Source organism: Mytilus californianus, unplaced genomic scaffold, assembly GCF_021869535.1.
Source record: "Mytilus californianus isolate M0D057914Y unplaced genomic scaffold, xbMytCali1.0.p SCAF_9, whole genome shotgun sequence".
NCBI classification, from domain to species: Eukaryota; Metazoa; Mollusca; class Bivalvia; order Mytilida; family Mytilidae; genus Mytilus; species Mytilus californianus.
In genome coordinates, this window is record NW_026262745.1 from 40,141,288 (window position 1) to 40,213,376 (window position 72,089).

Genomic DNA, 72,089 nt, shown 5'->3' on the forward strand with positions numbered 1-72,089 from the left:
TTTAACGCTCCTCGTTTTTTTATTCAACAGCAACACAAAAAATGACATCTGCTAACATGCACTGATATCTTTATAAGATGTCGTATAGGAACACACGTAATGAAATGTTTAAATGAAATATTTTACTTACTTGAAGAAAAATTTTAATTCTTATAAAGTTGTTTTTTTAAACGTATGATGTTATGCTGCGGTAGTTCCCTTGAACTTTAATTTTTAAATCTCCTCGTTTTTTATGCAACACAAAAAAAAAACACGTCTGCAAACATGCACTGAATATTCGATCCTGATATCTTTATAAGATGACGTATAAGAACACACGTAAATGAAATGTTTTACTTACTTGAAAAACGGTGATGCTTTAGAATTTCCTCTGCAGCAATCTTCGAAAGAACTCAGAAATCAGAGTTGATTCTTTGGGTCCTCCCTCTACGTTCTCGTAGTTGTGGAAGAATGATCTGTTACCTTCTATGACGTAACAAGACGTTTACTCTTCGCGCAGGAATAAAATAATGCATGCAGGAAACTTAAGTTAGTATGATTTATTATCAGACTTAAGAACTGTTTTGTTTTACTGTCAAACAGTTGTGTTTTTGTGAAGAGAGAATTTGATTTTATTTAAATTTAAGGTGCTATTTGAAATAAAGTGATCTACAAAAGTTTGGCGCAAGAATTAGATGATAAGTTCATTTATTGTGACGTTATTTGACGTTGACCTACAGGCTTGTCATAGCAATTCGTACCGATTGCTTGTTCGCCCCTTTCGTCCTAGAGAATCCTGCATCTATACTCAATCATTTCATATTATTCATTACAGAAAGCATTTGGATGACAGAAACTCGACAATCATATAAGATGAAACAAAGGGTAACACATTCACACAATTGGCATTGGCAAGACAAAATTAAGCCCTTTTCAACTGATTTTTATAGTTTGTTCTTATGTTGTACTGTTCCACCACTGTCCAGGTTATGGGGAGGGTTGGCGCGACTTCAAACTAGTTTCACTCCGCCACATTCTGTATGTGCCTGTCCCAAGTCAGGAGCCTGTAATTCAGAGGTTGTTGTTTGTTGCTGTATATCATATTTGTTTTTCGTTCATTATTTTGTACATAATAAATCAGACCGTTAGTTTTCTCGTTCGAAATGTTTTACATATGTAATTTCAGGGTCTTTTATAGCTGACTATGCGGTATGGGTTTTACTCATTGTTGAAGGCCGTACGGTGACCTTTAGTTGTTAATTTCCGTGCCATTTGGTCTCTTGTGGAGAGTTGTCTCATTGGCAATCATACATCTTCTTATTTTTATAAAAAGATAAATAACGAAACAATAATCCGCACTTCCAAAAGAGAGGCGAAAGTTACATAGGACATTCAAACCCATAAATCGAAAATAAACTGACAACACCATGGCTAAAAAAGAAAAAGGCAAACAGACAAACAACAGTACACAAACACAACATAGAAAACTAAGACTATTGTTAAGTGGTTGTCGTTTGTTTGTGTGGTTCAAAGGTGTTTCTCGTTTTTTATATAGATTAGACCGTTGGTTTACCTGTTTGAATTGTTTTACACTAGTCATTTTGGGGCCCTTTATAGCTTGTTGTTCGGTGTGAGCCAAGGCTCTGTGTTGAAGGCCGTATTTTGACCTATAATTGTTAACTTTTTATACATTGCGACTTGGATGGAGAGTTGTCTCGTTGGCACTCATACCACATCTTCTTGTTTATAAAGACTGAGCAACACGAACCCCACCAAATGATAGACCTTATTGCGGACAATAGTAATAAGCTGTATTGCTATATTTTTTATTTCTATTTTTTTACAGGAAACAGCTTGGGAAACAAGTTAATAATGCAGAAGGCAAAGCTAGTTATGTCCAGTATTGAACCATAAATGTAATAGGCTATTATATCTATGATTGAACAAATCTCATTGTACAGCCCGCCGTCCGAGACATATTCCGGTTTTACATATTTCAATATGTCAGCGCAAATTTATTTCTCACAAGAAGTTGTTCAACTTTTCATTTTTTCGTTTTGTATATATTATTACAGATTTGAGTACCATTTAAACATCAGCAGTTTTAGCGGGAAGTTATCCGTGGTCTTGCAAGATAAAAATTATGACTTTTATCAAGAAATAGCAAGGAACAAAATTGAGAATGGAAATGGGGAATGTGTCAAAGAGACAACAACCCGACCAAAGAGCAGAAAACAGCCGAAGGCCACCGATGGGTCTTGAATACAGCGAGAAAATCCCGCACCCGGAAACGGGCTTCAGCTGGCTCCTAAACAAAAATGTGTACTAGTTCAATGAAAATGGACGTCACACTTAACTCCAAAACGTATAACTGAACTAAAATTAAAAAAAACATACAAGACTTACAAAGGCCAGAGGCTCCTGACTTGGGACAGGCACAAAAATGCGGCGGGGTTAAATATCTTTTGTGAGATCTCAACCCCCCCCCCCCCCCCCCCTAGCCAATGTAGAAAAAAAGAAGTCCGAGTCCGATGTCAGAATAAGTAACAAAAGGAACTAAGCAAAATGACAATGATACATAAATTAACAAAGGAGGCTACTAGCAGTTACTGACATGCCAGCTCCAGACCTCAATTAAACTGATTAAAAGATTATGTCTTCATCATATGAAAATCAAGCACATACCTCCCGTTAGGGATTAAGTATCATACCATCATAAAATATATGAGTAGAACATAACCCGTATGATGCCAACGACTGGTGTTAGAATAAATGTGTTTATTTCCGATGCAAAGACCCTTTGAGTGAATCAATATTAATACCAAAATATGCCATCTTTAATGACCTGAAAACAGTATCGTAACTATATCCCTTCTGAATAAGTCTGTTTAAAGGTTTGGTTAGCTTTTGAGGTGAATGTCGACATTTTTGTGCTTTGTATAGAATATTACCATAAAAGATTGGATGTGAAATACCTGAACATATAAGATGTCTGTATGTTGATTTATATTTATGAATAATGTCCTTGTACCGATGATAAAATTTAGTAAATGTTTTGACTATAGTTTGTGATATCGAAAACCTCTTTTTCTTCTATGTTTTAGCCCTTAGTAATTTAATTAGGCAAAACGTACGTTGCGAGCGATTAAAAAGTTGATCGTATATGTTTTATTCCAAAAATGATCAATAATTGATGTACCAAATGATAAGCTAAATGAGACAGGTGCCACCTGACTGGGAGAAATACATTTACATATTGTTCCAATTACCGTACCTGATAAGCTCCCGAAGCTTATTGTTTTTTTAGCAAATGCTTCAAATGGTGTAGATAACATGTTGTTAACTCATTATCATACTTTCAGGGGGGTTAGTGATGCTGTGCGTTCGAACACTGATAAGGGGAGGCCTGCTCGACTATGAATACAAGTTTTTTTCGACGGAATGTAGTGGTTCTCTTCCAGTACTGCAGCTTCCTCCTCAAAATAATAATCAAAACTGACCGCTGTGTGCTGAAAAAGTGTCAAACACCCAACAATCAATCAATTAATCAGTCACTTAATCATACTGTTTGTATTGATTGTTGATTGCTTTACATCCAGTGGCAAATAGTTCATGCATGTTCAGGAACAATAAAAACAATAGGTATAGGTCCTGTCCGGGATGAAGGTCGGGGAAAATTAAGACTATCACTGGAAAACGAGGGTAAATTGGATAGGAACATAAATTTTTTCTTGCAGCAGGCCACCCACGGATCCCTCAAAGAGTTGCTGCAAGGGTTCTTAACGTGCAGAGAGCGTGGTATTTTTCCTACACGTCGGAGGCATCGGATTTAACGTCCCAAATCTGGCCGGACGTGGCTGCAAACTTGTACATCCCGCACAGGCAAACGGAAGCCCCACTTTGACAAGGGGTTTACTGCCGTTCGGAAGAAGACCTGTAGTGACCATATTTCTATTCCCCAGTCACCCTTGGGGGCATACTGTTTGGATGTCAGATAAACAAATCAGGGGAAATCTTACTTATAATGCTCTCGTATATGTTCTAATTGTCCTACACACAATTATGTCCTCTTTCCCTCGATAGCGACATCGCCGAATGAGACTTATCACGTATCGGAGCAATACGACTGGTGTCACATGCGAAACAGGAGGGGTGGACAGGGTACATGTATCTCGGAGTCCCATTTACCTACCCCCCAAATCCAACTTTCCTCCCCTATTAATACATCTTTTGTTTTTAGGAATGTATATATACCGTCTGCATGTCATTGCCAATCTCTGTTCCATTCCTTTTCACATAAATGGTGTTTTGTCGTGATGATTCTATGACTAGTAATGCCTAGATCCATATTATGATATGTGATATTTCACATTTAACCACAAAATGCGTTACATGTTTGCGCATGTATGTTACCAACTTTGACATGATGAACATGAATGGAATCTTTAAACAGTATAGGATCATATTACAACTTTTACAACTACAAATTTTAAACACTCAATAGCTAGCGTTTCGAAAATATACTAGTAATAAAGCTTATGTGAACTCTGCTGCAGCACAGATTAGTGAAGAGCGACTTCTGTCGGACCATCGGACTGTCGGACCGTCGGACTACTGGACTGTCGGAATTTCGGGGTGTCGGATTGTATAGCTACGCTCCCGAAACGCAAGAAGATGTCAGTGATGTTTAAATGACTTCTCTAATTTTGATATTGTACCCCATTATATACCACCAAATCTCCAAATTATATTAACTTTCAATCACATTTTACTTTTCTCATTCTAAACTGATATATAAATTATATCACTATAACAATTAGTTTTTTGTCGAGCCTGCGACTTTTGTCGCAGAAAGCTCGACATAGGGATAGCGATCCGGCGGCGGCGGCGGCGGCGGCTACGGCGGCGGCGGCGGCGTTAGCTAACTTCTTAAAAGCTTTATATTTTAGAAGGTGGAAGGTCTGGATGCTTCATACTTTGTATATGGATGCCTCATGTTACGAAGTTTCCGTCAGTCACATGTCCAATGTCCTTGACCTCATTTTCATGGTTCAGTGACTACTTGAAAAAAAAGTTCAGATTTTTTGTAATGTTAGATTTTCTCTTATTATAAGTAATAAGATAACTATATTTGGTATGTGCGTACCTTGCAAGGTCCTCATGCCCGTCAGACAGTTTTCACTTGACCTCGACCTCATTTCATGGATCAGTGAACAAGGTTAAGTTTTGGTGGTCAAGTCCATATCTCAGATACTATAAGCAATAGGTCTAGTATATTCGGTGTATGGAAGGACTGTAAGGTGTACATGTCCAACTGGCAGGTGTCATCTGACCTTGACCTCATTTTCATGGTTCAGTGGTTATAGTTAAGTTTTTGTGTTTTGGTCTGTTTTTCTTATACTGTATGCCATAGGTCTACTATATTTGGTGTATGGAATGATTGTAAGGTGTACATGTCTAGTGGGCAGGTGTCATCTGACCTTGACCTTATTTTCATGGTTCAGTGGTCAAAGTTAAGTTTTTGAGTTTTGGTCTTTTTTTCTAATACTATGTGCAATAGTTCAACTATATTTGGTATGTGCGTACCTTGCAAGGTCCTCATGCCCGTCAGACAGTTTTCACTTGACCTCGACCTCATTTCATGGATCAATGAACAAGGTTAAGTTTTGGTGGTCAAGTCCATATCTCAGATACTATAAGCAATAGGTCTAGTATATTTGGTGTATGGAAGGACTGTAAGGTGTACATGTCCAACTGGCAGGTGTCATCTGACCTTGACCTCATTTTCATGGTTCAGTGGTTATAGTTAAGTTTTTGTGTTTTGGTCTGTTTTTCTTATACTATATGCAATAGTTCAACTATATTTGGTGTATGGAAATATTTTATGATCTATTTGGCAGTCACGCAGGTTTTATTTGACCTTGACCTCATTTTCAAGGTTCATTGCTCAGTGTTAAGTTTTTGTGTTTTGGTCTGTTTTTCTTAAACTATAAGCAATAGGTCAACTCTATTTGTTGTATGGAAGAATTGTTAGCTGTACATGCCTGCCTAGCATGGTTCATCTGACCTTGACCTCATTTTCATGGTTCATTGGTCAATGTTTAGTTTACTTGGTTAATGTTAAGTTTATGTGACAGTTGTAATAAAGCTTTATATTTAGGACTATCAACATAATATCAATGATTAGTAAAGAAGGCGAGACATTTCAGCGTGTGCACTCTTGTTTTTATCTAAGCACACTCATTATAAAAAAAATATTTAAAAAAATATACTTATTACATATTAAAGGACCTTTCACATACCCCACGCCCCAACATTGTCACTGGGCCAACAAAATCTCACCAGATTACAAAGTTCAAAGACTCATAACTCCTAAAAATTTCAACTCATGAAAATTTCTTGTGGATATGCACATATACATATTATGTCCTAATTATCTAAGTTTCATGAAATTCTGTTGAGTGGTTTCAGACAGGAGTTGAGATGACAAGAACAGGACTGACGGACGGACGCAGTGGTGGATCCAGGTAGGGGGGCATCCCCCTTTTTTTGGACGATCAATGCATTTGAATGGGGACATATAATTGGAACTCCCCCCTTTATCCTCGGTTAGGAAGCCCCCTTTTATAAATGGCTGGGTCCGCCCCTGGGACGGGTCAAAAACATTATACCCTACACAACTTCGTTGCGTGGGGTATAAAATATATAACCAAGTAAATGGCATGAATGTTGGTGGTATACATCAAATAGCTAATATATTGATATTGTGTGAACATGTATATTAGGGAGCTACCATTGATTTTTATGGGGGGGGGGGGGGGGGGGCTAGGATGAAAAATGTTGTCCTGCTTTTTTTTTTAGTTGTAATCTCTGTCCTGCCTTTTTATTTTTTACTCTATTCGGTCCTGCCTTTTTATTTACTAGTTTATCCTGAATTGTTTTACACAAATTGTTATTCTGCTTTTTTTTTTTTACCAAGTTGATCATCCTGCCTTTTTTTTTTATCAAAACTCCTGTCCTGTCTATTTTTTTCAAATTTCATCCTAGCACCCCCATAAAAATCAAATGGTAGCTCCCTAAGTTATAAAGATAGATCATTTTTGTCACAGTGAGTCTGATAATATCATGAAAATATCATTCTACATTCCTCTTTAATAGAGTGCGACCTTTTATTTTTAGAAACATACCTATGATCTCTCTGAGAGCATTCTATTCACTAGTATACCGACAGAGAGTCCACTAAACTATACTAACTAATCTCTGGCTTTGTTAGATGAGGGAGGGTTCCCTCCCCTGACACACTGTTATTACATGTATGTAAAAGCAAATTATTATTCTATCCATCTTGTATGGGAAAGGATTTATATAGGCTGCAGGCATGGGGTAATTATAATCAGCTGTAATCGATTACATTTTGCAGTGTAATCACATGTAATAAGTAATCATGCATTTTTTATTACATTTAATCGTAATGTAATCGATTACAATGCTAAAAAACAGGGGTAATCATGATCATTTTTAGATTACTTTTAGATTACATTCAAATGATTACTTGATGATTACATGATTTTCTTAATATGTTTTTATAAAATATAAATTTTACAATCATGTATATAATAAAAAATAAATTGTATACAAACTTATTGATTATTCCAATCAAAACAATTCATTTTAATTGCCCAAGCTCACCTAGCTAGGCCTATTGTTTGTTATAAAATTTGAAGAAGTGATTAACACCCCTAAAAACACATTTAAGTGTCAATCATATCCACATAGACATAAAGGCTACTTGATCATTAAATAATTACTATTTGTTAATTTTGTTTTTCTTAATTGAAAATATGTTTTAAATTTGGACTAAAATATTAAAAAAACCAATGTTATTCCTTTAACAGAGAAAGCACAGAGACATTTACATTGAAAGTAAATCTGTCAAATAAAATAACATAAATTATGTCACCAAACAATACAAACATTACACTGCTCCTGTTCTAAGTTCTTATAAGTATTATGTTTATATTTAAAATATTATAAACACAATTTTTTGCTCTGATTAGCTTTTTTATGTGAGGATCAAATGTTTAAAAAATTTTAATTTAATACCCCCCTATATACAATTTAATCATAAGTAATCTAAAGTAATCATGATTACTTTAAAGAAAAGTTATCTAATGTAATCAATTACATTTGAATATAAGTGTAATTGTAATTTGATCGATTACATTTTAAAGTAATCGACCCCATCCCTGTTTAGGCTGAGCCTTTATCCAACCCCTTTGTTTGAATATAATTGATTTAAACAATAAAATCTTTGAATTGTCATGCATTACTGTTTTCATTTGGAGAGGGGGACGGGGCAAATAATCAAACCAAACCAAATGATTTTTCTCTGTAACATTCAGAAACAAGGATTTTTTTATAAACCAATGATGTTTTTATGTTTTTAACTTGTTGAAATGAAAATAAACTTTAGAAATAATTTTCTTTTTAGAACTTAGAATTGGTTATATGATTTGAATTTATATTCAATTTTTTGCTTTTGTGCAATACACTTTGCTGTTGCGAATTGACCCCCCCTCCCCCCCACAAAAAAAAAAAAAAATTACCCCCCTTTTTTTTTGCTTTTGTGCAATACACTATGCTGTTGCGTATTACCCCCCCCCCCCCCCCTTCCCCCTTCCACACACACATGTTTTGCAATAAAAATAATATTTGAAAAATTTTAATTTCTGAAATCTGAATGAGAAAAAATTGACCCCCCACAATTTCTTTTTACCCCCCCCCCCCCCTTTTCCCATCAAAAAAATTCTTTCCCTCAAGATACGGTCATAATCTCAATTCAAATTTCCAATGGAGTTTGCAACCATAATTACATATTTAAATTTACCATAGTACAAACTTAATCTATTTTATAATAGAATTTAAAATATGGTGTCAAATCTTTCATATGGACTTTTTTGTAAAAAAAAAACATGCAACATTTGCAGATATTTTTACTGGTCTTCCTTCATAAATATGCATTTCTTTAAACATAATTTAAATTTACACTGCTTTTAATTGTCTTAATTGTTAAATTAACCATTACTTTATACATAATTTAAAAGCAGTGTAAGGGAGGTAATTCAAATGATGTATTTGAATTACCTCCCTTACACTGCTTTAAATTATGTTTTGTACTAAATTATTTGTCCATTAACCAGGAAACCCTTGTTTTTCCCCCTAATTCCTAAACGGTTTGAGCCACAACCCCCCAAAGCAAATCCTAACCATCCCTTTGTGGTATGGAAACTTGTGGTATAATTTCAGAGAGATCCATACACCATTCCACAAGTTATTGTCTGGAAACTAGAAAAATGCTTATTTTTGGCCCCTTTTTGGCCCCTAATTTCTTAACTGTTGGAACCATAACCCCCAAAATCAATTCCAACCTTTTTTTGTAGTATTGAACCTTATGGTAAAATTTCATAGAGATCCATTCACTTAAACTAAAGTTATTGTGCGAAAACCAATGTGTCTTTGGTCGACGACGATGACGACGATGCCAATGTCATACCAATATAAAAAGAAATCAATAAATTATTTTAATCTTGTCTCAAACAAAGTAAATTTATATTAATCACTAAAAAAAGCAGACACAATGATTGATTACTTTCTTCAATAAGTCTATTGAGTCAAGCAGAAAATTGCTCCGCAGGGCGCAGCTAAATGCTACCCCAGAGGTCGAATCCTGAACAGTTGGGGCAGGTATGGACACTACATTCAAGCTTGATACAGCTCTGAATTTGAATTGTGATTAAATATTTGACATAGCATAGGTTCTTGACACAGAATGAATGTTGGTACTTACTTCATTTATATGTTTTGGAGTTTAGTGTGACGTCCATTTTCACTGAACTAGCACACAATTTTATTTAGGGCCAGCTGAGGACCACCTCTGGGTGCGGGATTTTCCCGCTGCATTGAAGACCCATTGGTGGCCTTCGGCTGTTGTCTGCTCTTTAGTCGAGTTGTTGTCTCTTTGACATATTCCCCATTTCCATTCTCAATTTTACTTATTATGGTCCAATATCCAAAATTTAAATAATGGTTAGATTCAGCATATCAAAGAACCCCAAGAATTAAATTTTTGATGAAATCAAACAAAGTTTAATTTTAGACCCTTTGGACCTCAATGTGCACCAATTTGATAATGGGGCCAAAAATCCAAATTTAAATACATAATCAGATTCAGCACATCAGAGAACCCCATAAATTCAAATTTTGATGAAATCAAACAAAGTTTTATTTTGTCCCTTTGGACCTCAATGTGGACCAATTTGATAATGGGACCAAAAATCCAAATCTAAATACACAATAAGATTCAGCATATCAAAGAACCCCATAAATTCAATTTTTGTTGAAATCAAAGAAAAAAGTTTAATTTTGGACCCAAATTTGGACCAACTTAAAAACTGGACCCAAAATCAAAAATCTAAATATATGCTTAGATTCAGCATAAAAAAAAAAACCTTGAATTTATTTTTTGTTAAAATCAAACTAAGTTTAATTTTGACCCTTTGGACCTGAATGTGGACCAATTTGAAAACCGGGCCCAAAATCAAAAATCTAAATACACAGTTAGATTCTGCATATTAAAGAACCCCAATAATTCCATTTTTGGTGAAATCAAACAAAGTTTAATTTTGGACCCTTTGGACCTCAATGAGGAACCAATTTAAAAACAGGGTCCAAAAATCGAAAATATAAATTTACAGTTAAATTCAGCATATTAAAGAACTCAAAGAATTCAAGACTGAATTAAACCCCATTGAAATTGCTCAAGAAATCAGCAATTGATACAAATTTGTTTTTTGTCCCTTTTTATACCAAACAGTTAGGGCCATAACCCCCCAAATCATTCTCAACCTTCTTTTTTTTTGGTATAGAATCTTTTCGTACAATTTCATTGAGATCCATATACTAATACTCAAGTAATTGTCCGGAAACATGAAAGTCCTAGTTTTTTGGTCCCTAATTCCTAAGTGGTTTAGGCCATAACTCCCAAAATCAATCCCAACCTTCATTTTGAGGTATGGCACCTTGTGGTACAATTTCATAGAGATCCATACACTTATAACATGTTATTGTCCTGAAACAAGAAAAATGCTTGTTTTTGGCCCCAAATTCCTAAGCAGTTTGGGCCATAACTCCCAAAATCAATCCCAACCTTCCTGTTGTGGTATGGAACATTGTGGTATGGAACCTTGTGGTACAATTACATAGAGATCCATACAATTATACTCAAGTTATTGTCTGGAAACTAAATGTCTTCGCACGACTTTGACGATGACGCTGACAACATAACATTATACAAACGCAAAAATTTTGATAATGATTTTGAATGTGTCCCCGTGCCTGTAGTGTATGCCCTTATATTTTTACAGTTAGGGTTTTTTTGCTTGTGAGAGAGCTGTCTACATATTCCATTATCATAGTCATTTCGGGGCCTTTTATAGCTGACTGTGTGGTATGGGCTTTGCTCATTGTTGAAGGCCGTTCGGTGACCTATAGTTGTTAAATTTCTGTGTCATTTGGTCTCTTGTGGAGAGTTGTCTCATTGGCAATCATACCACATCTTCTTTTTTATACTGAACAGTAATATTGACTTTATACAAATCACTTTTTGTTAATAATAACCTTGACATTGGACACAGTGACTTCAAAATAAAGAGAGATCATTCTCTTATAAAATGTGATTATGTATTCACTTCATGTTGCAGTCTAATATACAGCATTTAATTTGGATTACGGAAACTACTGTTCTGCACAAATTTTTTGTAACCTGGACCTTTACCTCAGATATAGTGACCTAAAATCGATAGGAATCTTTCTCTCATTAAATCATTTATCCAAGTCAGATTGCAATCCCAAAAGTGGTTTATGGTTTAGCGACCGGTATCCAATTTTCTGTACAAATTTAGGTCCATTTAAGTAATTCTGACCTTGACCTTTGAGGTATTTATGCCAAAATCCATAGGGATCTCTCTTTCATTATAACTTTATGTGACCATATATCCAAGTCAAGTTTGAATCCTATATGAAGTATTTGATTTAGCATCTACAATCCACTTTTCTGCACAAATGTCGGTTTGAGGATTTTTAAAAATGAATATTCTAGCCTGTAAATTAACTTTGACCAAGACGGGATGAAAATGAATATTCTGCCCAACAAAATGCAGGAAATAGTTGTCTACAAGAGTAAAATAATTAACCTTTTCACCCAGTAATTAAAGCCACAGGAAATAAATAAGCCGTACTAGTAAGAGGTGAAAATGAATAATCCCTCTGTAAAAAATCCTCCTGCCCTTGCCACTAAATCAAATAAAATGCCTGCCTCTTTAATCTGTTAATTTATCATTCCATACACTTTTTGATAACCTCCACATGGGTTATGTTATAAAAGAGAGACAAAGATACCCAAGGTCTTTATAAAGGATACTTCAGGGATCCATGTTCAATCATAGAACATTGTCTTTTGTTTTAAGAACATCATATCTACATAATTACAAATATTTTTATAAAATGATCAACAATGTCGCTGAAATCAACGAAAAATGGTATCTCACGAATCCACAGTAATTGAGCAATCAATATTCAATCTTTTATAAGAATTTATTGTTTTTAATTGTTAATCAATTGTGCGCTTTTACCATTGTATATACCAGCTGGTATTTAATTGTTATTAGGGTCCTTGACTTTGGTGATTTTTAAAAATAAAACATTCATTGCAGATTTTATTAAAGAAAATATCACAGATTTATTCAATAACAAAGTATAGAAACTTATAAATCAGGCAAGTTTTTACATAATGTTTATATTACATCAATTATCATATGTAATTTATACAGTAAATGCCCTATTATTTGCCTTAGTCTGATGTTCTATCTTCAGTTTTTAAATTTGTATTACTTTTGTTTTGTACAAAATTTTACAATTTTTCGACTCATTCAACTTGTTATTAATGAAATAAAAGCATATTTTAGAAAATTATTGTTTTACATATTTTTGTTATTTATAAATTAAACATTTTATAAAAGAATCAAACTTATCTTATATGTTGTGCACATTCCTTTTGCAGTTTCCAGTAATTTCGAGGTTGCTATAGGAAAATCTCTGAAATGAGTTAATTCTTGTATCCCATAGAAAAACAGTCTTTACTAATCTGAACAATGGAACATATGATAATTCCAAATAACACTTTATAGTTAAATTTTCATTATTGAAACTATTTAACTCTTGTAAATGAAAATCATAAGTTGCCAACCATTATTTTTTTGTAAGAGGCATGTCTGTTTTATAATAAATAGGTTGACTCTAAATTTCTTGAACAAAAAAATTGCTTTTGTTTCAGAGGAAAGTGAAAAAAAAAAAAACTTTGTTTTTATTAAAAGTAAGAAAAAATAAAAACAAAATTGTTTTTTAAACTTAGTAGTTCTGTATGTCAGTGAAATATTTCTTTTTTTATTATTAAAGTGGTAAAAAAAATTGTTTGTCCCAAGCTCAGTGGTTGATTTACATATATGTACTACATATTCACAGTAATTATATAATATTGTACATGTTGTTCTTGTATTGCTTTTTTAGAAACCCTTAAAAATGATTTGCATAAAAATAAACTAGGACATACACAATGCCATTAGAAAAGACTTTCTGAAAGTTTTAACATAATATTGCAAGTGGTTTAGGACTTGTGTGTACAAAGTGTGGATGGAAAACAAATGATTGAAGAAATGAATGAAAGACACAATGATCACTATAACCCGCACTTCTCTAAGTATATATCATCATAAATAAACTGCTTCTCTGAACGCAGCTGGATACGCCCGCAGAGGTCCAACCCTGAACAGTTGGGGCAAAAATGGACAATATTCAAGCTTGATACAGGTCTGAATTTGGATTGTAATTAAATATTTGACATATTATAGGTTTCTGAATAAATGTAGTAAAAAAACTTGAAATTGGTTATATGAATTGAATGTATATTCAATCAAAGATTTCTTGCTGTTGTGCAATACACTGTGCTGTTGCGCAATACTTAGTAAATCTGTTGTCAGACTATAAACAAATAAAGTTCAATTAATTCTCAATGTCATATTAGAAATTTATGAAAATGTAAAGGGAGCTTACATCAATAGATATAAACAATTCAACAAAGTTTCATGAGAATTGCTGACAGCATTTTTGAGTTATTGTCCGAAAACTGAAAAATCCCCCCTTTTTTAATGAATAAAACCCCATAACTCAGAAATGATAAATGAAAAACTTATAAAATTCTAAACAGAGCTTACAACAATAGATATAAACAATTCACCAAAGTTTCATAAGAACTGCTGAAGTTATTGTTCGAAAACTGGAAAATCCCCCCTTTTTTTAATGAATAAAACCCCATAACACAGAAATGATAAATGAAAAAATTTATAAAATTCTAAACGGAGCTTACATCAATAGATATAAACAATTCACCAAAGTTTCATAAGAACTGCTGAAAGCATTTTTTTATTTTTTGTCCGAAAACTGGAAAATCCCCCTTTTTTTATGAATAAAACCCTGTAACTCGGAAACGTAAAATCTAAAATATATAAAAATCGAAAGGGAGCTCATGTCAATAGATATAAACAATTCACCACAATTTCTTGCAAGTTGGTGAAAACATTCTTGAGTTATTGTCCGAAAACTGGAAAAATCCCCCTTTTTTTAATGAATAAAACCCCATAACTCGGAAACGTAAAATCTAAAATTTATAAAAATCAAAAGGGATCTCATGTCAATAGATATAAACAATTCAACAAAGTTTCTTGCAAATTGGCGAAAGTGTTTTTGAGTTATTGTCCGAAAACTGGAAAATCACCCTTTTTGAATGAATAAAACCCCATAACTTTGAAATGTAAAATCGAAAATTTATAAAAAACGAAAGGGAGCTCAGGTCAATAGATATAAACAATTCACCAAAGTTTTATGCAAATTAGTTAAAGTGTTTTTGAGTTAATGTCCGACATGTTGACGACGGACGGACAGACAGATGGACGAACAGAAGGACAAAGGTATACCATAATACGTCCCGTAAACGGGCGTATAAAAGTCAAACACATAGGGTATTTTCATTTGCCAATCCTGGCATTTGATTCAATCTATGAAAGTAATAATCTTCATTGTTGATTTAAGTAAAATACAAAAGTCTGCAAATGTTCTAAATGCTACACAGTTTTGATGATAGTTAATTCCATGCTTTCAATGCATTTGCGCAATCCCAAAACATAGTCGTCAAAATCTAAGCACATTGTCCAATGATATGCTATGTTAGATACCACTACCAGATATTCAAAGAAGGCGAACTGACTGTACACTGAAAAAAAGAGATGATTCATGATTATACATACTGAACACTAAAAGATTGACGAATTATTATACTTACTGCTATATATCTCCATTCTTATGCAGATATCCAAAATCAAAATGATTAAAATTATACTGACTGCTTAGTTATTGGAGTAGCTATACATATATCTCCATTCTTTTGCAGATATTCAAAATCAAAATGATTAATATGCTCCACTTATATATTAACTTTATATATATAAAATTCATTTTATTTTTGGTAATGATTGTTCCATTTAAAACATGTATGATATAACAAGAAGGGACTTTGAAGTGGAATAAAAAATCAAAAGAAGCATTTATATAATACACAATTAAGTCAGGAGCTCATGATATGTCTTATGCATATTGAAATTGGTGAACAACAAACTAGAATAAAATTTTAATTGAAAGGGAGCCTGTTAAATTTACCAATCCCACCAACAATGTTAAGTTTGTAGTAATTTGATCCAATAAGAAAAGATATAACAAATCAATTTAACATGTGTAAGACACTTTTCTTTCCTATGTTACTGTGCGTGCAGGTGTGTGTGTGTTTAAGCCAGGGCTGAAGGAAGTGATTGGTTGTGATATGTTTGCACTTATTCAATTATATTTCATTATCTGCACATAATGCAAATATGTTACAAGTGTTAATAAAGAAGAAATATATATATATACACAAAGATTAAAGAAACATCACTAAATCTAACTAAAATCTGCCACAATTTGGATTAAAATTTTTGAAAATTAGTATCACCATAGATGTATAAACCCATTGTATGGGTTTGTACATCTATGGCATCACTATGGCTCAAGAATGGTATTCTTTTATTCTCTTATTGGAGTTATTGATAATTTACAAGCTGTAATCTTAATATAACAGATGTGAAACTAGGTTAAACTAGATTTAAACTTGGGTAGCTGTTCCGTGAAACTTAAAAGCCAAGCATACAATCATGGCAGAGATATGATTTCATCACATCTAATGGGCCTAATTTTGATGTGACTTAAGTTTTTACCTTCAATACATGACCTTTTATGAAGGTTAGGAATGATGCTTATATCATGTATAACAGTTGTGTTTTAAAAACATTATTCAGATCTAGGCAAAAGATATGACCCAGACTTCATTTAAATACATGTAAAGGCTGTTGTTACCTTGACCTATATCATATTAAATTTTTATGGTCAAAGCCAACCTTAGGTCAAAGGTATCAATTTGGTAAACCCTTTTTTCAGTAAAAGAATGGCAAAACAGACACATCATGACTATGAAGATATTGTATGGAAATCATTTCAACACAGGTATTAGCTGTTACCCTGGCCTTCAAGAAATGACCTTGAACCAGTCAATTATGTGGAATATGACTTTGATTCAAAAAAACACTACACAAGTACACTAGATACCACACAGGGGACAGAAAAAAGAAGAACAAATTTAAATTCAAAGTACATTTGTGAGGATATAAATTAATATGTAAATAAATGACCAGTTAACTGCCAAGTAACATACATGTAACCTGACTAAAATCACTTAAATTAAAGTATATAAAAGTATAAACAGTCATAGAAGAAGACCACTTGCAAAGTTACTGATGGTAAAAACAATCAGAGATTTTGACACCAATATACATGATATAAATTCAATGTCTTCTTAGTTTAGCTGTGTTGTTCAGTTGTCTAATTATTTTAATTTTTTTTCATAATGTCAAGAGTAAAGCAGTAGTTATGAATGAAAGGCTTCATTAGATGCACCTAAAAGCTGAATTACCTGATTGTAAGTATATAGAAACTGACGACCCATGTACATAAACATGCAGATGTATGCAATAGATTCCTTATATTAAACAAAAAGCAATTTTTAAAAGATTCATACAAAGAAAAAGCATTCTTGAGCCTCAATTTTTCTTCGGTGCATGATTTACCTAGTGATATCGCTTTGAAATTTTATCTTCAACCAACTGTGATGGAGCAATGGTATTAACTGTTCCTTCAAAGTCAATTATGGTAGTAGCATGGAATGCAATATTCGTAAATACAACAAGGTATTCACAAGCGGAAAACAGGGAATACACTGCAAGAAAATATATCATAGTGCTTCATTTGAGATTGTTGTGCTCAATATATTGATTTGGGAACAATTATCATCATTTTTAATATTTTTCATGTTTTTTATTTTGTCCCATGGACAAAATTTATAAAGTGACATAAATGAAGAATTTTGAATGGCTTTTCAATATCACACCCATATCAAATCTCAACCATTATAATATATACGGGGTGTGACAATGAAAAAAAAACAAAATTTGATATTCACTTTTTCATATACTTAAAACAGGTGGGTTTTTTTCTATTGGGGTTTGATAAAGCTTATGCAACAGTGACTGATATCCATAGCATCACAGATGGCTTATACAAAACAATTGCCAATAAAGTTTACTTGTATTTACAAGTAGCTTTATAATAAATCAACCTATCATATTTACTAAAGGGTAAATCTTTTAGCCTTTCACCATTCCTTTCAGGGCATAAAAAAATATTAATGACTTTCGGATAATGGCTACCAAATTCAAGACCTTTAACTTAATCTCTACTAAGGAGTAACTTACACATTTTTACTAGCATTACATTCTTTTAAGTATAATGGCATGGCAAGTGCAATAGCTGAAGGCAGGAAGCAGGTGTTTGAAATGATATATCTCTGGTAAAAATTACCATTTAAGACAAGAGTAGACAAAATACATAATAAACTGTTGACACAGAAGTATGTCTCGCCTGTCGGCATAAAATTCAGAAAAAGACAATCTGATGGACAGCAACATTGCTAATTAATTCAATGTCGCTGGACCATGAACTAGTGGACAGGGCTTCAAAATGGTTGACAAACTGAGATGTACAGACAGCAATGTAACTTTATAGAAAATATCGTTGTCTATTGTCAGTAGTTCCTATCAATCTAACTTGAGCAGAAAACTTAACATTTAAAATTGCTTATTAATTGAAAGTCACTGAACCATTGCCTAGGGGGCAAGGCCTCAAAATAGTCATCAAACTGATATGTACTGATAGTAATGCAACTCCAAACAAAATATCATTGATCTATCACAGTAGTTCCTATCAATCTAACTTAAGCAGAAAACTTAACATTTAAAATTGCTTATTAATTCAAAGTCACTGGACTATGGCCTAGTGGGCAGGGCCTCAAAATAATCATCAAACTGATATATACTGATAGTAAAGCAACTTCATACAAAATATCATTGAGCTATCACAAGAAGTTCCTATCAAACTAACTTAAGCAGAAAACTTAACAATTGTTGATGCCATCACACCATCGTTGTCATTGTCGCCGAAAAAGCAATCCCTATGTCTTGCTTTCTTAGACTTTTGTCATAGGAGATACAAAAAAAGTTTCTGAGTAAAGGATGTTTTGAAAAGCTTGTCTATAATAATGACCAAATCAAGTGATGACAAAATTTAACAAAATAATGTGATATATAAACAGATTTGTTTGTGCATTCTACTAAAATAGATTTATTCTACTATTACAGAAAAGTTGGAAATCATTCTTTACTATCTTCCCATTTTAAAAAGATTCTTGTTTTCCCTCTTAAAATATGATTTCAATTCCAGTTCTTAAAACAAGACAAAGTCTGTTATGAACTATCATAGAAACAGTTCAGAAATCCATACAATATATCAATAAATACAATACATAAATTTATATTATACCATGACAGACATCACATAATTATATAGTTCACTCACCGCCAGCTTCACAGTAACTATTATGTCGGAAGTAAAGGTAAATTGCTGTCAAGAAACAACTGATGTTGAACAGGAATAATGCAATTTTGTAATGAAATGATTTCTTTTCCTAAAAATAAACATATATTGCAGTACATCAATAATAGAACATTCAAAGAAAAGTTTTTGACTGTTCAAATAATATGTACAGGTAATTAGCATATTCATATATTTGTGAATTAAATTGCTAAAATCATTAAAATTTTGATATTACTTATATGTACACAAAATAGCAGTTAAGACCGTTTTGTGATTATAAGCATTGTGTATAAGTTTCATAACATTTGGTTGAGGCAAACTAAAGTTAGACAACGGAAACGACAGATTTAGCAATTATTCTATTTATAAAGGGGCATAACTCAGGAACGGTAAATAAAGGCAACAGCAGTATACCACTGTTCAATAGTCATAAATCAATTTAACTGAAACAAATCCGGGTCACAAACTAAAAGTGACGCCACCCAATTTCAAACTTGATCTGTTTTGTGGTAATAAGCATTGTGTATAAGTTTTATAACATTTGGTTGAGGCAAACTAAAGTTAGAGAACGGAAATCAATTTTGGGAACGTATGCGACGGACAGATGGATGGACAAGGGTAACACTTAATGCCCCCTCCGCTACGGCAGGGGCATAAAAATCTAACAGAGGTAGAACTTCGGCAATATAGAAACAACCTGAAAAGAAGAGCATGGATGAACTTTTGTTTGCCTTTAGTCTTTCCTCCTTTAAAATTCTCATTTTGCTTTTTACACTTGCAACTTTGTAGTGTTGAAATTTGTGGGAGTACACATGTACTTACTTTTGGAGTCATCTGTCTACCATTACTGGTACGTCCCCATTTAAATACTATACAGCTAAATAACATATAAAATTCTGAGGTCACCATGAAAGTTATAAAAGAATTCTCATGAACATCTACAAGTACAAAAAAAACATTGTTAGGCCATGACAATTTGAAATCTAGTTCTTTGGAAATTTGCTCCATAAAATGTGGGTGAGAGAACAAACTTTTTTATGTCTATTTTCCTCTTGAAAAGGACTTTTTTTATAGGTGAGTGCTCTACAAAAGTAGCCAGCAATACATTTTTTATCAAATTGACTATTTTTATAGTACTGACTTTTGATTCCAGAGTATATAATTTTTTGACAGGTTATATACCTTGTGGTAGGACATTCTGGTACTGGGTCAAGTAAGAGCAACTAAAAGAGGTAAAATCAAGCTAAGAATTTGTGAATTTGGGGGTGTTTGTAGAAAACATAAAAACATACTATAAGACAGTTTTGGACTTTGTCAAACTGGCAAAAACTGCAAATAGAATGTTTTGTCTCTACTTAATCAACACAAAAGTCGAGTTATGAATGACAAAGTCAATAAAGTATTGAAAATAGGCTTAAATGACCAATTTTTCTTCTGATGCTCAATCTTATATATATCCTAACATGATTTTTTTTACAATCACTCAAAATCCCTTTTACTTATATAAAAAAAAAACTTTCATCTTAATTCACCAAAATATAATTATAAATGAATCAATTAAATCAGAAATAAAAAGTATGAATAAATGAAGAAGGCCTACTGATGAGCTGCCATTAACAACCTATGGGGATTACCAAAGCATAATAATATCTGTATCATTGACTGATTTAACAGTTTGATGTGTATGATGTTCATAATGCTTCGATCAGTTGTCAAAAAAATTTGGCATTAAATATAAAAAATTTAAATATTCATAGAAAATCACTTACTAAAATTTTCTGTAGAAGATATATTAGTCAACACAACTAAAGCTAAGATTTCTATACTGTTCAAAATAGCACACAATCCTGCTAATAATTTGTATAAATTGTTCTTTGTTCCCACATGGAATTGTGAGTTAAATGTGTAGTATCCTGCTGTTATAAAGAAACGTGGACTACAGTGAAGTGCTATACATATTCTCCATACATATCTTTGAGGTGTGTAGCCTCCTATAGCTGAACTTATTGAAGGGAGGTAATTTTGGACCTGAAAAAAAAGAAACCAATACAAATTTTTAAAAGTACAAATGTATATATTACAATGTATTTTAATTTTTATCACAATTTTTCCATCTTCTGTGAAAAAGTTTTAAATAAAAATAGAAGTGTGGAGTTGCTCTTTTAAAATTAAAATCATATTAAAATAAATGTTATCAAAAAAACATACAAATACTGAAAGCAACATTTAAGATTGAGCATTGTTATCGGAAGTAAAAAAAACAGCAGAAAACAAATTATTATTGAGTTAGTGCTAAAGAAGCATTTCAAACATCGCGCAATGGTCTAGCATAAATACTTTTTCATAAACACATCTAATAAAATAATTTAACATGGAAATAGATGGAAAAATTCACAAATCACTGAAGAATAATTTATGACTGTAACCCTAAAAGATCTACTTTAAACTGAAAACACTTTACTAACTAAGGGAGTACAGCCTTATGGTGCATGAAATCGCAATGCCAGGATGCTTAAGATCACCTGCTTAGAAAATATCAATTATCTATCATAAATACTTATTCTGAAATCAACCTCATCAGAAAACTGAATACTTAACAGTTGGTGGTGACACTGTTAATTCAGAAATGTTTGTGATGTTTTTATTATTGCAAATGCAACAGAACAGGTACAATGAGGTATAACAAAAATAAAAACTGACACTTTTAATTTTGATGGCATTATTTGAATGCAGCATTTTCTGAAATTGCAATAATTTATCTTACATTCATGTCCATTCTTCGAAAATGGTAATAATAAATGCACACAAAAATTTCTGAATTTACAGTACATGTATATATAAATAAATAGAAGCATTCCTTGCATAGGATACTAGAACTATTGGCACAAGCAAGATTAAATAACTATGAACAGTGGTTGATGGGTTAAAGCATGCATGTACCTTAAAAGAAAATATTTTACATGCTTTGGCTAAAAAGATTGATGAAAGTAAAACATATCATGCAGTTAGATTGTTTAACTAATAAAAACAGAGAACTTGTGTACTATTATATTGTCACAACTTTCAGTTGAAGAGAATTATGTAAATTCTTTTTAAAAACTAAAGGATTTTAACTAGAATCTGTTGATAAAATTTACACATGAGAGATATATTTGAAGAAACCTGGGTATAGTTTTGAGCATATAAATATATTTACATATGTTGGAAATAATTTGAAACATAGAAATTACTGATGACACACATTACGCTCCTATATTTTTACCATGGATAATTCATATTTCCTAGGACCAGTGACAAATATTAGATTTATAGACAAAAAGCCTCTATATTATTGATAACTACACATTTCCTTTAAACATGTTAAAATCTATTTACAATTTTTTTTAAATCAGGACTTTAAAAAACAACCTTTCTCAATTACCTATCAAATTAGAAAATGTTTGTTAGTATCATGTGAAGTTTCCATGGTAAAATTATACTAAATATATAAAAAGCTATTTTATTGTAGCAACATGCACAATATAAAACAACAATTACCATGAATTCATTAAATTACACAAAAACTGAATTCATACAAAAATATCAAAAAGCTAAAAGATTTACTTTAAAGAATAACAAGAGTGCACACACTGAAATGTCTCGCCTTCTTTACTAACCATTGATTTTATGTTGACAGTCCTAAATATAAAGCTTTACTACAAGTAACACATAAACTTAACATGATCCAAGAAAATGAGGTCAAGGTCAGATAAACCAAACGAGAAATACATGTACACCTTACAATCATTCAATAAACCAAACATAGTTGACCTATTGCTTACCTGCCAGACATACATATACACCTTACAATCCTTCCATACAACAAATATAGTTGATCTATTGCTTATAGTACTAGAAAAAAAAGACCAAAACTCAAAAGCTTAACTTTGACCACTGAACCATGAAAATGAGGTCAAGGTCAGATGACACCTACCAGTTGGACATGTACACCTTACAATCATTCCATATACCAAATATAGTAGACCTACTGCTTATAGTATCTGATATATGGACTTGACCACGAAAACTTAACCTTGTTCACTGATCCATGAAATGAGGTCGAGGTCAAATGAAAATTGTCTGACGGGCATGAGGACCTTGCAAGGTACGCACATACCAAATATAGTTGACCTTTTGCACATAGTATTAGAAAAAAAGACCAAAACTCAAAAACTCAACTTTGACCACTGAACCATGAAAATGAGGTCAAGGTCAGATAACACCTACCAGTTGGACATGTACACCTTACAATCATTCCATATACCAAATATAGTAGACCTACTGCTTATAGTATCTGATATATGGACTTGACCACGAAAACTTAACCTTGTTCACTGATCCATGAAATGAGGTCGAGATCAAATGAAAATTGTCTGACGGGCATGAGGACCTTGCAAGGTACGCACATACCAAATATAGTTGACCTTTTGCACATAGTATTAGAAAAAAAGACCAAAACTCAAAAACTCAACTTTGACCACTGAACCATGAAAATGAGGTCAAGGTCAGATGACACCTACCAGTTGGACATGTACACCTTACAATCATTCCATATACCAAATATAGTAGACCTACTGCTTATAGTATCTGATATATGGACTTGACCACGAAAACTTAACCTTGTTCACTGATCCATGAAATGAGGTCGAGGTCAAATGAAAATTGTCTGACGGGCATGAGGACCTTGCAAGGTACGCACATACCAAATATAGTTGACCTTTTGCACATAGTATTAGAAAAAAAGACCAAAACTCAAAAACTCAACTTTGACCACTGAACCATGTAAATGAGGTCAAGGTCAGATGACACCTGCCCGCTAGACATGTACACCTTACAATCATTCCATATACCAAATATAGTAGACCTACTGCTTATAGTATCTGAGATATGGACTTGACCACCAAAACTTAACCTTGTTCATTGATCCATGAAATGAGGTCGAGGTCAAGTGAAAACTGTGTGACGGGCATGAGAACCTTGCAAGGTACGCACATACCAAATATAGTTGAACTATTGCACATAGTATTAGAAAAAAAAGACCAAAACTCAAAAACTTAACTTTGACCACTGAACCATGAAAATGAGGTCAAGGTCAGATGACACCTGCCCGCTAGACATGTACACCTTACAATCATTCCATATACCAAATATAGTAGACCTATGGCATACAGTATAAGAAAAACAGACTAAAACACAAAAACTTAACTATAACCACTGAACCATGAAAATGAGGTCAAGGTCAGATGACACCTGCCAGTTGGACATGTACACCTTATAGTCCTTCCATACACCGAATATACTAGACCTATTGCTTATAGTATCTGAGATATGGACTTGACCACCAAAACTTAACCTTGTTCACTGATCCATGAAATGAGGTCGAGGTCAAGTGAAAACTGTCTGACGGGAATGAGGACCTTGCAAGGTACGCACATACCAAATATAGTTATCCTATTACTTATAATAAGACAGAATCTAACATTACAAAAAATCTTAACTTTTTTTTCAAGTAGTCACTGAACCATGAAAATGAGGTCAAGGACATTGGACACGTGACTGACGGAAACTTCGTAACATGAGGCATCCATATACAAAGTATGAAGCATCCAGACCTTCCACCTTCTAAAATATAAAGCTTTTAAGAAGTTAGCTAACGCCGCCGCCGCCGTAGCCGCCGCCGCCGGATCACTATCCCTATGTCGAGCTTTCTGCGACAAAAGTCGCAGGCTCGACAAAAACCATGACAACAGGATCTGTTTTTTTAATTTTAATTTTGAACATTCAATGAGTTTTTTTTCACAAATGAATTCAGAAAATGTCATTAGGTGTTAACCCATATCAAAACTACCATGGTAAGTGTTTTCATCTTGTTTTCAAGGTTACCTTGCTGCGAAACTAAATAAAATAAAAGTAAAAAATATGCTATGATATAGAAATTGGAATTTTTTTATCATATAATTATACACATCATATCTGTAGTAATAAACATATATATGCATGATAAGTAATGGGAGCAAACTTATGTTGTTAATAATAACAATAATTTCATGATTGGTTAAACTAAGCATGCTAAGTGATTGAAACTTTAAAAATTTCATTAGTTAGTCCAATATTATTGATGATGTTAGTATTTAATGACCTTGACTGGCTATACAGCCCTTGCACGGTCAGTCTACCATGTCTACTTATAAATTGATACAATTGTTATCTGTACAAAATAATAAAGAACTTATAAACAATCTTGGTAAATACTTAAAATCAGCTGAGAAACTACACTTCTAATTTTGAACAATTCTATGTATGTCATACTCTGCGTTATACTTGATATTGTACTATGTATAAGAGTGATTTAATGTATTTAAATGTAGTTAACATTTCATTATATGTCTGTTTATGTGATATGGCGCATGTATAATTAATTTGTCAAACATTGAATATATCCTTTAAGCTGTACTTGCTATGTATTATTATTATCCATTTGTTGTTTGAGAACCCCCCCCCCCCCCCCCCCCCCCCCTTTCCCCAATCAATTAACTGTCTGTAACAAATCTCAAAATGTGGAACCACATCTACATGGTGCACATAAAAAATTGAAATAAGATTAAACCTTCATATTAGTTTTTCTGCCAAATTAATATGTTATCTCACATCAAAATTATGTAAAATTGAATTTACTAAAAATTCATATAAATTTAATTAAAACAATGGCTTTGTATATCATGTATATATACAAAATAATTGTCACAAATGTTTCAAATAATTACAATTGATGTAAACTTAACTAATATTCTGTATGTTTTTTTAGGTAACTTTTGGTGTTTTGGGGAAACTTGGGGTCAATCTATGGACCTTCTAACATATTGGGGAAGATCCTGACATATTAAAACAATTATGAAGACATCATAACTATTTGGACTAGTACTATCCCCATTTATGGATATCATACCCAAAATCTGGTATCAATTTACAGTGATAAGAAATAGAATTTTGTAGTTCATCATAATCATGAAATGGCTGTCATGGCACAGATATTCATATAAATGACATTTTTCCATTTAAGACAATTTCAAAGTAGAACTGAATATAGAGATATTGGCCTCCAAATCCTGAACTTTTTTAAGACTATTAACTTTTATCTAGATGATATTTCAGTAATGGTGTCTTTGGGCAAAACGTGATCATTTACCTGAATGTTTGCGCCATGACAGCAAATATCTTGAAATCCAAAGTTTATATTTTATCACTGAAAATTGATACCTGTTTTGGGATATAATGCCCATTTAATAGACATATTTACACTTTTTGGTATTTAGCTGAATTAGGTCTCCTAATGACCTTACCTCTGTCTCCAAATAACCTTCTGACCTCAAGCAACAATCAGAGTCTGGCTTACAACGATGTTTAGACAAACTCAGCACTTACTTCGATAAGTGGAATTTAACTGTAAACCTAAACAAAACTAATGTTATGATTTGTAATAAATCAGGTAAAGTCCTAAAAAATTACAACTTTTAATTCAATGAACAGACAGTTGATTTGACCAATGAATACAAATATTTGGGAATTTTATTTAAGCCTTCAGGAATTTTCTCTTATGCGGTTAATCATCTGTGCAAAAAAGCTTCAAAGGCAATGTTTTGCATCAGAAAGCATTTATTCTCCGATAAACTTAATATTTATCCACATTTAAAACTGTTTGAAAGTTGTTTGAAACCTATACTATATATATAGCTACTTTATTGCAGTGAAATATGGGCACTTAATATGATAGTTAAAGACAATTCAAGTCTTGAATGTAGATATTTATCATTTTTGCCATCAAAATTTCAAATAAAATTTACTAAATATCTTGTTAGTGTAAATAAAGCTGCAGTTAACACAGCAGTTTTAGCAGAAATAGGTATGTTACCTATTGCTATTGATGCTTTAAAGGCTTCTGTAGGGTTTTGGTGCCATTTGATAAATGCAAAAGAAGACAGTTATGTTTCAAATGCCTATAAATGTAGTTTAAATTTACCTAATGGCCTTGCAGCCAAATTGGAAAATGCTCTTTCAAAATAGGATTCAATCATGTATGGGAAAATCAAAATACTTTCTCAAAAAAATGCCTGATTAATGCCATAGGGAACAAATTAGTTGAAAGATATACAGATTTCTAGAAAAACAGTCTTTTAATGACTAAAATAACCCTAATGGAAACAAACTAAGAACATACAGAAAATTAATAAATGATTACAAATTAGAAAATAATGTATTAATAGATTTAGACTGATACATGATATCTTATTTCATTAAAATCAAATTAAGTAATAGTAATCTAAATTTTGAACAGGGTAGACACCGTCATATACCTCTGGAAAAAAGATTTTATGTCCCCTCTGTAAATAAAATGCTCCGCAGGGCGCAGCTTGATACGACCGCAGAGGTCGAACCCTGAACAGTTGGGGCAAGTATGGACACAACATTCAAGCTTGATACAGCTTTGCATTTGGATTGTGATTAAATATTTGACACAGCATAGGTTTCTGACAAAGAATGAATGTGGTCTAAGAACTTAAAAATTTTAAATTGGACATTCACCTATTATGGTCCAATATCCAAAATCTAAATACATGGTTAGATTCAGCATATCAAAGAACCCCAAGAATTCAATTTTTGATGAAATCAAACAAAGTTTAATTTTGGACCCTTTTGACCTCAATGTGGACAAAGTTGATAACGGGGCCCAAAAATCAAAAATCTAAATACATGGTTAGATTCAGCATATCAAAGAACCCCATATATTCAATTTTTGTTGAAATCAAACAAAGTTTAATTTTGGACCCCAATTTGGACCAACTTGAAAACTGGGCCCATAATCAAAAATCTAAATACATGTTTAGATTCAGCATATCAAAGAACCCTAAGAATTCAATTTTTGTTAAAATCAAACTAAGTTTAATTTTGGACCCTTTGGACCTTAATGTAGACCAATTTGAAAACCGAACCAAAAATTAAGAATCTAAATACACGGTTAGATTCGGCATATCAAAGAACCCCAATAATTCAATTTTTGATGAAATCAAACAAAGTTTAATTTTGGACCCTTTTGACCTCAATGTGGACAAAGTTGATAACGGGACCCAAAAATCAAAAATCTAAATACATGGTTAGATTCAGCATATCAAAGAACCCCATATATTCAATTTTTGTTGAAATCAAACACATTTAATTTTGGACCCCGATTTGGACCAACTTGAAAACTGGGCCCATAATCAAAAATCTAAATACATGTTTAGATTCAGCATATCAAAGAACCCTAAGAATTCAATTTTTGTTAAAATCAAACTAAGTTTAATTTTGGACCCTTTGGACCGTAATGTAGACCAATTTGAAAACGGAACCAAAATTTAAGAATCTAAATACACGGTTAGATTCGGCATATCAAAGAACCCCAATAATTCAATTTTTGATGAAATCAAACAAAGTTTAATTTTGGACCCTTTGGACCTCAATGTGGACCAATTTAAAAACGGGGCCCAAAATCCAAAAACTATATACACGGTTAGATTCAGCATATTAAAGAACCCCAAGAATTCAAGAATAAAACCCCATTGAAATTGGTCAAGAAATAAGCAATTTATACAAAGTATCTTCTTTTGCACTATACTGTGCAATTAAATATTTCTTGCTATTGCGCAATACTGTACAATTGACAATTTCTTGCTATTGCGCAATATTGTGCTATTGGATATTTCTTGCTTTTGCGCAATACTGTGCAATTGAAGATTTCTTGCTATTGCGCAATACTGTGCAATTGAAGATTTCTTGTTATTGTGCAATACTGTGCAATTGAAAATTTCTTGCTATTGCACAATACTTATTATATAATAATTTACACATCCTGTTTGGTGTGTATCTCCTACCATATCATTATTATTTGCTTTTAAATATAAATCAGAAATAACCAACTTAAAATGGAAAATTTTAAAAGAAAAATTTTAAAAAATGAAAAAAAGAAAAAAAATGAAAAAAAAAAAAATCCCCCCCCCAAATTTTTTGAACCCCCTTATGATTCATCACCCCCAAACTCAATCCCAGCCTCCCTTTGTGGTATGGTACCTTGCAGTACAATTTCAGAGAGATCCATACACTTGAACACAAGTTATTGTCTGGAAACTAGAAAAATGTGTTTTTTGGCCCCTTTTTGGACCCAAATTCCTAAAATATTGAGGCAATTACCCCCATCATCAATCCCAGCCTTCCCTTTGTGGTATGGTACCTTGCAGTACAATTTCAGAGAGATCCATACACTTTCACACAAGTTATTGTCCTGAAACTGTAAAAATGCTTGTTTTTTTGCCCCTTTTTGGCCCCTTATTCCTAAAATATTGAGGCAATTATCCCCATCATCAATCCCAGCCTTCCCTTTGTGGTATGGTACCTTGCAGTACAATTTCAGAGAGATCCATACACTTGAACACAAGTTATTGTCTGGAAACTAGAAAAATGCTTATTTTTGGCCCCTTTTTGGCCCCCAATTCCTAAATATTTCGGCTATTACCCCAAAACTCAATTCCAGCTTTCCCTTTATGATATGGAACCTTGTAGTACAATTTCAGAAAGATCCATACACTTACACACAAGTTATTGTCATGAAACTAGAAAAATGCTTGTGTTTTGCCCCTTTTTTGGCCCCTAATTCCTAAAATTTTGAGGCCATTACCCCCAAAATCAATCCCAGCATTCCTTTTGTGATATGGAACCTTGTGGTACAATGTCAGAGAGATCCATACACTAACACACAAGTTATGTCTGGAAGTTACAAAAATGCTTATTTTTGGCCCCTTTTTGGCCCCTAATTCCTTTACTGTTGGTACCATAACCCCCAAAATCAATCCCAACCTTCCTTTTGTGGTATTGAACCTTGTGGTAAAATTTCATAGAGATCCATTCACTTAAACTAAAGTTAGAGTGCGAAAACCAATGTGTCTTCGGACGACGCAGGACGACGACGACGACGCCGGACGACGACGACGACGACGACGACGACGACGCCAACGTCATACCAATATACGACCACAAAATTTTTTTTGCGGTCGTATAAAAAGGGCTGGAAGATGAATATCATTTTGCTTTAAAATGTCCGAAATTTTAGAAAAACGTAGGCAAAAACTTTTCCAGGAAGTAGAGAGTATAGTTCCATCTTTCAACAAAATGTCTGTCACTCTGATGAGGAAAAATTTACATTTATGTTTACATTTAATGAGTATGACATAACTAAAATTATGGTTAAGGGGATTAATGATTTATATGTACTAAGAAATAGCCTAGCTGACATGAAAAACTAATTATGTAATACAAATTTGTGATTATTTTCTATTTTTCATATATATTTGTTATGTTATATTTTATAACAAGAATATTGTACTTTTACTTCCAAATTTGCAAAAGTATCACCTCCTCCAAAATATCTAAATATACGAGATACTTATATAATATGAATGTTGCTTGAATTTAAATATTGTATGATTGTAAATATTGTCATGTTTGTCTTGGTAACAACCCAATATTTGGATTTTACACCAATAACATGATTTGATTTCATTTGATTTGACAATCATTTTTTAAAATTGTGATGTCAAAGTTTTCGGGAAGTTGTGTGATTTAAGTATTGACAGAAAAATGGGCATACAAGTGTAAATATGTCTATTATGATGATCTTCCAAAACCAAGATTGAAAGCATTTCCAGAATTTACTGTCATGAAATTCACAAAAAGAGAATATTTACCAAACATATGTTCCCCAGGGTTTCACAGCTCCCCATTAAGACTATTTGGTATATGTATATTATCTATAATTACATACAATGATAGTAGCCGTCTAACTTTAGTGTGAACTGTATGCTTAACTAACTGCTGCATTTAATATCTGTTTGCATATTATTATTATACAATAACTATAAGCCTCTGCATAGGAATGTGCATATAGCTAGACTTTTTCAAAATTTTAGTAAGACTATTACTCCCCAAATATAGATCATTGCTTTTTAAACAGAGAGGTCAAACATAGCTAACAATCATCCGCCGATAACATATGCATTATGCAGATCTTTTAGACTTACTCAATACTTATGCATAACCTTTATTTGTGAATGATGACTTTTAACACCTAACCACTATCCAGTATCATCAACCGTTAAATCAGTGTCGACCATTCATAGATTTTATTTAGCTAGAAATTTCTTCTCATATCTAATCTTCATCTTGGCGAAAGTATAATTGCTAAGTGTATATAATATGTACATTCCTGTAAATAGTTTATGTGCATATGCAACGCTCCTGTGGAGGATTTTTTCAACATTTACACTTTGAAATTACTTTTAAGTGAATACGTTAATTCTCAACTGATCCGTAAAGGGAACACAGCTAGCTGTGTGTGCTCCAACGTTGGAGGGATTTAACACGAGAAAGTTCCATGAGCAACGGTGTATCATGAAAGGAAATAAACTGCTTCGCTGAGCGCAGCTGGATACGCCCGCAGAGGTCCAACCCTGAACAGTTGGAGCAAAAATGGACACAATATTCAAGTTTGATACAGGTCTGAATTTGGATTGTATTAAATACTTGACATATTATAGGTTTCTGAATAAATGTAGTCAAAGAACTTGAAATTGGTTACATGAATTGAATTTATATTCAATTAAAGATTTCTTGCTGTTGTGCAATACACTGTGCTGTTGCGCAATACTTTGTAAATCTTTTGTCAGACTATAAACCATTAAAGTTCAATCTATTCTCAATGTCATATTAGAAATTTATCAAAATGTAAAGGGAGCTTACATCAATAGATATAAACAATTCACCAAAGTTTCATGAGAATTGCTGACAGCATTTTTGAGTTAGGTATTGTCCGAAAACTTGAAAATCCCCCCTTTTTTAATGAATAAAACCCCATAACTCAGAAATGTAAAATGTAAAATTTATAAAATTCTAAACGGAGCTTACATCAATAGATATAAACAATTCACCAAAGTTTCACAAGAACTGCTGAAAGCATTTTTGATTTTTTGTCCTAAAACTGGAAAATCCCCCTTTTTCTATGAATAAAACCCTGTAACTCGGAAACGTAATATGATTATCTAAAATATATAAAAATCGAAAGGGTGCTCATGTCAATAGATAAAAACAATTTACCACAATTTTTTGAAAGTTGGTGAAAGCATTCTTGAGTTATTGTCCGAAAACTGGAAAATCCCCCTTTTTTAATGAATAAAACCCCATAACTCGGAAACGTAAAATCTAAAATTTATAAAAAACGAAAGGGAGTTCACGTCAATAGATATAAACAATTTACCAAAGTTTTATGCAAATTGGTTAAAGCGTTTTTGAGTTAATGTCCAACGGTATACCATAATACGTCCCGTAAACGGGCGTACAAAAGTTAGTACAGAGAGACAAGTTATGTCAATTTTGACCTCAGGATCAGGATCAGATTTACGTAAAGAAGACCTGTCTAAATAACATTCATAAATTAAATGACTTTTAAATGGTACAAAATAGTTATGGTAATGTTTATTATTTGTCATGGTTTGGAGATGTTTAAGTAACGAAATTACTATCATGACTGTAATTTTTTTTTATTGTCCTGATTATATATCCAGAGTTCGTATCATTTCTCAACTGACCCTACATGCCCTACAAGCATGCCGATGTGAGTGGTAATGAACATTTTTGCAGAGAAAATCCGTCAACATCATTGAAAATTGTTTTGTCAAATTGGTTTCATGGAAAAATATTATTATTCTTACATCGTATATTTTATGTTTTGGATTATATTTTTTTTGTTGAGGAAAGTTTCTGCAGATATTGTCAGGTTTTTTGAGACATGTGGTCAGATGGGATCCATTAGTAGTTTTCATGTGGGAAACTATCAGACCAATCTATTTGATGTCTGAGGGTTTTTGCTGTTCATGCTGTTTGTGAAATTTAATGTAATCAAAAACTGCGTGCAAACGTAAATAATTTAATCCCCAAATGCATGCAAATGCAATGCGCCCTTTTAATGTGTCGGTGATCTGGCTCAGGTCAACATTTTGGGCTCAAAAATATAAGTTTTTTGGATAAGTTTATATTTTCATATAAAATATAAGTTTATCTTCAAGGTTTCTTAATTTTAGGAAAATATATTGAAAAATGAAGGAATTATTAACACTTTCTGTCGATCAGGTCACTGTTATTCGAAGCAGTAAAATCCATCTGGTCAACTTTTTTTGTAGAAAATTTTTTTTTTTCACTATAAAGGTTTAAATTTTCATATCATATATTCATTAACATGATTAACCTGGAAGATTTTAATTTCATGAAAAAAATTGTAAAACAAAAGAGATAATAACACTTTTTGTCGATCATGTCAATATATTCGAAGCGTACATGTATCTGCGACTGTGAAATCTGTCTGGTCAACTTTTTTTGCTTAAAAATATATATAAAATTTTTTTTTTTTTTTAGATTTTCGTAAATTAAAGTTTAGTATCTCAAAGGTCTCCAAATATAAACACTATCCAGTCAATCTTCCTGTCATTAGTGCAACCCTTCCTTAGTCGCCATGTTGGATGTATCCACTAAATTATCATGATATAGCTATGAACTTACCTGCTTCTATAAAATAAATATATGTTATATTATAAACTTCTAATAAAATATTATTTATTAATCAATGTTTAAAAGTCACCAATATCATGTGCTACAATTAAAATTTCAGGTGTCATTTGGTCATTCCAGGTGTTATTCGGATAATGACGCATCATTCAGTCTTTTGTGTTACCCGTTCCCCTAATGGATCGGTTGTTTCTTTAAGAGATTCTTTAATGTAGGATTTTCAGCTTTCCTCTACCAGGAATACAGTTGGGCATTTAGCGGTATAGGTTTGGATCCAAGTATGTACATGTAGGTTTGGATCCAAGTATGTCCTTATCGGTTTCCAGTTTGTTGCCATGGCATTTCTGCGGCATCCAGGTTACCTTTTCTCTTATTTTGTATATATTTTGCACTTCTATTTTACACTTTTTACTTTTTGAGGATGAGCGAATCAGGTGAGTGGGTGTGTTCGTATGTTTTACTGCATTGTATTTATTCATGTTTTTGGGGAGGTTAAATTTCTGGAAGTAAGTCCCGTCACGGCCAGTCTAGGGAACTAGGTAGTCAAATGCTCACATTAAATCTGTGCCGATACAGTGTGCTAAATATCCTCTTTTACACCATAACTCATGGTGGTGCTCCTAGTGAAAGGAGGCTTATAGTTATACGTAGCATACATACCCTGCAATGTGTTGAGGTTGAAGATTCAAAATCGTAAATAATCGACCAAATAATGCAAAATGCTGCTCCAAAAAATGGAAGAAAAAGCATCATCTTAGCCAGTTTATTGATGGTGATTTGGAACAGTAATCCATTGTTTCCTTGGGAGCCCATTTTCGGTTTACGGCTATTCTGTAAATTCATGGTGTATGACTTTCTTTAAAAATGGAGAAAAATGAGAAGATTCTTCTTTCTTCCAAACGTTTAAGTTACACGGATTGGGAAGAACTTTAACCTTGACCTTTTAAATTTCAACGTGTAAACATGGCACTTGACAAAGCGAAATTGTGGAAACAAAGCTTAGATTTTAAGCGAATATACTTAAGTTACAAAATTATTTTGGCGCATAATTATCGCAAATTATTTGCTTGGTCTTAAATGGTTCAAATGACATATTGTCATTGATTTAAATCGCCAGGAAGTGTCGAATTTAGGTTTGACATACATGTACTTCGGTTCATCAAACTGATTCAAGTGTTGAAAATAGTTATTATTGGTATTGGTACATTACTATCATTATGTCTGGGTCAAAGTTAAGTAATCAAGATAGGAAAGACTTGGAAAAATTTACCAAATTTCTCATCTACAAGAGTTTGCAGATCATAGTTCAGTCTAGACTTGGAGAAAAAATATCAACTAAATCAAAACTTAGTGCAACAGGAGCAGATTGGGTAAGAAATAAGGTTACAAAGATATAGGCTAATTTTTGTTTCCTTGCTTTCAATGTTTTTTGTGCCAAAGAACATGAATTTTGTTGTGTAACTACCTGCATTTGCCAATTGTGGCCTTATTTTCATCATAAAATTGTTCTGTGTGGGTGCAGGTCGTTTCGTAACCTGGTTGTTTCGTACCTAGTCGATTTGGTACTAACTAGGTCGTTTTGTAACTTTATAATAATATATGATGATATGGAAGAATTGTTGAACAAATATTTCTATTATAAAATATTAAAACACTTATTGATAATATATAGATTAAGACATATAAACTCTCAGATGCCTACACATTGTTTAGTGTATATACATGTATGTAGATGATATTGTTCAGCTCTCCTCACCACATGGTCTTCTAGATATTTAAGATAAGTTTTGGAAAGAGTGGTAAATTTATCTGAAACAATCGATAGAGCAGGCAAACATCTCAGATATAATTTCAAATACATTAGAAAAGTTGAATGTGTAGCAAAATGTTAACATCTTGGCATTTATATATGTTCATCTGGATCTTTCTCCTATGCTCAAAATGAACTTTATCAGAAGGGTCTAAAAGCTTATTTTAAAATGTGCAAGGAATTTATTTCTCATTGTCCTTCAAACAAAATTTCATTACATGCATTATTATTACATGTATATGGTTGTGAATTTATGTAACTTTAATCCCCTTACGACAAGATTTGAAAAATCCCTAATTTGTCCATAGATGAAATTTATAAAAGACTTAAACATGTTAAATGTGAAGCTTTGCAAGTGAGAAATTCTTTAAATTTGTTTTTGGTTGTAAGAAAATAGATTTCTAATTTTGCCTCCTTGTTGGAGCTTGGCAGACTACCCACACATTTGAATGTTGTCAATGCAATACTTAAATATTGGCACCGCTTAGAAAATTTCGGACCAACCATACAAATATTTCGGACTTAATTTCTATTTCAAAAAACAACGGCAGACATTATCTATTAACCAAGCTCTGTTCTTTACCTATAAATAAATTAAATAAAATTTGAGAGGATTGCCACACAATTTCATATTGCAGTCCTAAGTATGAAATCGTTCAAATTATAATGGCATATTGTTATTCTAAACTGTTTCCCAAAATTGATCGTCCTGTTATATTTACAAGAAATCTACCCGGAAATTTGTGTTTAATTATAGCCAAGTCTGTAAAGATGTAAATATCAGTGAAAATACACCTACATCATGTAATTGTAGTAATTCTGAGTACACTTATGGCCCCATTTCCCATGTTATAACAGACCTTAACATCGTTCGTGACCGAAAGTTAAAATCATTCCTCAGTAAAGGACCTAAATATCGCCCCCCGTCAATTATTAATTGGAATGAGTGTCGTTATATCATCCACGACTCACTTTGTGCTTACTGTTTGAAATGGATAAAATGGGAAAAAGCTGACAAAAAATCTTTGGACTCTTTTTTTAATTCAGTAATGAAGATAGTTGATATACGTATACAACATTTTAAAGAACATTTTACTCTTAACAACAACCATAAAAATCCTATTTCTCGTATCAAACATAAACTAAAAGAACTAGCCAAGGAATTTGTTTTTGTCCCGGCTGATAAAGCTGCTAATAATATCATTATAGTTTGACGTAAATTTTACATTGAGGTTCTGCAAAAGGAAATCACGAATTCACCAACTTTCCAACTGACTTCATTTTCAGAAAACGATATCTGTAACAAACATAAACTATTAGCTACTTCTTTACAAGCAGAACCAAATAAAATGAAAGTCCCAACTATGTACTGGCTTCCGAAGCTACACAAATCACCTTACAAATATAGATTTATTTCATCTTCAAGTCATTGTTCCACTACTAAATTGTCTATTCTACTTACTTGTACACTTGGTACAATCAAAAACCTGATAATAAATTGTTCAAATAAGGCCTTTGAAAATAGTGGAATTAATTACTTTTGGAGTGTCAAAAACTCGTTAGAAGTACTTGATAAATTGCATGCATATATTGGTGATTTTGAATCTGTTCAAAGTTTTGACTTTTCTACCCTATATACCACTTTGCCTCATATTCTTATTAAGAAAAAATTCACACACCTAATTAAATGGGCATTTAAAAAGTCGGAATGCGAATACATATGTTCAAACTCTTTTAGGTCATTTTTTAGTAGCAACAAACAAAAGCACTATGTCAATTGGACATGCTTTGATACTATATCTGCCCTTGAATTTTTACTTGATAACATTTTTGTTCGCTTTGGAGATTCCGTATATCGTCAAGTTATCGGAATTCCAATGGAGACTAACTGTGCACCTCTTATTGCGGACCTGTTTTTGTATTGTTATGAGTTACAATTTATGACTAAAATCAGCAAAGACCCATCGAAACAACATCTGATACAAAAATTTAACAATACTTTTAGATATTTGGATGATATATTGGCTCTCAATAATGAAGACTTCAGTATGTATACTAAAGAAATTTATCCTGTTGAACTTACTTTAAATAAAGCTAATACTAACAATGACCACTGTCCTTTCGTCGAACTTGATATCTATATCATTAACGGGAAGCTTAATACAAAAATTTATGATAAAAGAGATGATTTTTCATTTCCTATCGTTAATTATCCATTTTTAGATGGTGATGTTCCCTTGTCACCATCTTATGGTGTTTATATATCTCAACTTGTACGATTCGCTCGTGTATGTAACAACATATTAGATTTTAGCGAGAGAAATTTATGTATTACTGAAAAATTATTACACCAGGGTTTTCGATATCATAAACTAGTCAAAACATTTACTAAATTTTATCATCGGTATAAGGACATCATTCGTAAATATAACTCAACATGCAGACATCTTATACGTTCGAGTATTTCACAGCCAATCTTTTATGGTAATATTCTTTACAAAGCACAAAAATGTCAGTATTCACCTCAAAAGCTAACAAAACCTTTAAACAGACTTATTAAGAAGGGATATAGTTACGATACTGTTGTCAGGTTATTAAAGACTGCATTTTTTGGCTTTAATATTGATATAGGGTCTTTGCATCGGAATTAAACACATTTATTCTAAAACCAGTTGTTGGCATGACACGGGTTATGTTCTTCTCATATATTTTATGACGGTATAATACTAAACCCCTAACAGGAGGGATTGTGCCTGATATTCATATGATGAAGACATAATCTTTCAATCAGTTTAATTGAGGTCTGGAGCTGGCATGTCAGTAACTGCTAGTAGTTTGTTGTTATTTATGTATTACAAATGTATTGTCATTTTGTTTATTTTCTTTTGTTTCCTATTCTGACATCGGACTCTTATACTGAGTTTTACTGTGCGTTCTGTTGCGCATTTGTTTTTTCTGCATTGGCTAGAGGTATAGGGGGTGGGTTGAGATCTCAAAAAACATGTTTAACCCCACCGCATTTTTGCGCCTGTCCCATGTCAGGAGCCTCTGGCCTTTGTTAGTCTTGTATCATTTTTAATTTTAGTTTCTTGTGTATAATTTGGAGTTTAGTATGACGACTGTTATCACTGAACTAGTATACATATTTGTTTAGGGGCCAGCTGAAGGACGCCTCCGGGTGCGGGAGTTTCTCGCTGCGTTGAAGACCCATTGGTGGCCTTCGGCTGTTGTCTGCTCTATGGTCGGGTTGTTGTCTCTTTGACCATGTTGACACATTCCCCATTTCCATTCTCAATTTTACTTCAAGTTTAAACAAAACTTTGGATTTGAAAATATGTAACAATTACAAAAGATTTTGGACAGAGAAGAATATTCACCAGATTCAGAATATCAGCTCATAGACTAGAGTTAGGAAGATATCAAGGTATTTTAAGGCAAAATAGATTATGTATTCATTACTCATCTGGCGAGGTAGAACATGAGTACCATTTTTTACTGACTTGTACAAAGTATAAGGTTGAGGGTTGTAAACTCATCAATGCTATCAGTTTACAATGTCCTAATTTTACCCAACTGTAAAATCTGAAAAATTTAATTGGATGATGAGTTATGAAGATAATATAAAATTTTATGTAAAGTTTGTTGACTTATAGTGTAAGTAAATGTTCTAAAGGAAGACAAATTAGCCCAATATTGAATAATTAAAAACAGTTTTAAATTATTACAATATTGTCACTCTGAACATTTTTAGTATAAACAGTATATCAAGTATGCAGATTTTGAAAAATAAAATATACCGTGTATCATTGGTACAGCGGATATAGGTACTAACCAAGAGGTCGTGATCAATTTTTCTTCTGACACGGTAAGAAAATCTTTGTTTTGTTTGCATAATATTAATATGTACTTCAATCTAAACATAATTGTTGTTTTAAGAAATGATTTGGTCGTAGGTTGATGATTAGAGAAGTCTCATTATTTTCCCAAAACAGGAGCGCTTACTAAAAACGTGCAAATACAATGTACTTGTCAAAGAAGTTGGCGCTTGTCTCATCCGATATGATTCTTTATTCATTGCAACTCTTTTTCTGATAGAAGGCCACTGTGTGTGCGTTATAAGTATAGCTGTTTCAATAATTGGCATTGAAATCTTTCATATATATGTTATTTTTCGATATTTTATTCTGAAAGGAAGCGTTGTGTACGGTGTAAAGCTGACCACATAAATCCTTATGTATGGTGCATAGTTAAATGAATGTACGGTATATAGCTTTTCACCCTTCGAAGTACCTATTAAGCTATATCCGCTGTACAGATGATACACGGTGAAATAGTTTATTTAAATCTTTTCCTGTATTATACATGTTATATAAAGGAAACACAAGAAATTTGTATTAGCTTCAATGAATAGACATTATACACTTCTAGAGACAAAACTTGTGAATTAATTTATATATATATTGTCTTTCACTGTGTAATTAAGCCAAAACTAGAGACACACTTTATAACCATATGAATAATTATAACAGGTACGAATCGTCTCAGTTACGAAAGGACCTAGTTACGAATCGACAAGGTACAAAACAACTAGCTTACGAAACGACTAAATATGTATGTTCTTAGTACAGACATTTATCTAAAGAAATGATCTTTTAAATATTTTTGCTAAATTCAATAATTAAGATTTTGTTTTTGCACTGAAAATTTATATCCCATTCATGCCATTTAGCTGTTTAGGCTTTGATATTAGCATAATTAAGAAGGGATAGTTGGAAATTATTTTATTCTTTTCACAAAATGTATCCTGTTTTTGTCATGTTCATGATGTTTGTTCATGTGTAAATGTACCATATGTATAATAGTATGTTATATTTTCACTGATATAAATATTCAGTATCTGTGTAGCACTAGTCTATAATTTACAAGAAGGAAAAGGTTGTTTTCAAGGTACACATATACAATGTATTTGAGCACAGGCTATGAAGTAAAGTGAACAAATACCTAAATGCATGTAAGACTCATCTGTTGAAACAAATAGTTCTGTTGTTAGCAGATAATGCATTTGTAAATCTTCTAAAGTCACCTAACAACAAAACGTTTTAGACTCCAATGGAAATTACAAAAAAAATGTACATTGAATTGTTTTTAAACTTTTGAATTTGATCACATTATCATGCTTTTAGGACAGTATACATGTATGAAAAAAAATGTTAATTTCGTCATAATCAAAGCTGATGATTTTTTTAACCTATGACCCTTTTGTATAAAATATATCTTTATGTACCAACAGTTCTATACGTACATGTACATGTAGAAATGTATACATAGTTTAAGATTTTTTAATTTTTTATTCAGTTCAATTTGGCAATCAAAGATATCTCTGAAGTTCACAATGAGGCAAAGAAAACACTGGCAGGACAGAAAACTTTATTAGGACAAAGTGTGTGTGTTGAAATATCCTTAAAGACTGCTGACGGAGACACAATGATTCTAGAAACATGGTTCATCAGTCTTAATCATGATAGCTGTGATCCTAATGTCAAAGTATCATATGCTGTGTACAACAGGATGAGTATTGCGCTAAAATCCTTGTTAAGTGTGTCACGTGTGACACCTGCCTACAAATTATCAAGACAACAAGGTGCTGATGATTTTGTGATTTGTTACAAGATTTATAACGGAGAACCTCAGTTTTTCATGCTTGGAGACGATTACAAGACAGCAAAGGTTGGATCTGTCCCTACACCAGTTGGAACCATCAATATAAATTTAGCATATAGGACAAAACTGTTAATAACTCCCCAGAAAACTATGAAAGAAATACCTTTTGAAGTTAAGGATGACCATTTTAAAAAGGACAACAGTCCTAAAAGACCCACAACCCCCAAGCCTTGCTCCTTGGGATATAAAAGAAAGTAAGTACACAGGTTTTAGTGTTTTTGTTATGGTCAAAATTTGTCACAGACACATGATATTATATATGTTACATGTTTAAGGTAACAATCAGAGGTAATGTACAAATGTATTTATCATTTTGAATTATAAGTAGTAACAGAGATTTCAGGATTCATTGGGTACATCAGCCTTTATAATTATCATGTCTTTATTGCTCCACTCAAAAGAAACATTATTGATAACAACCCTTTGCCTTCTGATGAAAGGAGAATTACATGTACATGTATTTCCTTTTTTTTTTACGGTCATCCACTAAAAAACTATTTTATATACATTCCTTAAATAGCTTTAAAACTTTCCAAATCAATATATTTAGGTACAAGTCATGCAAGTGAGCTGTTTCAAATCTTATAAATATACCTTTCATGATTTTTCCCCACAGTGATTATGTTTTACAACCTAAGATTTCCTATATCATGCTTTTAGCCAATGAGAAAACAGAAAATTTATAGTCATATAATAATACTATACATTACATTGTTTGTTTTAGTCCCTCTGTTTAATTTGTCAGGTACATGTCCAAAAAATATATGTCTGTCAAAGGTGTATTAGAGTCATCAAGATCTGATTGATTACAACAATTAATTATACAATGTCTTTCCTTTTTGCTTGTTTTCATTGTCAATTTGTAGAGGGCGATGGTACAACTGGGTCATCAATGATATAATTAGATTCCAATATATTTTTTGCCACCACAATGTTCAGATATAATGTATGTACCAATTACAGATAAATGGTATCATATTTCATCTGGGAACTGGGCCCCAACATGACAGAAAACAGGATGTTTCTGGGGTTAATACATGTAACCAGGAAACTGGAGGTTGAGTAATGAAGAACTTCAATCTGTAATATAAGTTGGGTTGGATATAAGTTGATGTAAGCTAAACTGTGCTCTCATCAGACTGAAACTACCCTTAGCCAGATATGAAATTCCTTAGTTTTCACATTCTAAAGTCACCTGCAACTGTAACATGTATAATATCTAAATTACAAAATAAGGTAAGGTTGATAAATTGTTCTATTAATTTCATCCCACATTTGTCCAAGGCCTGAGCCCAACTGTTGGTTGTGACATACATTATAACATGTTATAAAAGGTCCCATATATTAAAAAGTTGTTTTTTTTATTTTATATAAAAAATACAGTGTATATATACATTTGTACTTTGTTCCTGCTTCCTGGAAGAAAAATAGGGTATACTTGCAGATAACTTGGCAACTAGCTAGCTAGGTAATATGATTAAATTTTTGAAAAAATATTTTCCATGTTTTAGAAAGATTTGCTTTTGTGGGGTTAAAATTTTGTGGTTTTTGATCAAATTTGATTTTATGGGAGTTAATTTTCGAGGTTTCCAATGTGTAAAAGTACTATCCTTTGCAGGCAAAATTCTTTTTGGATTTTAATGTCATGGATAATATCTTTCCATGAAATTAACATAATTAAATTTAAAACCCCAACATAATTTTTTTTCTTTCACAGTAGATAATATATATGGAAATGTTCTTGACTTTAATGGTGCTTAACCAAAAATATCTCGATTTTAACAGTACTTAAACAAAAAATTCCTTAAATATTATGTACATGTACATGATCATGATGATGTAAGTATTAAAGCTTAGGGGTGGTATGGAGGTAAGACAGTACTAAATTATTTTTGGCCTTATACTTCTTTTATTTGTATGTACATTTATTCCATTTCTATATCAGTAGGTGTATTATCTGGTATTCCAGGTATATTCATTGATATTAACCTCATGTGAAGTGTGTAAAAATGTGTGCAACATGTGTACTGGGACTAAAAGAAAATATATAGTTCAGTTATGTCTCCTTATCTACATGTACCCTTAATTTTCATGGCTACCATAGTACCCTACTACAATATATAAACAATTTTGTTTAATAGATATAAGAAGATGTGGTATGAGTGCCAATGAGACAACTCTCCATCCATGTCACAATTTGTAAAAATATGTAAGAACAGATCAAGTCTAGAACATTTCTATGTAAAATTTTTTTTTTAAATAAAATCTTCTGCAGTTTTGATTGTTATTTTGTCTACCTACATGTACATGTATTTATTCTATTTTTTCCCTGCCTGGAGACAGGAAACAATTTTGGTTTTTTTTTGGCCTGGTGAGAAAAGTGAAAAGATATAAATACAAATCATAGTACTCTATGAATGATTTCATTGGTTTCATATTTACATGTAGACAGTATAAAAATATAATACAATCTGATTGGAGGAAATTATGGAATATGTGTACATATATATGTATTTGATGATGATGAATAGACTGTTTCAGCAAATGAGAGATAAGAACTGTGCATATAGCTGCATTTATATTTAGATGAAGCTTTTTATAGATACTAAGGAAATCCATGAAATGCTGACCTTAACATATTTAGATAAACCATGAACATATGATTTTCTGAAATTATAGCTACATTATATTAATGCAACCAGCATTTATTCTGACATGTATGATATGCATTTGAAAAGTGTAACAATGACATGCACATGCATATATACATGTAAGTGACTATTCAAATTTTAGGGTTTACCATTATTTTCTGTAAAACTATGATATTCTAATTTAGGAGTTGACCCAGATATTAGGTTATAGTTTTAACAAATTGGATTTTACTTCCTCTTTTATTTTCAGTTTTAGTAATTTATTTATATACTTCCCTTCATCATGTGTTCATGTGACCTGACAAACAAAAATCAGAAATTCCCCAATTAATCATTAATATAAATTATGACCTGAAGTTGTCAGTTATGTAATATTTTTGGCAAACGATTGTGGATTTAAAAAATTTGCTGTCACTAATTTATTCATTTATTGGAAATATATTTGATATTTGGACTTTAATTAAAATGCCACATAATGTTGATCAAATATCTGTTGGGTCTGTAAGGTAAGTTCTACACTTCATGCACTATGACCATAATTTTCACAAAATAGCTTTTAAATTTTTGTATTTTATGCAACTATAATTTATAAATGGAATATTTTAAATATTGAAGTACATGACATACATGACATATATATCCCTGCTTAAATTCAGGAATTAAAACATCTTTTTAAGCATTAAACAATTGTATGTGATATGCACACAAAAAGAGCAAAACCATGTACATTGATAAGTAAAACTTCAAACAAAATTTATATTTTCTTACATGAAATTGAACAGAATTATAAGCATGATAAGATATACATGTTTTATTAGAAAAAGGGAAATTTGCTAAACCTTGCAAAATATTTTACATGCACACAAAGTTCTCTTAAAGTAGTGGTCTGAAGGTTTTGACCACTAAAATTTACCGACACTATGTTGGTATTTTGCTATAGAAATAATAGTGAGGACCAGCAGATTTTTGTCGAGCCTTCGACTTTTGTCGAAAAAGCGAGACATAGCGATCCTACATTCCGTCGGCGTCGGCGGCGGCGGCGGCGGCGTCCACAAATATTCACTCTGTGGTTAAAGTTTTTGAAATTTTAATAACTTTCTTAAACTATCCTGGATTTCTACCAAACTTGGACAGAAGCTTGTTTATGATCATAAGATTATATTCAAAAGTAAATTTTGTAAAAAAAAAATTCCATTTTTTCCGTATTTTACTTGTAAGTGGACTTAGTTTTTCTGCCAGTTAACATTACATTCACTCTGTGGTTAAAGTTTTTAAAATTTCAATAACTTTCTTAAACTATCCTAGATTTCTACCAAACTTGGAAAGAAGCTTGTTTATGATCATAAGATAGTATCCAGAAGTAAATTTTGTAAAAAAAAAAATCCATTTTTCCGTATTTTACTTATAAATGGACTTAAGTTTTTCTGCCAGGAAACATTACATTCACTCTGTGGTTAAAGTTTTTGAAATTTTAATAACTTTCTTAAACTATCCTGGATTTATACCAAACTTGGAAAGAAGCTTGTTTATGATCATAAGATAGTATCCAGAAGTAAATTTTGTAAAAAAAAAATTCCATTTTTCCGTATTTTACTTATAAATGGACTTAGTTTTTCTGCCAGTTAACATTACATTCACTCTGTGGTTAAAGTTTTTAAAATTTTAACAACTTTCTTAAACTATCCTGGATTTGTACCACACTTGGACAGAAGCTTGTTTATGATCAAAAGCTAGTATCTAGAAGGAAATTTTGATAAAATTTTGTTCCATTTTTTCTGTATTTTACTTATAAATGGACTTAGTTTTTCTTCCAGTCAACATTACATACATTCTGCAGTTTAAGTTTTTAAAACATTTATTAGATTCATAAATTATCCTGGATTTTTACCAAACTTGGACAGAAGCTAATTACAATCAAAACATAGTATAGAGGGGAATATTTTTATTAATTTTTTTCCTCATTTTTGTTGAGCCTGCGATTAACACCAAAAGTAGGCGAGACACTGGGTTCCGCGGAACCCTTACGAATTTTTTCTTCAAGGACCGTCAGGGAAAAAAAGATTTCAAGAACTCTCTGCACACATGTCTTTTAAGTTCTAATGTTAAAATGAATCTTTTGTAAAAACTTTATTTTATTTGCATACAGATATCTCACTGATGGTTTAAATATCCCCTAGCCAAATGAAGATGGGGAGGGGCATAGTATTTAATCCTATTGTTCATTTGTGCAAAGTTTCACACTAAAAAAACAATTGTAAAATGAGGTCACCTAGACTTTCATTTAGAATGGATTTTGTTAAAACGTGACTTAAGGTCATGATCTACAAAATATAAATAAAAAACATATTTATACAGAAATAATCTCTGGTCAGTTGATGCATCATGTAAAATGAGGGTCCACACTAAAGTTAGGTCGTCATGACCTTCATTTAACTCATGAATTGCACTTAAGTTAATTTTAAGCATTATATTGTACAGCAAATTTTAATCATAGAAGATACAGAAATGATATTTTGGCATTGATGCATCATAGTTAGTAAAGAATGTCAACATTAAAAATACATTACCTAATTAAACCTTAATTTTATCCATGGATGGCTTTTGTCAAGTTTTGCAGTTTTTCTTGGTACATACATGTAGCAAAGATTGGTATTTTGTTCACGTTTGAACATCTGATCCAAACTTGTTTCTGGAAAAGGGCTTAAAGGTTAAAAAAAAACTGTCTTTTAAATCAAGTCATAGAAACATACTTGCTCTAGAAGTTAAGATATATGTAAACCCATCTCTGGTCAGAATTCATCAATTTTGGACCAAACAACTAAAAGTTAAGCACATTTGTTTATGCCCCCGCCATAGCAGAGGGGGCATTAAGTTTTACCCTTGTCCGTCTGTACGTCTGTACGTCAGTACGTACGTACGTCCCATAGTTGGTTTCCGTTCTCTAACTTTAATTTGTCTCAACCAAATGTTATGAAACTTATACAGAATGCTTATTATTACATAACACAAATCAAGTTTGAATTTTGGTGGTGTCACTTCAACGGTTCTAGAGTTATGCCCCTTTACAAATGGAAAAATTGCCTAATTTTTCATTTCCGTTCTCTAACTTTAGTTTGCCTCAACCAAATGCTCTGAAACTTATACACAATGCTTATTACCACAAAATACAGATCAAATTTGAATTTTGGTGGTGTCACTTTAACAGTTCTAGAGTTATGCCCTTTACAAATGGAAAAATTGCCTAATTTTTCATTTCCGTTCTGTAACTTTAGTTTGCCTCAACCAAATGCTCTGAAACTTATACACAATGCTTATTACCACAAAATACAGATCAAGTTTGAATTTTGGTGGCGTCACTTTAACAGTTCTAGAGTTATGCCCCTTTACAAATGGAAAAATTGCCTAATTTTTCATTTCCGTTCTGTAACTTTAGTTTGTCTCAACCAAATACTCTGAAACTTATACACAATGCTTATTACCACAAAATACAGATCAAGTTTGAATTTTGGTGGTGTCACTTAAACAGTTCTAGAGTTATGCCCCTTTACAAGTTGAAAAATTGCTGAATTTTTCATTTCCGTTCTCTAACTTAAGTTTGCCTCAACCAAATTTTATGAAACTTATACACAAAAATTATTACAACAAAACTCAGATCAAGTACAAATTTGAGTAGCATCACTTTGACCGTTCTTTAGTTATTTCCCTTTGTAACTTTATATGATGTGCAAGCGGGGGCATCATCTGTGTCCCATGGACACATTCCCCATTTATTTATTTGTTAATTTGTTAATTATTTTAAAGGAATTTTACAATTATCTCTCACATATCAACATAATTCTGTCACATGGCCTGCACCTAATGAAGCAAGTTACTATAAAATATAAATTCAGAAATTAATTTGTGCATTTATTTTTGAGGATTTAATTACTTACTGCCCTGGACACCATTGATGTGAAGGGCAGTAAGGAAGATCTTCCACTTTTGTGGGTCATTGACAGTTTTCTGTAGAGAGCTCATGTCTGTTGATGTTGCCTAGCAATTTCTGCAAAATACCTGTAATGTAATGTAATGTATTGTACATGTAAGTAATACATGTAATAAGAATATTGTAAAGTCATTCTCTTTTAACATTATATCTATGATTTATATTGTATTTATCATGTGTATTGCAGTGAGAGTGTAGCAGATGAGTTATGTCAGGGATCTGATGATACACAGGATTTCACATTCACAAACAGTCCAGGGGATAATATTCTAAAAAATAGTCAAATTCCACGATCACAGCCGATTGGGATAAACAACACATCACCGCGAAACCATCATGATTCAAAATCACACAGGTAAGATATCTATATGTAAAGGGTTTTATTCGATTTATTACATGTTAGTTAATGAAAGAAATTATTTCATAGATTACAAATTTAACAATACCAAATCCCCCCCCCCCCCCCTTCCACACACACACACACATACTTATGCACCTGACTGGAACTTCATCATCTTAGACTTATAATATCTTTGTTTCTTTTACCATTGAGGTATTTTCTCTTGATGACAGATACCTGAAAGACTCTTTAAAAGTCATTCACATCTTGTGTTGATTGGAGAGATTTAGAGATAGGCATTTGGTAGGAAACACATGTCTTTTGTTTAAGATTGTTTGTCAACTTCCTAGTGTATTCTAAAGTTCACCTGTTTATTGAAACATTTTCCATATCTTTATTTAAATTTTATTTTAATTTAGTTTTAAGAAACACCTTTTTTTCTTCCTTTTTTCTATATTACAATGTAAATGTATATATCAGCATGGTCAGACATAATAATTATTGTAAGCATATTTTTAATACCTTTTCCTGTATATATTTGTAGCAATCCGGAAAAACAGACAAGTTTTACAAGCTACCAGAAAATAGGAGCATTTGCTGACAACAAAATTCATCGGGACAGTAAATCAGACATTGAAGACATTCCATTTCTTAATCTTATACAGGATGATATAAAAATAGATGACAAAACTGTGCTTAATGTGAAAGAACTGTCGAAATCGTCAAAATCCAGAAATGATTCATGTGATAGTGACAGGAGAGAGTCCTCCAGTCATGCAAGTGGTGACGGTGAAAAACTACATGAGAGTGTTCTGTCAAATCATAGTTCTATCAGTCAAGAATTACCTCCAGATGATTTTGTAATGGTCGAGTTGGTAGGTTTCTTGTTTATATGTCTTCTGTCTTCCACCAATAACTTGCCAAGATGTAGTTTGTGGTTACTTAATTAAAGATATCATGTTTATTGGCTGGATACACAAATTAGTCAGTGATTTAGAAAAACATTACATAACTTCATCTCATTTGGTCTCTGGTAGATACATGTAGTTGTCTCCAAGCATTCCATACCAACTAATTATTTTTTGATTAACGAGCAAAAAAAAAACAAACCAAAAACGTGAAGAGAAATCCAACAGAAGTTTCAATTAAAACATGATGGACAGTTATTTTCTGGAAGAATAAGTTCATTTATTATGCATTCAAATTCTTTCATTTACTTTTCAATGGTCTTAAGTCATTTTTCATTATGCTAATTTAGATTTTATGTAAAGTTATGAAAATTTTAACCCTAACACCACATACATGTACTTGACATACATGACATAATGCAAAGTAAAAAAAAATATCTTTATTGTATATCGTACCTACCTAATAAAAGCCTCAATTTCAGTGGTCTTTTATTTTTTTATATAACATTTATAATTATTGGTATAATTATGACTGTTATCTGTTTTAGAAAACACCATTTGCTGGTGCGGACCCCAACACCGACCTTGGAAAGTTCTACAGAGATTTTTCATTAGCACCCAGTCTGAACATGTTCACAGAAGAACCTACAGTTGGTGAAACATTAGAACAAATTACAGACCAGTTAAGCATGTTTGAATCTAATGTATATGAATTTGACTCATTCATAGGAGAAGTTGTGGAATCTTCACCGGAATGAATGCAAAAGTTGTGGATTTTTTACCAGAATGAATGCAGAAGTTGTGGAACCTTCTCGGAATGAATGCAGAAGTTGTGGAATTTTCACTGGAATAAATGACTAGTAGGAGAAGTTGTTAAGGTGGTACCTAACACTACAGGGAGATAACTCTGTAAAAATCAGCTAAACGTTTTAATTACGTTGTATTGTTAAGGAAATATTAAGCTTCTCAATGATCAAAATTAGTGTTTGTCAAACTGCTATATAACCAATGAATTTTTTCTGATAAAGTGGTTGGTTCAAATTTTTTGAAATTTTTATATTTTTGTCAAAGGGTCAAAGTAAACATTTTGTCAATTTTTTATGAAAATTAAACGAGCCAAATTAATATTAGTCAAGGTGTTGGGTACCACCTTAAATCTTCAACAGAATGAAATGATAATTTTTCATTTTCTGTTGTTGATAAATTGTGCAATTAAAATGACCAAAATCGTTTTCGAGTGAAGTGTACATATATGCTTGTTGAATGGCTGGACCAGATACCTGTTTGTGATTTTTTTAAATGAATCAGTTTGTCATGTTTGTGTTTACTGTAAAAGATAACTGTTTGGTAGTTTGTTTACATTTGTGATTCATGATTTGGGTTGATCCTTGAATTCAGTAATGATTTTTATTTTGTATAAGTGTTAAAGCATTAAAGAGTGATGTTGATAATTGTAATATTTAAGATGTTTCGCTTAAATGAGAATGCATAGAGTAGTGTAGATTCATTTATTTTTCGTGGGTACCAATTTCCTAGGGTTGAGAAAAAATTGTATTTTACGTAGATACTTGATTTCAGGGTTTTGCAAAAGTTTGCTTACAAGTCTATTGGAAATTTGTACTTCGTTGAACATTTAAAATAGTGGTTCACCTATACCCACAAAATCAAAAAAATTTGGTATCCCATGTATTATAATGAATTCACCGTAATTCTGTGTCTATACTTAATATTTATTCTTTTCAAATTCAATTTTGATTTATACATGTTATAAGTGAAGTTCTATGAAATTTTTAATTCAAAATGAATATTTAAAAGAAATTTCAATATAATTTTCAAAGTTGTTACAAACTAGGCAAATTAAACATACAGAAAATTTTTCAATTTCAGATTTTTTGGTTAAGTTTTAATCAAATTGGTAGGTCTTGTCAAAGTCAGTATGAATATTGTGTATTATACAACTTAAACTTTTAAAGATAGCAGCATAATTGTATTTGTAATCACCTTAATGATCTGTCTATGTATCACAGACTTAAATGATATTTACACATGTAAATAATAATGTTGAAAACATTAGGGCAGTTTTCATATTTATGGGATAATTTTCTATATTGATATGTGATATATTTTTAATATTTATTGAAATGCATTATCTCCTATATTTTAAGAAAACATTTTTTTTCATGAAAGGCAATTTTCATTGTTCATAGATAAATGATCGATTTATTGGAAAACAAGTGACGTGGTGTATTAGTTCATGACATAAAATCCTTGCATGCACTCTACAAAACTCCATGTAAAGGTACAGCGCTTTTATTGTTGTTCTTTATCTTGAATCCATAGTTTCTACACCGAGCAGAAGCTCACACCTCACTGATGGTTACTAGTCCCAGTTTTAGTGCAAATCTTTACTAGATTTTGATCACATTACATCTGTGCATTAAACAACATAGGTGCAAGTAGAAAGTTACTGCGTTTTGTAGGTTTTTGGAATCTTTATTTATTACTACAGATAACTTTCATAACAAATCATTGAGATACATGTACCTAAAACATGTCAGTCATTTTCTGACTTCAAAAAATCTAAAATTGTAAACACATTTTTATCATAATACATAGTTTTACTTATATGTGAATAAAAAAAAATGGATTTGTTTATGTCTGAGCTCATAATCAAATGCCATTCAGCTCATAAATTTTTTGCTTTTTTGATTAAGACATATTTTTTGGATGAAAATAGAATAAATGTTTAGGCCACTGCCAGGTTATATGTGTTGTGGATTTTCTTAGTATTTTACAAAGAATAATTTGCATGTAAAGAATTTTTCAGTAACAAGCGGTCATGTGTTTGTTAACATACTGTAAATTCCAAAACTATTTTACACATTTTTTAATGTGATTTTTGCTTAGCAGACAAAATGTAAGATTATTAACCTAATTCAATTTATGGAAATGATACACACAAAGAATGATATCAGAATACAAAATATAAACTCCAATAGGTAAATTCTGGAAAAAGCTAAAACGGACAAATGGTCGAAAATCTGTAAAACTGTTGCATCATTTGTTAGTATTGGCCTAAATTTTTTAATTTGATCATGACAATTTTTGCTGTAAGTCATAATTAGTGAATTGCATAACTAAGATAAATGCCATTAATGTGATTACTTCATTAAACATGGCAAATTTGATGCATTAATTATTTGTTTGCATCTGTTATGTGCACATTTGTGCATATTTTTTTTTAATTGCTATACTTTTATAAAGTTTTTTATATGACCGCAAAATTTTTTGTGGTCGTATATTGGTATGACATTGGCGTCATTGTCGTCGTCCGAAGACACATTGGTTTTCGCACTATAACTTTAGTTTAAGTGAATGGATCTCTATGAAATTTTACCATAAGGTTAAATACCACAAAAGGAAGGTTGGGATTGATTTTGGGGGTTATGGTACTAAAAGTTAAGGAATTAGGGGCCAAAAAGGGGCCAAAAATAAGTATTTTCAAGTTTCCAGACAATCACTTGTGGAACAGTGTATGGAATTCTATGAAATTATACCACAAGTTTCCATACCACAAAGGGATGGTTAGGATTTGCTTTGGGGGGTTATGGCTCAAACCGTTTTGGAATTAGGGGCAAAAAGGGGGGAAAAACAAGGTTGTCTTGGTTAATGGACAAATACTTTAGTACAAAACATAATTTGAAGCAGTGTAAGGGAGATACATCAAATACATCATTTGAATTACCTCCCTTACACTGCTTTTAAATTGATGTATAAAGTAATGGTTTATGAACAATTAAGACAATTTAAAAGCAGTGTAAGGGAGGTAATCCAAATACAACGTTTTGATTACTTTCCTTACACTGCTTTTAAATTATGTTTAAAGAAATGCATATTAATAAAGGAAGACCAGTAAAAATATCTGCAAATGTTGCATCTTTTTTTTTACAAAAAAATCCATATGAAAGATTTGACACCATATTTTAAATTCTATTTTAATATAGATTAAGTTAGCACTATGGTAAATTTAAATGGGTAATTATGGTTGCAAACTCCATTGGAAATTTGAATTGAGATTACGACCATATCTTGAGGGAAAGAATTTTTTTGGGGGGAAAAAGGGGGGGGGGGGGAGGTAAAAAAAAAAGGGGGGGGGTCAATTTTTTCTCATTTCAGATTTCAGAAATTAAAAAGAATTACTCTTCAAATATTATTTTTTTTTCAAATTTCAAATATTGAAAAATTTCAAGAAGTAATCTTTAATTGCACAGTATGGCGCATTAGATTTGTAAAATCTTTGACCACATTTATTTCTTTGTTATGCCAAATCTAACCGTGTATTTCGATTTTTAATTTTGGGTCCAGTTTTCAAATTGGTCTACATTCAGGTCCAAAGGGTCCAAAATTAAACTTTTGTTTGATTTTAACAAAAATTGAATATATGGGGTTCTTTGATATGCTAAATCTAAACATGTATTTAAATTTTTGATTTTGGGCCCAGTTTTCAAGTTGGTCCAAATTGGGGTCAAAAATTAAACTTTGTTTGATTTCAACAAAAATTGAATATATGGGGTTCTTTGATATGCTGAATCTAACCATGTATTTAGATTTTTCATTTGTGGGCCAAGCTATCCAATTGGTTCATATTGAGGTCAAAAGGGTCCAAAATTCAACTTTGTTTGATTTCATCAAAAATTGAATTACATTGTATTGGGGTTCTTTGATATGCCAAATCTAACCGTGTATTTAGATTTTTAATTTTGGGTCCTGTTTTTTTAATTGGTCTACATTAAGGTCCAAAGGGTCCAAAATTAAACTTAGTTTGATTTTAACAAAAATTGAATTCTTGGGGTTCTTTGATATGCTGAAACTAAACATGTATTTAGATTTTTGATTATGGGCCCAGTTTTCAAGTTGGTCCAAGTTGGGGTCCAAAATTAAACTTTGTTTGATTTCATCAAAAATTGAATATATGGGGTTTTTTGATATGCTGAATCTAACTATGTATTTTGATTTTTGGGCCCTGTTATTAAATTGGTCCACCTTGAGGTCAAAAGGGTCTAAAATTAAACTTTGTTTGATTTCATCAAAAATTGAATTCTTTGGATTCTTTGATATGCCGAATCTAACCATGTATTTATATTTTGGATATTGGACCATAATGGGTAAATTAAAAATTTTTAAGTTCTTAGACCACATTCATTCTGTGTCAGAAACCTATACTGTGTCAAATATTTAATCACAATCCAAATTCAGAGCTGTATCAAGCTTGAATGTTGTGTCCATACTTGCCCCAACTGTTCAGGGTTCGACCACTGTGGTCGTATCAAGCTGCGCCTAGCAGAGCATTTTATTACAAATTAAAAAAAAACATAACAAAGATAACATGGTACAGATAAATGAAGGGATAAAATCAGACTTCCCCCATTATATTCTATGTTTTTCCAAATATCCATATCTTTATAACGAATATCTAATAAGGTCTTGGCTTGATATATAGTCTTTTTGTGCTGAGACAGTATAAACCAAATCAATCAGTGTAACAGATATTTACTTGAAATTTTGAAATAAAGTTTTTGCTACCATTCTGTAAAAATATATGAATGTTTGAAACATTTGCTACAGTACATCAGCAGATCACTTTTTTTCAGATAAGGTTTATTGAAGGATATTTATCATTTGATTTTGGCATTAACAAAACATGTAATGTTCTAAATTTACAGTATTTCTTGCTCATGTCAATTCTAGTTTTAGTTTTAAAGAGATGATGTTGAAGTTAAAATTGCTTAGGTCTTATGATTAAAAAAATACAGGGGAAATTGAACCTACTTCTTTCTACCCTGCTTTTAATTTTTTGGACAAAAAATTTACAGATGTTAATATTTTGCACACTACTATCAGTTATAGATGCATGTGAGACAGAATACCTCATTTGGTCTCTGGTGGATAGTTGTCTCATTGGTATTCATACATCTTTTTATTTTTATATGTGATTATTTTCATTTTGAATGCAGTAGTTATTGCTACTTAGAAAGGAGGTTGTCAACGGTGGGTTTTTAATTTTTTTGAATGGTTTTGTTAACAATAGCTAGATTTTGTGTACTTTCCCACCCTAAATTTAGTTTGTGTAATGTTATAACCTTTAAACCAATAGTATTCACTGGGAACTGTGCTTTGATACTTGTAAATCATTAACATCATCAATGGAATTTGAAGGATTTCCATTGATAACTTATTAATTCATACAGGTAACCAGGATGGGATTTTCTGATATTGAAAATGTCATTTTGCAAGTGAATGTGACACTTAAACCACTATTTGTTACTTTTTATGTACAAAATGAAAAGTCACTTGTTAAATCATGACAACTGTCATGTTATGTTTGTTATTAATAAAGGAGAAATATAAGATACTGATTGTATTTTGATTTATGATTGAGAAGTCGGTGAAGTTGAGATAGGGCCCCCCCAAAAAAAAAGAAAAGAGTTCTGTTTCCTGCCTTTCTGCCTACCCTAACACATTTTATAGACATTTTGTTAAAGTCTAGAAGATTTCACTATAAAGGCTATGTAAAATAAAAAAAAATACCAGCCCTATATTATTTTAGCCCGGAGACGGGAAGCAAATATATATATATTTTTTTAGCCTAGTCAAACGAACAGTTACAGATGGTTAAATGACCTCCTTTTTAGCTCACCGTGCCCAAAGGGCCCCATGTGAGCTTATGCCATCACCTGGCGTCCATCGTTTGTCGTCGTCTGTCGTCGTCGTCATCGTAAACTATTTTAAAAATCTTCTCCTCTGAAACTACTGGGCCAAATACCTTCAAACTTTAACTAAATGTTCCTTAGGGTATCTAGTTAAGTCTCCCAAACGAAGTTTGGGAAGACTTATTGTTTTTGCTCAGTTCTTATTATTATTATTATTATTCTTCTTCTTCTTCTTCTTCTTCTTCCGCCGCTTTTAAATTTGAACTTGTCCGCACCCGTTCTCCAAAACCGCTTGTCGGATTAACTTAGGGTTTCACAATATGTTAGACTAACATGTCTAGTGGTGCAATCAGGGTTTTGTTTTTGCAATGGGGTTTATAAAGGGGTACTTTGAGGGGCAAAAAGAAAAGAGGGTTTTACTATAGAACCCTATGGGATTTTATTTTTTAAAATTTTCAAATGATTATAAATTGAAAACCGTTCGTGATAGACACAAACTTTTTAATTGAAAATGTTCTAAATGATAAAGCCCATTAAATGAAATACAGGGTTAGTCCCCAGGGGTCACCCCACCCCCTGCCATTTGAGAAAGTTCTAATACCTTGTAAGTGGTCAAGATCCCCACCCCTAAACCATATATATTCTTGTTTGTCATGCTAAGATGGTTTGAATGATATACAGGGTTAGTCCCCAGGGGTCATCCCGACCCCCTGCCATTTTAGAAAGTTCTAATATCTTGTAAATGGTCGAGATCCCCACCCCTAAACCATATATATTCTGGTTTGTCATGATAAAGCACATCAAATGTTATACAGGGTAAGTCCCCAGGGGTCACCCCCACCCCCTGCCATTTAAGAAAGTTCTAATATCTTCTAAGTGGTCAAGATCCCCACCCCTAAACCATATATATTCTGGTTTGTCATGCTGAGATGGTTTGAATGATATACAGGGTAAGTCCCCAGGGGTCATCCCGACCCCCTGCCATTTGAGAAAGTTCTAATATCTTGTAAATGGTCGAGATCCCCACCCCTAAACCATATATATTCTGGTTTGTCATGATAAAGCACATCAAATGTTATACAGGGTTAGTCCCCAGCGGTCACCCCCACCCCTTGCCATTTGAGAAAGTTCTAATATCTTGTAAATGGTCGAGATCCCCACCCCTAAACCATATATATTCTGGTTTGTCATGATAAAGCACATCAAATGAAATACAGGGGTAGTCTCCAGGGGTCACCCCCACCCCTTGCCATTTAAGAAAGTTCTAATATCTTGTAAATGGTCGAGATCCCCACCCCTAAACCATATATATTCTGGTTTGTCATGATAAAGCACATCAAATGTTATACAGGGTAAGTCCCCAGGGGTCACCCCCACCCCCTGCCATTTAAGAAAGTTCTAATATCTTCTAAGTGGTCAAGATCCCCACCCCTAAACCATATATATTCTGGTTTGTCATGCTGAGATGGTTTGAATGATATACAGGGTAAGTCCCCAGGGGTCATCCCGACCCCCTGCCATTTGAGAAAGTTCTAATATCTTGTAAATGGTCGCGATCCCCACCCCTAAACCATATATATTCTGGTTTGTCATGATAAAGCACATCAAATGTTATACAGGGTTAGTCCCCAGCGGTCACCCCCACCCCTTGCCATTTGAGAAAGTTCTAATATCTTGTAAATGGTCAAGATCCCCACCCCTAAACCATATATATTCTGGTTTGTCATGATAAAGCACATCAAATGAAATACAGGGTTAGTCTCCAGGGGTCACCCCCACCCCCTGCCATTTAAGAAAGTTCTAATATCTTCTAAGTGGTCAAGATCCCCACCCCTAAACCATATATATTCTGGTTTGTCATGCGAAGATGGTTTGAATGATAGACAGGGTTAGTCCCCAGGGGTCATCCCGACCCCCTGTCATTTGAGAAAGTTTTAATATCTTGTAAATGGTCGAGATCCCCACCCCTAAACCATATATATTCCTATTTGTCATGTCTCGAACATTTGAATGAAGTATACGGTCAGTCCCCAGGGGTTCCCCCCACCCCCAATGTTCTAATATCTTGTAAATGGTTGAGATCGCCACCCCTAAACCATATATATATTCCTGTTCGTCATGTAATGAACATTTGAATGACGTATAGGGCCAGTCCCCAGGGGTTCCTCCCCACCCCCAATATTCTAGTATCTTGTAAATGGTTGAGATCCCCACCCCTAAACCATATATATTCTTGTTTGTCATGCCAAGATGATTTGAATGATATACAAGGTTAGTCCCCAGGCATCACTAATGCATATAACTTTACTGGACCAAACCAATTTTCAATGGATGTTGCCCAATGTCAGGCGACCCTGGGAATTACGAATTATGGGAGCTTCGTTTTGGAGACTTCGTAACAGCATCCTGTTACATTCATTTCTTGTTTATAAATTGTATCCGAAGTTTTGATCCATCGACAAACATGGCCGCCATGGATAAAAATAGAACATAGGGGTCAAATGCAGTTTTTGGCTTATATCTCAAACACTAAAGCTTTTAGAGCAAATCTGACATGGGTAAAATTGTTCAATTGGTCAAGATCTATCAGCTCTGAAATTTTCAGATGAATCGAACAACCCATTGTTGGGTTGCTGCCACCTAATTGGTAGTTTTAACAAAATTTTGCAGTTTTTATACGACCGCAAAAATTTTTGCGGTCGTATATTGGTATGACGTTGGCGTCGTTGTCGTCAGCGTCGTCTGGCGTCGTCCGAAGACACATTGGTTTTCGCACTCTAACTTTAGTTTAAGTGAATGGATCTCTTTGAAACTTTACCACAAGGTTCAATACCACGAAAGGAAGGTTGGGATTGATTTTGGGTGTTATGGTACCAACAGTAAAGGAATTAGGGGCCAAAAAGGGGCCAAAAATAAGCATTTTTGTAACTTCCAGACATAACTTGTGTGTTAGTGTATGGATCTCTCAGACATTGTACCACAAGGTTCCATATCACAAAGGGAATGCTGGGATTGATTTTGGGGGTAATTGCCTCAAAATATTAGGAATTAGGGGCCAAAAAAGGGGCAAAAAACAAGCATTTTTCTAGTTTCATGACAATAACTTGTGTGAAAGTGTATGAATCTTTCTGAAATTGTACTACAAGGTTCCTTATCACAAAGGAGAAGCTGGAATTGAGTTTGGGGGTAATTGCCCGAAACTTTTAGGAATAAGGGGCCAAAAAAGGGCCAAAAATAAGCATTTTTCTAGTTTCCAGACAATAACTTGTGTTCAAGTGTATGGATCTCTCTGAAATTGTACCACAAGGTTCCATATCACACAGGGAATGCTGGGATTGATTTTGGGGATCTCTCTGAAATTGTACCACAAGGTACCATACCACAAAGGGAAGGCTGGGATTGAGTTTGGGGGTGATGAATCATAAGGGGGTTCAAAAAATTTGGGGGGGGGGAGATTTTTTTTTCTTTCCTTTTTTTCTTTTTTTCCTTTTTTTTTTCTTTTAAAATTTTCCATTTTAAGTTGGTTATTTTTGATTTATATTTAAAAGCAAATAATAATGATATGGTAGGAGATACACACCAAACAGGATGTGTAAATTATTATATAATAAGTATTGTGCAATAGCAAGAAATTTTCAATTGCACAGTATTGCACAATAGCAAGAAATCTTCAATTGCACAGTATTGCGCAATAGCAAGAAATCTTCTATTGCGCAATAGCAAGAAATATCCAATAGCACAATATTGCGCAATAGCAAGAAATTGTCAATTGTGCAGTATTGCGCAATAGCAAGAAATATTCAATTGCACAGTATTGTGCAAAAGAAGATACTTCGTATAAATTGCTTATTTCTTGACCAATTTCAATGGGGTTTTATTCTTGAATTCTTGGGGCTCTTTAATATGCTGAATCTAACCGTGTATTAAGTTTTTGGATTTTGGGCCCCGTTTTTAAATTGGTCCACATTGAGGTCCAAAGGGTCCAAAATTAAACTTTGTTTGATTTCATCAAAAATTGAATTATTGGGGTTATTTGATATGCCGAATCTAACCGTGTATTTAGATTCTTATTTTTTGGTTACGTTTTCAAATTGGTCTACATTAAGGTCCAAAGGGTCCAAAATTAAACTAAGTTTGATTTTAACAAAAATTGAATACTTAGGGTTCTTTGATATGCTGAATCTAAACATGTATTTAGATTTTTGATTATGGGCCCAGTTTTTAAGTTGGTCCAAATCGGGGTCCAAAATTAAACTTTGTTTGATTTCAACAAAAATTGAATATATGGGGTTCTTTGATATGCTGAATCTAACCATGTATTTAGATTTTTGATTTTTGGGCCCCGTTATCAACTTTGTCCACATTGAGGTCAAAAGGGTCCAAAATTAAACTTTGTTTGATTTCATCAAAAATTGAATTCTTGGGGTTCTTTGATATGCTGAATCTAACCATGTATTTAGATTTTGGATATTGGACCATAATAGGTGAATGTCCAATTTAAAATTTTTAAGTTCTTAGACCACATTCATTCTGTGTCAGAAACCTATGCTGTGTCAAATATTTAATCACAATCCAAATTCAGAGCTGTATCAAGCTTGAATGTTGTGTCCATACTTGCCCCAGCTGTTCAGGTTCGACCTCTGCGGTCGTATCAAGCTGCGCCCTGCGGAGCATTTTATTTGTTATTATTTTGAATATTATTATAGATATATATAAACTGTAAGCAGCAATAATGTTCAGCAAAGTAAGATCTACAAAAAAGTTAATATGACCATAATTGTCAATTGACCCTTGACAGACAATTTTACACAATTTGTTCATCAAGTTTGCTAACATTTAAAAATCTTCTCCTCTGAAACTACTGGGCTAATTACCTTCAAACTTTAACTAAATGTTCCTTAGGGTATTTTGTTTATAAACTGTATCCGAAGTTTGTATCCATCGAGAAACATGGCCGCCATGGCTAAAAATAGAACATAAGGGTCAAATGCAGTTTTTGGCTTATATCTCAAAAACTGAATCTTTTAGAGCAAATGTGACATGGGGTAAAATTGTTTAATTGGTCAAGATCTATCGGCCCTGAAATTATCAGACGAATCGAACAACCCATTGTTGGGTTGCTGCCACCGAATTGGTAGTTTTAACAAAATTTTGCAGTTTTTAGGCAGTTAAGCTGCCTTATGCGAGCACCCTAGATTTGTGTTCTACCCAATAAATGCTGAAATACGTGCCATTGTTATTATCTAGCTGGATATAATGTTATTTATAACTAATTGAATAGTTTTTTCATACTTTTAATTCTGGATTACAAAAATATGACCAGAAAAAACCTTAAATGATCGTCGAACCACCCAAAAGTTTTGAAGTTGCACATAGGAAGTAGAGCACATTAGGAATCCTTATGTAGTTTATTATACCCTGTGCTTTTGGCTAAGATGTCAAAGAACAATTGTATGAAATATTTAATCGCCGAAAATCTTTAAAGACAAGTAGTTTAGATTTCCCAAATGGCAAAAGTCGTAGGAATATTGTTTGTCGTCAATACGTGTTACAACTACGTCAGTAGTCTATTAATAAGTTCCACTGTTCATGCTGTTGGCGGCAATTTCAAATTAGAAGACGAAATTTTCGTATCTTTTCAATTTGGAGGCAGGGGTTCAAATCAGCGGTGGTCCGAGGTCCGCGACCTTCCACTTTTGCAATCGGACTCTCGACTTGGTTACTAGCTACGCCCGACGGACCTTTCACTTGAAAGAAAATTAAAAATAACTTTGCAAACCTTTTTACTAAAGTCTCTAAATAAACGATCTCAAAACGTATTTTCATCTTTATTATTCATGACAGCGATGTTCATTTTGTTCAACCGCTAGCTTTATACAGATAATCGCCTACAAGTAATGTGTAAATTCGAGTAAAATCGTATCTGACTGACAAAAACAACATTGAAAAACAATGGATGCCGTGTAGACAATTACAATATCTGGTCCGATTCCGGAAGCGGATAAGGGTAATTCCGGGTTTTGGAGATCAACTACAAAAAAAAATTTCAGGCAGGTGACAAAATACATCTATGCATGGTAAATAAATATAAACACTAGAAATGGAAACCAAAAGATATATGTAAAAGAAAGAAAAAGCAAAAAATATTTGATACAGAAACTCAAAATTACTTTTTGACAAATTTTAATGTCAAAATCCAATACAATGTGACAGCTGGGAACAGTATATCTAACAATATATATGTTCCTGGTGACAGTATAAATCTTCTTTATTAGTGATAAATGTTGATAATGCATGTAAGATGCTTTTAAAGTGTAAACATATTACTGCAATTTTTTTCTCAATTTTGAAGGGTCAGTTAACATAGCTGGAAGTTTCTTACTTTGTTTTCGCAAATAGTGCAACTAGATTATATGATACCTGAATGTAAGCAAATCATATGATATATAGGTGGAATCCTTTGGGTCACTATACCCCCTCCTGTTTGATAACTTTGAAACGGATGAGATCCCCACCCCTAAACCATATATATTCATGTATGGGACTATATAACTAATCAAATGAAATATAGGGGGAAGTCCCTAGGGTTACCCCACCCCTCCTGTTTGAGAACTTGGAAACAGTCGAGATCCCCACCCCTAAACCATATATATTCATGTATGGGACAATATAACTAATCAAATGAAATACAGGGGAGTCCCTGGGGTCACCCCAACCCTCCTGTTTGGGAACTTTGAAATGGTCGAGATCCCCACCCCTAAACCAAATATATTCATGTATGGGACAATATAATAAATCAAATGAAATATAGAGGGAGTCCCTGCGGTCACCCCACCCCTCCTGTTTGAGAATTTGGAAACGGTCAAGATCCCAAGACAAGACAAGACAATTTATTTAAACTCAAGCACACGTATGGTGCTACAAGGGGATAACAATTATACATTAACAATTACATATATACTTATACATTTACAAGCAAGAAACACAATAAATAAATAAGTGATATCATACAATAAAATTGAAATAAACCATAGTTGGTTGATTTGTTTGCAAAATTCTTAATTGCAACGTGGATATGAAGTTATTGTAACATGCTTTGTATTATGAAAATATTTTTTCAATATGTCTTAGAAACATGCGCACTTTTGTTAGCAGTGGCACGTTACAGTGTGATAATAGACCAGTAAGTTTCAATTGGGAAGGATTTTGTGTGTAATATGTAGGTATATATCTTTCTCTTAAAGACATAATTTGTTCATTGGAGCATACAAAAAAATAATGATCCCATAAACCATACATATTCATGTATGTGACAATATAACAAATGAAATGAAATATAGGGGGAGTCCTTGGGGGTCACCCCACCCCTCCTGTTTGAGAACTTGGAAACGGTCGAGATCCTCACCCCGAAACCATATATACTCATGTATGGGACTATATAACAAATCAAATGAAATATAGGGGAGTCCCTGCAGTCACCCCACCCCTCCTGTTTGAGAACTTGGAAACAGTCGAGATCCCGACCTCTAAATTAAACCATATATATTCATGTATGGGACAGCAGAACTTATCAAATGAAATATAGGGAGAGTCCTAAGGTTCACCCTACCCCCTCCTGTTTGATAACTTGGAAACAGATGAGATCCCCACCCCTAAACCATATATACTCATGTATTTGGCAATATAACAAATCAAATGAAATATAGGGGAAGTCACTGGGGTCACCCCACCCCCTCCTGTTTGAAAACTTGATAACGGTCGAGATCCCCACCCCTAAACCATATATATATTCATGTATGGGACAACATAAAAAAAATCAAATGAAATATAGGGTTAGTCCCTAAGGTCACCCCATCCCCTCTTGTGTGTGTTTTAAGAACTTGTAAAAGTTTGAGATACCAACTCCTAAACCATATTCATTCCTGTTCGTCATTTCAAACAGATTTGAATGACATACAAGGTCAATCTCATAGGCATCACATATGCATATCACTTTACTAGACCTAATCAATGTGTACTAGACTTTGCCCAATGTCAGGCGACCATGGGAATGAATAATTATGGCAGCTTTGTTTGGGAGACTTCGTAACAGCATTCTGTTACAATTATTTCTTGTTTATTATAAAATTTTATTGATGCAAAAAATGAGTAGGTTTAAAGAATTTACCTTAATTATATTTTGAATAATTTCTGGTTCTATAAAAAATTTCATTTTAATATGGCTCATTTTAAAGAAAACATATCTTTCAAGCCCAAGAGTGTTTGACCAACTTTATTATAATCACCTGTCATTTTATTCCAAACTTAGACATCATGGACTTGGGGTGAAGGCGTGGGTCATTTATATTTACTATGGGCAGGTCAGTCAGACCTCACCTTTGATCCCCGTAGTAGTAAACATTTGTCTGATTTGTGTCTCATAACTTTTGCACTGTAGAACACAAACTCAGTTTTCTTTCCAGGGAAGCAAGTCTATGCATACTATTACAAGCTCGTACTTAGTCAACTTGAACTACTAACAGTCAACTAATACCAACGTTAACTATCAACTAGAACAACTGCAATCATTTCGAACTTGTACCACTGCAGACACATGACCATTAAAAATATACTTGATATATGCGTTGCTTTTGAAAACCTTGATAAAATATGAATTATTTGCCTTAATAATTAATTAATTAAATGAACATAAATGCACAATATATGAATGTTTAATGTTTGTTCTTTTAAATCTTAAAAAAAATGAAGCAACATAGCCACAGTTTTCATAATTATGTTTTCCTTGGTTTTTGGTTAACTGCCTACAGCGCTTACAGTGCTTTGATTTGTTATTATTTTGAATATTACTATAGATATATATAAACTGTAAGCAGCAATAATGTTCAGCAGAGTAAGATCTACAAAAAAGTTAATATGACCAAAATTTTCAATTGACTCCTTAAGGAGTTATTGCCCTTTAAAGACAATTTTACACAATTTGTTCATCAAGTTTGCTAACATTTAAAAATCTTCTCTGAAATACAGGTGAGCGATTCAGGCTCTTGAGAGCCTCTTGTTAGAATACATGGCCGAAACTTAGGAAAACTTTTTCTCAAGAATTGCAGAACTAATTGAAACCAAACTTTACAGATCTGTTCCTGTGAAAGTCTATTTTTATGCCCCCGCAACAAAATGTCAAGGAGCATATTAATTTACCCCTGTCCGTCTGTCCATTCGTCCTCCGTTTGTCCGTGCAGATGTAGATACAGTACATGATATGTACGGCTATCTCCAGCTACAGTTTTTGAGCTACAGCTTTAAATATTTTGTAGGATGTTTCTAAGCATAATAGAGGTGTGCAAGTCCACATGATTTAGATTATTTTTTAAATATTCTAAAAATGCCAGGTATTTTGAATTAGTCATTTTTTGGTACTAGCTGCATAAAGAGATCATGGTTTGTCCGGCTATCTCCTCCTTCAGTTTTTTAGCTACAGCATTAATATTTGTAGGTTGTTTGTACACTTAATGGAAGTGTGAAGGTTCACAGAATTTTGATTTTTTTTTATTCTCAAAAGCCAGGTATTTGGACTTAGTAATTTTTATTTTTATGCCCCCACTGTAGCCGAGGGGGCATAAGTTTTACCCTTGTCCGTCGGTACTTCGATCCGTATTTCCCAAAGTAGGTTTCCATTCTCTAACTTTAGTTTGCCTCAACCGAATGTTATAAAACTTATACACAATTCTTATTATCACAAAATCAAGTTTGAATTTTGGTGGTGTCACTTTTACTTATCTAGAGTTATGCCCCTTTACAAATGGAAAAATTGCTGAATTTTTCGTTTCTGTTCTCTAACTTAAGTTTGCCTCAACCAAATGTTATGAAACTTATACACATTACTTATTACCACAAAACTCGGATCAAGTACAAATTTGGGTAGCGTCACTTTTACCTTTCTTCAGTGATATCCCTTTATAACTTTATATGATATGCAAGTGGGGGCATTATCTGTGTCCCATGGACACATTCCCCATTTATTTTGTATAAAAATAAAAGATAGATATCATTATACATATTGTTAAATTTATAATTTCCTATGGTCAGGCGGGGGCATCATTTGTGTCTTACAGACAGCGCAACAATTTCAAGTTGTACTTCCACATCACTGTTTGTCAAATCTAAGGTATGTGGAACTATACTCATGCATATGACAGAGTAGAGAGGGGCATTGTCCATAATCTAGTTTAATGAATGTTGTTACTTCAGTAAATTTAGAAATTCGAAATGGCCATAAGTAGATGTCAAACTTTACCTTGAAATCTTATTGGAAATTACATTATGTATTTCTTTTAAAGAGCAAAAGTAAAATAAGAACGTACTATGTGGCAATGTTCATAGGAGGTACTTACAAAGGGATGTTACTTTGGTCCTAAAGATAACTACAAAGGTCAAATTGAGGTTCAAGAAGTCAGAAATGTCAAAAAATCTTTTTTTCTTGAACAACTGACCACACTCAAACACAACTTTTTATACGACCGCAAAAATATTTTGCGGACGTATATTGGTATGACGTTGGCGTCGTCGTCGTCATCCGAAGACACATTGGTTTTCGCACTCTAACTTTAGTTTAAGTGAATGGATCTCTATGAAATTTTACCATAAGGTTCAATACCACAAAAGGAAAGTGGGGATTGATTTTGGGGGTTATAGTACCAACAGTTAAGGAATTAGGGGCCAAAAAGGGGCCAAAAATAAGCATTTTTGTAACTTCCAGACATAACTTGTGTGTTAGTGTATGGATCTCTCTGACATTGTACCACAAGGTTCCATATCACAAAGGGAATGCTGGAATTGATTTTGGGGGTAATTGCCTCCAAATTTTAGGAATTATGGGCCAAAAAGGGGCAAAAAACAAGCATTTTCTAGTTTCATGACAATAACTTGTGTGTTAGTGTATGGATCTCTCTGACATTGTACCACAAGGTTCCATATCACAAAGGGAATGCTAGGATTGATTTTGGGGGTAATTGCCTCCAAATTTTAGGAATTAGGGGCCAAAAAGGGGCAAAAAACAAGCATTTTCTAGTTTCATGACAATAACTTGTGTGTAAGTGTATGGATCTTTATGAAATTGTACTACAAGGTTCCATATCACAAAGGGAAAGCTGGAATTGAGTTTGGGGGTAATTGCCCAAAACGTTCAGGAATAAGGGGCCAAAAATAAGCATTTTTCTAGTTTCCAGACAATTACTTGTGTTCAAGTGTATGGATCTCTCTGAAATTGTACTTCAAGGTACCATACCTCAAAGGGAAGGCTGGGATTGATTTTTGGGGTAATTCCATCAAAATTTAGGAATTAGGGGCCAAAAAGGGGCAAAAAAACAAGCATTTTTCTAGTTTCAGGACAATAACTTGTGTGTAAGTGTATGGATCTTTATGAAATTGTACTGCAAGGTTCCATATCACAAAGGGAAAGCTGGGTTTGAGTTTGAGGGTAAATGCCCTAAACATTTAGGAATTTGGGGCCAAAAAGGGGCCAAAAAACAAGCATTTTTCTAGTTTCCAGACAATAACTTGTGTTCAAGTGTATGGATCTCTCTGAAATTGTACTGCAAGGTTCCATATCACAAAGGGAAAGCTGGGTTTGAGTTTGAGGGTAAATGCCTTAAACATTTAGGAATTTGGGGCCAAAAAACAAGCATTTTTCTAGTTTCCAGACAATAACTTGTGTTCAAGTGTATGGATCTCTCTGAAATTGTACTGCAAGGTACCATACCACAAAGGGAAGGCTGGGGTTGAGTTTGGGGGTGATGAATCATAAGGGGGTTCAAAAAATTTGGGGGGGGGGATTTTTTTTTCATTTTTTTTTCTTAAAAAATTTAAATTGGTTATTTCTGATTTATATATAAAAGCAAATAATAATGATATGGTTTGAATAGGTAAATTAAAATTTTTTAAGTTCTTAGACCACATTCATTCTGTGTCAGAAACCTATGCTGTGTCAAATATTTAATTACAATCCAAATTCAGTGCTGTATCAAGCTTGAATGTTGTGTCCATACTTGCCCCAACTGTTCAGGGTTCGACCTCTGCGCTTGTATCAAGCTGCGCCCTAGCGGAGCATTTTATTATAAATGTTCCTGTAAGATTTCTCACAAATTGTTTTTACTTTGAGGCTGATTGGTAATTCAAAATTACCACCAGCTGAGGTCAAAGTTTACATTGGAACTCTTGGAAATGCATTTTGCTTTACATTTCATGAACAGATGAAGTTAGATGAAATGAAGCTATCAAAAATGTTACTTATAAGGTAGTTACAAATTTAACATGGGGCAAAAAAGGAGTTCAACTGGTCAAATTTTCAAAGGTCTTCCAAAAACCATTGCAGAAATTAAAACAACTTAACAGATATTGTCAAGATCCTTAACAAGAGTTCTTACTTTGTTGCTGAAATTCAATTTGCCACCATAGGAGTGAAGGCTCTCATTGGGAACTCACTAATCAGCGACAAGAAGAAGAATTTAGCTACAATTAATCTAATTTTGCCACAAGAAAATAAATTTAGTGTCTGTTCTAGAAATAGTTTTTTATGTACCCTCCGTAGCCATTGGGGCATTAAGTTTTACCCTTGTCCGTCTGTATGTATGTACGTACGTACGTCCCAAAATTAGTTTCCATTCTCTAACTTGAGTTTGCCTCAACCAAATGTTATGAAACTTATACACAATGCTTATTACCACAAAACACAGATCAAGTTTGAATTTTGGTGGCGTCACTTTAACCGTTCTAGAGTTATGCCCCTTTATAAATGGAAAAATTGCAAAATGTTTATTTCTTCTAAATATCAAGTAATTTTTAAAATTGGAGTTATCTTCCTTTGTCCATGATTATAGTTGAATCAACTACAATCAATGCTTTATACAATGCAATGTTTAATTTTGACTTCCACTGATAAAACACAGATCAAGTTGAATTTGGGTAGTGTCACTTTAACCATTATTGAGTTATGCCCCTTTATAAATCGAAAGATTGCAAAAATTTTAGTTTCCATTCTGTAACTTAAGTTTGCCCCAACCAAACATTATGAAACCTATACACAATTATGATTACCACAAAACTAAGATCAAGTACACATTTTTTTGTTTCCGTTTTCTAACTTTAGTTTGCCTCAACCAAATGTTATGAAACTTATACACAATGCCAGAAGTCCATTACTAGACGTCTAGTAATGGACTTCTGACAATGCTTATTACTACATAATACAGATTAAGTACGAAATTTGGTGGCGACACTTTTACCATTCTTGAGTTATGTCCTTTTATAAACATAAAAAATGCTGAATTCTTCGTTTCCGTTCTCTAACTTTAGTTTGTCTCAACCAAATGTTATAAAACTTATACACAACCGTTCTAGAGTTATGCGTGTTTACAAATAGAAAAATTGCTAAATTTTTAGTTTCTGTTCTCTACTTAAGTTAGCCTCAACCAAATGTTATGAGACTTACACACAATGCTTATTACCACAAAACTCAGATCAAGTTCAAATGTGGGTAGCGTCACTTTTACCGTTCTTCAGTTATGTCCCTTTATAACTATATGATATGCAAGCGGGGGCATCATCTGTGTCCACATGTGGACACTATCCACATTTATTTGTTATCAAGGATGTGTATAAATAGTCATACTTACAGTTACAGTGTAGTGTATAAATGAATGAATCGATTATATGTAGAGTCGGCATGGTTGATATATCAAAGGTTCAAACCAAATTATAAGATAATCTAATCTTTATTTATTTCACTAAAATGGTCCATATATATAAATATATGTATATAGGATAGAACATGGGAATGTTACAAAATGTTAAGATTGATACATACTTTAAAATAATGCTATAAAATAATGTTTACAAAAATTCATTACAAGACGTATGTAGTTCTACTAACTATAACAAAATTTAAAACTTTATATAACAGCAAATTCGGACAACAGAATCAACAGTAATTAATTGACTTTTCTATAAATTTATTGTTTTGATAATATATAAACTTTCTTGTCGCTAAATTTGTCTTCTTGTCGCTAATTTTTTCTTCTTGTTGCTAATTTGTTATGCCCCGCCGTAGCGAAGGGGGCATTAAGTTTTACCCTTGTACGTCTTTACGTCCGTACGTCCCAAAATTGGTTTCCGTTCTCTAACTTTAGTTTGCCTAAACCAAATGTATGAAACTTATACACAAAGGTTATTACCACAAAACACAGATTAAGTTTGAATTTTGGTGGCGTCACTTTTACTGTTCTAGAGTTATGCCCCTTTACAATTGGAAAAATTGCTAAATTTTTCGTTTCTGTTCTCTAAATTTAGTTTGCCTCAACCAACTGTTATGAAACTTATATTTATGCTTATTACCTTAAAACAGAGACCAAGTTTTAATTTTGGTTGCGTCACTTTTACCGTTATATAGTTATGCCCCTTTACAATTAGAAATATTGCTGAATTTTTCATTTCCATTCTCTAACATTAGTTTGCCTCAACCAAATGTTATTAGACTTATACACAATGCTTATTACCACAAAACACAGATCAAGTTTGAATTTGGTGGCGTCACTTTTACCGTTCTGGAGTTATGCCCCTCTACAAATGGAAATATTGCTGAATTTTTCGTTTCCGTTTTCTAACTTTAGTTTGGCTCAACCAAAGGTTATGAAACTTATGCACAATGCTAATTACCACAAAACACAGTTCAAGTTCGAATTTTGGTGGCGTCACTTTTACAGTTCTTGAGTTATGTCCCTTCATAACATTATATGCAAGCGGGGGCATCATCTGTGTAAACTGGACACATTCCCCATTTATTTCTTTTTGTCGCTAATTAGTGAGACCGCTTTCATTTAAACCTTTTAAATTTTCTTTTGAAGAAAAGATAAAGTGAAATGAAAACAATCCATGCAGAAATGTTACATAGAAAAGGTACTTCTCTAGTTAAATTGAAGATGGAAACTGGAAATGTGTCAAAGAGACATCAACCCGACTAAAGAGCAGAAACAGCCGAAGGGTACCAATGGGTCTTCAACACAGCAAGAAAATCCCGCACCTGGAGGCGGGCTTCAGCTGGCCCCTAAACAGATGTGTTCTAGTTCAGAGAAAATGGACGTCACACTAAACTCCGAAATATATAGAATAAGATGAACCAAAATTAAAAAAACATATACAAGACTAACAATGGCCAGAGGTTCTTGACTTGGAACGGGCGCAAAAATGCGGCGGGGTTAAACATGTTTTGTGAGATCTCAACCCTCCCCCTATACCTCTAGCCAAATGTAGAATAAACAACACATAGCAATACACACTGTAAAACTCAGTTTAAAGGAAGTCCCAGTCCGATGTTAGAATAGGTAACAACAGATGATGATGCTGGATGGATGCTTAACGTCCAGATGCAAATTAATTTGCATATTCAGGACGAGAACATGTTAATGTAATTTGAATATTAACCCTGCTTTGTACTAGACCGACACGCTGAGCCAGTTTTTAACGTGCTGGTTCACAAGGTAACAGTCCGCAGGAAGACTTATTCCCGGCTTAGTATATTTCTAGGATTCTGATTGGTTAACGTACGTCGTTACAAAACCCATAGCCCCTGGGTGTTGCTAACCCATATCCCCGGACGTTGCTACCCATTACATCGGGGAATTTCACGCGCGTTTTCCTTAGTTCCATGGTTGTTCCTTATGAAATATCGAATTATGTAGATTTTCCATGATGTCTGTATAATTAAATATTTAATCCACTAACGATTTTATCTTATTATATCGATTATTTGCACTCATTTTAGTAAATGCATCACTATGCAGCCACATTGTCAATGAATGGTACTACTGACCTAGCTATGCAAATGACCCACGTTGACGTCACACCGTTTATGATGTAACTCTCACAACATTGCGAGCCAAATTCGACCCATTTCAGTTTCTCTGTCTCTAGTTTAAAAACGTCTTATATTTGTCTACCTGTAGGGTTCTACCAAAGGTAGTACCCTACACCCCGTTAAAAATATGTCAAATTCCCAAATTTCAATAAAAGATATTTAAAAAATGAAAAAAACGTTGCTTTCACGTTTAACTTTGTGGTCGATTTTCTCTAAAAAT

General features: G+C 32.9%; 2 protein-coding genes across 6 annotated transcripts; one reads left to right on the top strand and one right to left on the bottom strand.

Annotated features, from left to right (window-relative positions):
* Window positions 1–12,739: 12,739 nt before the first annotated feature.
* On the bottom strand, window positions 12,740–34,701 carry LOC127716366 (post-GPI attachment to proteins factor 2-like). 5 transcript variants are annotated; one of them, XM_052222550.1, is made up of 7 exons: window positions 34,501–34,701; window positions 25,084–25,095; window positions 20,931–21,189; window positions 19,984–20,099; window positions 19,144–19,252; window positions 17,301–17,449; window positions 15,226–15,361 (listed from the first exon to the last, which is right to left on the bottom strand). In XM_052222550.1, the coding sequence occupies exons 1-6, from the start codon at window positions 34,681–34,683 to the stop codon at window positions 17,301–17,303; spliced, it is 828 nt and encodes a 275-aa protein (XP_052078510.1). In that variant the 5' UTR covers window positions 34,684–34,701; the 3' UTR covers window positions 15,226–15,361. The 5 variants fall into 5 exon arrangements, with proteins under 5 accessions (XP_052078511.1, XP_052078513.1, XP_052078510.1 ...); XM_052222554.1 differs by having other exon boundaries at window positions 25,049–25,095; window positions 34,501–34,544; XM_052222551.1 differs by lacking the exon at window positions 17,301–17,449 and having other exon boundaries at window positions 12,740–15,361.
* A 79-nt stretch (window positions 34,702–34,780) lies between these two features.
* Window positions 34,781–50,126, top strand: LOC127716358 (autophagy-related protein 13-like). The gene is made up of 5 exons (XM_052222537.1): window positions 34,781–35,210; window positions 41,006–41,565; window positions 48,195–48,362; window positions 48,892–49,222; window positions 49,804–50,126. Exons 1-5 carry the CDS (start codon window positions 35,058–35,060, stop codon window positions 50,011–50,013), a joined length of 1,422 nt encoding a protein of 473 aa, XP_052078497.1. The 5' UTR covers window positions 34,781–35,057; the 3' UTR covers window positions 50,014–50,126.
* The last annotated feature ends 21,963 nt before the right edge of the window (window positions 50,127–72,089 follow it).

Coding starts and splice junctions, on each gene's coding strand:
- LOC127716358 (XM_052222537.1), top strand. CDS start 35,058: ATGTCTGGGTCAAAGTTAAGTAATCAAGATAGGAAAGACTTGGAAAAA. Junction 35,211..41,005: donor GTGCAACAGGAGCAGATTGG/GTAAGAAATAAG, acceptor TTTTTTATTCAG/TTCAATTTGGCAATCAAAGA. Junction 48,363..48,891: donor CATGATTCAAAATCACACAG/GTAAGATATCTA, acceptor ATATATTTGTAG/CAATCCGGAAAAACAGACAA.
- LOC127716366 (XM_052222551.1), bottom strand. CDS start 34,683: ATGAATTTACAGAATAGCCGTAAACCGAAAATGGGCTCCCAAGGAAAC. Junction 20,100..20,930: donor ATCTTCTACAGAAAATTTTA/GTAAGTGATTTT, acceptor TTGTACTTGTAG/ATGTTCATGAGAATTCTTTT. Junction 19,253..19,983: donor GTAGACAGATGACTCCAAAA/GTAAGTACATGT, acceptor GTTTATTTTTAG/GAAAAGAAATCATTTCATTA.